General features: G+C 45.9%; 3 protein-coding genes across 4 annotated transcripts in view; 2 read left to right on the top strand and 1 right to left on the bottom strand.

The window, feature by feature from the left end:
- The first annotated feature begins 1,291 nt into the window (after positions 1 to 1,291).
- On the top strand, positions 1,292 to 12,916 carry LOC127670401 (leukotriene-B4 omega-hydroxylase 3). Its single transcript, XM_052164761.1, has 13 exons — positions 1,292 to 1,327; positions 1,767 to 1,968; positions 3,994 to 4,138; positions 7,181 to 7,234; positions 7,324 to 7,451; positions 7,616 to 7,737; positions 8,660 to 8,930; positions 9,778 to 9,844; positions 10,024 to 10,153; positions 11,420 to 11,553; positions 11,624 to 11,688; positions 11,846 to 11,928; positions 12,296 to 12,916. The coding sequence occupies exons 2-13, from the start codon at positions 1,771 to 1,773 to the stop codon at positions 12,471 to 12,473; spliced, it is 1,575 nt and encodes a 524-aa protein (XP_052020721.1). The 5' UTR covers positions 1,292 to 1,327; positions 1,767 to 1,770; the 3' UTR covers positions 12,474 to 12,916.
- An 11,427-nt stretch (positions 12,917 to 24,343) lies between these two features.
- LOC127670397 (zinc finger protein 709-like) lies at positions 24,344 to 38,294 on the top strand. Of its 2 annotated transcripts, none has more exons than XM_052164752.1 (4): positions 24,344 to 24,489; positions 32,911 to 33,037; positions 33,235 to 33,295; positions 35,934 to 38,294. In XM_052164752.1, the coding sequence occupies exons 1-4, from the start codon at positions 24,487 to 24,489 to the stop codon at positions 37,423 to 37,425; spliced, it is 1,683 nt and encodes a 560-aa protein (XP_052020712.1). In that variant the 5' UTR covers positions 24,344 to 24,486; the 3' UTR covers positions 37,426 to 38,294. The 2 variants fall into 2 exon arrangements, with proteins under 2 accessions (XP_052020712.1, XP_052020711.1); XM_052164751.1 differs by having other exon boundaries at positions 35,931 to 38,294.
- A 13,931-nt stretch (positions 38,295 to 52,225) lies between these two features.
- LOC127670735 (zinc finger protein 878-like) overlaps positions 52,226 to 60,981 on the bottom strand; it is a 12,652-nt gene continuing 3,896 nt past the window's right edge. The window contains exons 2-4 of the mRNA XM_052165223.1: positions 58,501 to 58,627; positions 58,246 to 58,306; positions 52,226 to 54,830 (exon numbers count right to left, since the gene is read on the bottom strand). Of these exons, the coding sequence (XP_052021183.1) occupies positions 53,063 to 54,830; positions 58,246 to 58,306; positions 58,501 to 58,627 (1,956 nt within the window). The 3' untranslated portion in view covers positions 52,226 to 53,062. The remainder of the gene's footprint in view (positions 54,831 to 58,245; positions 58,307 to 58,500; positions 58,628 to 60,981) is intronic.

The following is a 60,981-nucleotide window of genomic DNA, read 5'->3' as shown; positions in this document are numbered from 1 at the left end:
AGGAAGGGAGGGAGGGAGGGAGGGAGGGAGGGAGGGAGGGAGGGAGGAAGAAAGCTAGAGAGATGACTAAGCAGTGTTTGCTGCTCTCCCAGATCAGCTCCACTCACCGTCCACACCAGGAGGCTCACAAACACCTGTGACTCCAGCTGCAGGGGAGCAGGACTCTTGTTCTGGCTTCCACTGACACCGAGATACACACAGAGATACAAACAGAGATACACACACAGAGATACACATACAGAGACACACACACACACAGATACACACACAGAGAGATACGCATACAGAGACACACACATGGATACACACACAGAGATACACATACAGACACACACACAAATACACATACAGAGACATACACACAGATACACACACACAGATACACATACAGACACACACAGATACACACACACACACAGATACACATACAGACACATACACACAGATACACACACAGAGATACACATACAGAGACACACAGAGATACCCACACAGAGATACACATACAGAGACAGACACACACACAGATACACACACAGAGATACACATACAGAGACAGACACACAGAGATACACATACAGAGACAGACACACAGAGATACACACACAGACACACACACACAGAGAGACACACACACAGATACACACACAGAGGAAGAACAGCTTTATCTCCCCCGGATGCCGTCTCTTCAGGGTCTCTCTCATCCCTGCACGACGCCTCTACTTGGTGCACTTTCCAGCTCCAACCATCCCAATCTCAGCTGCATTCTTGACCTGTATGTAGTATTGGACCTGGAAACCCCAGTTGGGGTTCATTCTTTGTTTCCGCTTCTGAAAGTACCGCTGAGGAGACTGGACCTGAACCCCACCAGGCTGAGCAGCTGGTGGGCAGGCTCTCCAATCCCATAGCCATCTAATGTTCTACTGAAAAACTGGTGCCTGCCGTCCTCGCAGCCCATGACAAGAGCTCAGGAGATGACTGGGGACCAGGTAGGCCACATCCTTCTGATCACCTAGCTTGTAGATTCCAAAGTTCACCAAAGTTACTAAGTTTTACTTATGTACCATGTCCTTGAAGGAGCAGGGATGCTGGAAATACGTCACCCAGAGCCAACTTGTCCCACAGTAGTCCTAAGATTCAGATGGCCGTGGTTGGCAAGCCTATGATAATTCTTCTCTGCACCAGGCTGATTCTACCCCCATCTTGGCCACTTTCCCAGGCAAGGAGGAGACGTCCAGGCTTGGCAGGGATTGGCTGGAGTAGAATGACCCACCCTCCAAGCATCCAGAAGTAAGGGACAAAGGAGTCCCAGAGGAGGAGAGGGAAGGTATGGTAGATGCCTGTTCCTGAGAGAAGGTGCCAGGCTGGGGGTGCTGATATTTTAGGGACCTAGTCTGGAATAGAGAGGGTAAAACCCAAGGCCAGGCCAGGGCAGAAGGCCAGCTGGCCCAGCAAGAATGTCCCAGGGAGCCAGCTGGCCTTGGGGATCGTAGTTTCTGAATAACTGAACCCTGGTTAGTTTTGCATAATTTAGGGAGGTTTTAACTCCAATCAATCTCTCTCCTCCTTCCAGCTTTGCTAGCTCTGGTCATTTCCCTCATGACCACACTCCTTCCCTTTCTCATCTTCTTCTCCACTCTGATACCTCTTCCCCAACAATTTCCATGAATCTCACACCTCCCTTCTGCTCTGTCCTCTGTCCGGTGTCTTGAGATTCCTGTCCCTTTGCAGGACCTCAGTTACTCACTGGGCATTTCTTCCCCCAGCAGGATGTTGCAGTTGAGCCTGTCCTGGCTGGGACTGGGACCTGAGGCGGCCTTCCCGTGGCAGACCCTGCTACTGCTTGGGGCCTCCTGGATCCTGGCCCGAATTCTGATCCAGATCTATGCCGCCTATAGGAACTACCGTCGCCTCTCTGACTTCCCTCAGCCTCCCAGACGGAACTGGCTGATGGGTCATGTGGGCATGGTAAGAATGGATGGCATCAGGATGGGTGGGCGTGTCAGAGTGGACAGACTTTTGAGGGACTAGGAATGGGACTGGGAGTGATGGAGACGGTCAGGTGATATTGACCTTCGGTGTGCCTTCCAGAGCCTGTCACACACGCGCGCGCACACACACACACACACACCCCTGGACTCTCACCGCAGGCTGCTCTGGGCATTTCTATCTTTCACTGAAGGACACAGAGAAATTCTCCTGTGATTCTCAGAGAACCTCATACAGAGTGAGAACTCCTGACATTTCCTCAGTGTCTGCTGTTGGACTTGAGGTTCCAAGAAGGACTGTGACTGTTTCTTTGTATGAGCCCATCTCTGTCCTAGGATTTTCTAGGCTTGATCTTTGATCTCTCTCCTTAACAGCACATAGGTGGAGCACGGCTGGGCTACAGCAAAGCTGCAGGCTGACTTCCCACGCCCCTCCCTGGGCCACTTCCTCCTTATCATGCTCTTCTTCCCTGAGGTAGATGGCAAGCCCTGGCTTGCTATTTGGATAAAACGCTGTCCACTCCCCCTCTCATGAACTTTCCTTGACTCCGCCCTTTACCCCATACTTTGGACTTTGAGTTACATTGGCCTTCCATCGAGATGGCTTAACCATTGACAAATGGCTCTGTGTGGGCTGTGTACGGAGGTTCAGGATGCTGTCTGAGGCTGGTGGGGAGCTGGTGCTGGTCGATAGGAGCTGCCACCCTAACGGAGACATAGAGGTCGCTTATGTTCCCCTGAAGCCTGCCAAGGGTGGAAGGTCCCTGGTTTGCTGCCCTTTGTTCAAGGGAGGAACTGGAGACTTTGTGGCCCAGTCAGGACATGAAAAGTCATAGGTAGTCATTATAACTTCTCCCCTGGAGGTGGAGGGGCTGAAATGGATGCTTGGGGCTTGGACATGGCTCTGGAAAGAACAAAACTGACAGAGGCAAGGATTCCCTTCATTCCTGCACAACCAGGACACCAGTTCACTTATGACAGAGACTGTGTCACTTCCTGAGGCTGTAGGCTCTCTGATGATCCTGGAAAAGTGGCTTAGTTATTATTAGTTTTCTGGAGAAGTTGAACCAATAGTGCACACACACACACACACACACACACACACACACACACACATACATACACACACACACGGAGTGATATGTTGAGGAATGGTGAGAAAATTCTGAGAAATTTGCCCTGAAGTGGTATTGTCATTGTGCTGACATCAGGGTCTACAGACACAAGCCTAGTAGTCTACCTGCACCACATGGTACCAATTGTTCTCATATACTAGTCTGTACATCATGGTGCTGCCCTGAACGTTGTAGGTAATTTGTGATATCATGGTATTTATGCATCTGAATATATCTAAGCATAGAAATGTGTAGGGAAAATAACAGCAATAAAAATTCTTTAGCTTCATTGCAGACTGAAAAGATCAAAGTCATCCACACAGTCTCTGACAAAAACATCATTATACAGTATACAATCATGTATATACAGCCATGTATACATACAGATGCATAACTATACATATATGTAAAGTAAGGTAGAAGAAAGAGGGGGTACATTGCATTCTGGGAATTGGCTTGTATCTTTATACTGAAAGAGTACCTCAACATGTCATCTGCAAGCTGTAATTCCAGGAATGTAGGCTTTGAGCAACTCAGACTTGGAAGAACAGTATGAAAACCCAGGGATGTATAGGGGATCAGGTGTAAATACTGGAGTCCAGGGTCACAAGGAGCTGAATTTTGATACCTGGTAGCAGGAGAAGATGCATGTCCCAGCTCTGGAAACAAGACTAAATTTCCCCTTCTCTGCCTATTGTCTCTAGATCTTCAGTGGGTTGGATGGTACTGTCCACACTGTGTATCAATGCAAATAATATACATTTTTTGAAACACCAACACAGACACACCCAGAGGCCATGAGCATCTATACCTGGGCATCTCTTAACTCAGACAACTTGATCCTTGACATAAACTACCTCAAGAAGTGACTGTCTCTGCACTGTTTGCAGGTAACACCTACAGAGCAGGGCATGAAGCAATTGACTCAGTTGGTGGGTACCTACCCCCAAGGCTTCTTGCTGTGGATGGGGCCAATGGTCCCCGTTATCAGTCTGTGCCATTCTGACATCGTCCGATCTATCCTCAATGCCTCAGGTACCCATGGGAGCTGTTGGTGGTGGGAATCTGAGGGCTTCCAGTCCCTTCTGTGTGGCTTGACAGTGTGATTCAGTACCTCCTTTCTTCCCTGTCAACCTCTCTCTCTCTCTCTCTCTCTCTCTCTCTCTCTCTCTCTCTCTCTCTCCCTCCCTCTCCCTCTCCCTCTCCCTCTCCCTCTCCCTCTCCCTCTCCCTCTCCCTCTCCCCTTTCTCTCCTCTTCATAGTTTCACCAGCTTCCACATGACTCTCTTCCTCTACTATTACTTGCTATATTACGACTACTACATCTTAATAGTCTGGACATTCTGCATCCCAGATGTCTTCAAGCCAAGGTCCTCCCCTAGAGGAAGTCAGTTCTTGAGGTAGAAGTTGACAGGGGCAGGGACATCCCTAACCTGGTGTGGTCAGGACCCTGACAGTTGAGTGGAGGTGTGGTCTCTGCTAGGATGTGTGCAAAGGCTTCCCGGAGCAACTATTGCCTAAGCCATGACTTTAGGTTTGAGTAGAAATGTTGAAGCCATAGCCAGTGGGCATCAAAAACATCTAACGCTCAGCCCTAGACCCAGAAAAAAAAAGCATTCCTATACTCAGAGCAACGAGAGGACTTGTGGCTGTTAGAAAATCTGGTCTGCTATTTCTATACCACCCAACTCTCAGTTCATCTTTGCACCCTGTCCATAATAGATCACCTTATATTGATTTGTGTCTTGTTGGAACCTAGAAATCTTCCCAATCACGGCCTAGCCCCCTACTCTTGCATTCTTGTCTTCCCATCTTGGGACAGGCCAGGTTAAGAAGGGAAAGAGGTGGATCACCACAGCTTTGTCACTTGCCAGGCATGGGTCTGACACTCTCCAGCTTCCAAATTATTTCAAGTGTGCCTGGAACTTGAAGACCTGAATCAACCACCCCACTTTACCTTTTAAAATATTTGTGGGAGGACATATTTGTAGGAGGACAGGCATGCATGTGCCGTAGCATACATGTGAAGGTCAGAGGGCACCTTGATCCTTGCTTTCCTCCTTGTTTGAGGCTAGGTCCCTCAGGGCTTGCTTCAGTAGATGCACGCTAGCTGAATCTCAAGCGTCTGGGGCAGACAGAGAACCTTCTTGTACCTGGCTCCTGTCTTATCTGGAGTTACAGACATGTGCCGCCACATCTGGTTTACAGGACTCATGCTTCGGTCCTCGGGCTTATGCAGCAAGAGCTCATATCCACGGAGCGCCTCCCTCCCCAGTGCAGACCGTGCCATTTCACAAAACCCATGCTTTTCATTGACTCCAGGCGGACACTGTACTTTCCCACCACTGAGGTCTCCAGTGCCTCCGGCTAATAATGCAGCGTGAATCAGTCAGGCAGGCTGGGCTGTGGCAATGACAGCTCTACATCTTCCTCACATGGACATCCTCTGTCTCACGTCTGATCACGTTGTTGTATTGTGAGCATAACTGTGCCACGCTGCCCATATGGTCACAGCTCTTGCAGGTTCACGCTTCCACTTCCATCTTTTTTTTTTCTTTTTTGCATTTATCTATTCCCCCAGGGATTGCATGAAGATGGGCATGTGTGCACTTAGCTCCAGACCTGAATATCTGAGACATGCCAGGTTCTGTGTGAGAAGCCAGTGGGGATGGCCTTCTTCTTCTTGTTGTTTGTTTGTTTTGGTATTTTCGAGACAGGGTTTCTCTGTATAGCCCTGGTTGTCCTGGAACTCACTCTGTAGACCAGGCTGGCCTCGAACTCAGAAATCTGCCTGCCTCTGCCTCCCAGAGTGCTGGGATTAAAGGCGTGCGCCACCGCTGCCCGGCAGATATGGTCTTATCTTGCTTTTCACAGCTGGGATCTCTTTGGGGGCTGAGATCTAGGACCCAGGGTTTTTCTGAGAAATAATAGGTCCCTTATTGGAGGCGTATCTAAGGCAAGACTTTAAGAACATCTAGGCGGGACCCGTGGGCCACAGTCTAGGCCACATTCAGTATATTAGAGGAGCTTTTGCTTTTCTGGAGACATCGTTTTGCTACTCAGGTGAATCTAGCCCCAAACTCTGGATTTTTTTTCTTCTTTCTTTCTTTCTTTCTTTCTTTCTTTCTTTCTTTCTTTCTTTCTTTCTTTCTTTCTTTCTTTCTTCCTTCCTTCCTTCCTTCCTTCCTTCCTTCCTTCCTTCCTTCCTTTCTTTCTTTCTTTCTTTCTTTCTTTCTTTCTTTCTTTCTTTCTTTCTTTCTTTCTTTCTTTCTTTCTTTTTTCAAGGGCCACCAAGCCTTAGTTACCTTTCTGTTGCTGTGATAAAACACCACGACAAAGGGAACTCATAGAGGAAGAATTTATTTTTAGATTATGGTTTCAGAGGGACAGTCCATGATGGTGACAGAGTCCTGGTGACAAGAGTAGGAAGCGGAGAGATCATATACTCAACCACAAGCACAAAGCAGGGAGAGCAATCGAAAAGTAGAGAGAGTCCGTGAACTTTCAAAACTTGCTCCAGCCAGGCTGGTGGTGGTGCACACCTTTAATCCCAGCACTCTGGGAGGCAGAGGCAGGCGGATTTCTAAGTTCGAGGCCAGCCTGGTCTACAGAGTGAGTTCCAGGACAGCCAGGGCTACACAGAGAATGCCAGGGTAGTTATGTGTGCTAAGGCCATGCTATGGCATGTTAACCCTTACAGCTCATGTGATGTGTCCCGTATCAGTTCAGGAGATGTCAGATACCTAGGATGCTTAGATGATAGGGACATAGGTTTCAGCAAATGTCACAGAGGTGTGATGGTCTCATGCATGACATACATGTTAGACTGTGTACAAGCCATGTAATGTGGCACCACAGCATGACGTGGTGTTTCAGCTGTGACCTGTCTCACCTGCCGACACTACAGTTGCCTAGTTCCGTCTCTTCTCACTTTCAACTTCATTTTGCTTCTTCCATCCTTGGTTCTTGGCATGTGGACTTTGGAAGGGAAGTGCAGGCTTCTGGGAGGGTTCCCACCCACCTTCCACAGTCTGTCCTCACCCACACTGTGACCCCTGGTGTCCTTGTTCACGGCAGTTGCTGTTGCACTCAAGGATGTGATATTCTACAGCACACTAAAGCCTTGGTTGGGTGAGTACCTGCGGGGGACCAGAGAGGGACACCCTTGGGGATCGGGGAATGGTGCCACCCTTGCCCACTGCCAATGGTTACTCTCCTAGGGGATGGGCTCTTGGTGAGTGCTGGGGACAAGTGGAGCCGCCACCGTCGCATGCTGACCCCAGCTTTCCATTTCAACATCCTGAAACCCTATGTGAAGATTTTCAACAACAGCACCAACATCATGCATGTGAGTTGCTGGCACCCAGCAACAGACCCCTCTTTCCCAATGGCTGTGGCCATTCCTGGGTTTGGGTGGCTGGAGCTTAAAATGAGAAAACTGGGTCAGGGGTTGAAATTAGGTAGAGACTCAAGGAGCCCAGGTCCAACATCAACCCCATCTTCTTCTTCTAGGCCAAGTGGCAGCGGCTGATTTCAGAAGGCAGTGCCCGTCTGGACATGTTTGAACACGTCAGCCTCATGACTCTGGACAGTCTGCAGAAATGTGTCTTCAGCTTTGACAGCAACTGTCAGGAGTGAGTCCTTGTTCTGAGCCTCAGAACCTGTTCTAAGAGTCAAGAGTCTCACTATGTAGCCGTGGCCCTACAGCTCACTGTGTAGGCCAGGCTTGTCTGTCTGTCTATCTGTCTCTATCTGTCTATCTATCTGTCTGTCTATCTATCTATCTATCTATCTATCTATCTATCTATCTATCTATCTACCTATCTTGCTGGGCATGGTGGCACATGCCTTTAATTCTAATACCCTGGATGCGGAGGTAGACAAATCCCTTAGTTTGAAACCAGACTAGAGTGGTCTACAGAGCAAGTTCCAGGATAAGCAAAGCTACACAGAGAAACTCAGTCTTGAACCCATCCCCAAATATATACACACACAAACACACAGACACATAAACACACACACACATCACACACGCACACACATGACACACACACACACAGACATAGATACACACAGACACACACAGACACACATACACACACACATCACACACACACACACATCACACACACACACACACACCTACCTTTAGGAGATATTAGGGAGCTATTCTAAGTTACAGTGGAGCTGATGATGGACGTGATCAACACTGAGATCCTCTGGGACGCCAACTTCCCTACCCCTCCTTAATCTGTTCATGCAGCCTGGGATTCTTTCCCAGAAGGCACCAGGGTTAAGCTCACCTACCGGTGTCACCATTTCTGGTGTCCTCATGACCCCGTGGCAAGTCAGTCCTGAGAGCTGGCCACACTGCGGTCTGGGAGCATAGGGGTGCGGAGGCATCTCACGGAGATAGGAGGGTTTTGAGAGTTGACCCTCAGGGCTCATTTCCTTCTGCCTCCATGGCCAACTGTTTCCGGTACTCCGTTCCCAATGGCTCCTGACTGGTGGATTCACGTATGTTAAATCGCTGTCTCCTTTGCCTACATCCTGCAGGAAGTCCAGTGAATATATCGCTGCTATCCTGGAGCTCAGTGCCCTAGTGGCCAAAAGGCACCAGAAGCCTCTGCTGTACATGGACCTGCTGTATAATCTCACCCCTGATGGGATGCGCTTCCGGGCGGCCTGCAACCTGGTGCACGACTTCACGGACGCCGTCATCCGGGAGCGGCGCCGCACCCTCCCAGATCAGGGTTTGGATGGCTTCCTTAAGTCCAAGGCCAAGTCCAAGACTTTGGATTTCATCGATGTCCTGCTACTGAGCAAGGTGGGTTCTTGAGAAACAGAATGGATACCGATGCCAAGTATTGCGTCAACTCATGTGAGCTCGATACAGAGGACACTGTGGCAAATCCAGGAAAATCCCCCAACGTCGAGGATCACAGCAGCCCTTTGATTAGTCATGGCAACAGGCAAAGTCAGAATGGGAGGTAACAATGACTCCCCATTACCAGTGTCCCCTTTCCCAGGAGGATGAAGTGTTTACCTGTATGTGCAATGAGGTTTATACCACAGAGAAAGGGCAATGCTTTCTCATCCTGTGGTTCACATAGAACAACAAGGACACCTGAGTCTAATTCCCCTGAAGGGGATAAATAATGAACAAAGAGAGGGATGGAGGACTAAGTGAAAGAAAGAAGAAGAGAGGTAACGAAAGGGAGAGAGGGAATTTCATTCTGGAGTTAAACAGGCTCTTTCCAGGACAAAGTTAGATGTGCAAACTAAATGCTTCCACGGGACATAGATTTCCCTGGATCTATAGCACTTTAGAGTGTGGGTAGAAGTCTTTGGAGTAAAGATTTACTTCTAATTTCCAAGGCAAGTTGCCCTGCAGCCATCTTCCATATCAAGTCACCATCAGTTCCTCAGAAAGTCTCCATCGCGCAGAAACACGGTGACATTTCTGTGTGGGCTGTTGCCTCCTCCCACTGCGGGAGACAGGATACCCAGCAGAAGTCATGAAGTTCAGACTGTACCAGTAGCAACAGACAAGAGGTGGACAGTAGTACACAGCCTTTGGTTTCTGGTTGAACAAAGGATCTTCTGAGAACGCCATAGTTTAAACACAGGGATTTCCAGAACTGCTGTGATCTGGGGTCTTGTTTTGTCTTCAGGACGAAGATGGAAAGGAGTTGTCAGATGAGGACATCAGAGCAGAGGCCGACACCTTCATGTTTGAGGGTGAGGCTTCCAGTGTGGGATAGGGAGGAGGCAGGAGTTTATCCTTTTTGTCAGAAAGATCTAGAATCCTTCTATTCTATCCCTTGATCCTTTTCCTACCCTTTCTGGGATTTCTACCTGGGCACTGCCCTCAATGTGGTGCTGAAGCAGAGACCCATGCCTGCCTGTTTATCCCTCAGGCCATGACACCACAGCCAGTGGGCTCTCCTGGATCCTGTACAACCTGGCAAGGCACCCGGAGTACCAGGAGCGCTGCAGGCAGGAGGTTCAGGAGCTCCTGAGGGACCGAGAGTCTGAGGAGATTGAGTGGTAAGCATAGGTCTTCCTGGCACATCAGTGAGCCCCTCTCCTCCTCAAGTGGGGAAGAATCACTCTTTTTGCTGATTCCACTAGATTTGCTCATGGGCCCAGAGGAGAGACCTAGTGCCAAGCCTCACTAGCAGGGAAAGGGTTGTTGGCTTTGGAACAGACCAATTTTTGTCGCTGAGAGAACAGTGATCATTACAAGGGAAAGAATGATATTTTACACGTGTTCGGTGAAAGTGTGTCCCTCACCCTCTTTTCTCTCCATGGATGTCTTCTTTCTTCCTGTTTGTTTTTCTCCTGTACCCTGGATCTTACTGTAGTGATGTGCTCAGGGGCTCGGAGGTGATATTTGGGCATTGCAGTGTGCTGGAGCGAGAAAGATCGCTCTGCTGTGAAGAGTACTTCTTACTCCTGCACAGTTTGGTTTTCAGCATCCACATCTGGTAGCTCACAAACACGAGTAACTCAGTTCCGATGGAACTGAGACCCCTGACCTTCGAGCACACGTGTCCCCCCCCCCACACACACACACACGCTAAAAAATAAAATAGCGGGCTAGAGAGATGGCTTGGAGGTTAAGAGCACTGACTGCTCTTCCAGAGGTCCCGAGTTCAATTCCCAGCAACCACATGGTGGCTCACAACCATCTGTAATGAGATCTGACGCCCTCTTCTGAAGACAGCTACTGTATGCTTACATATAATAATAAATAAATCTCTTTAAAAAATAAAATATCTCTTTAAAAAAATAAAATAGCCAGGTGTAGTGATATACCCCTTTAATCCAAGCCCTTGAGAGGCAGAGGCAGGACCTCTGAGTTTGAGGCCATCCCAGTCTACCCGGGGCTATGTAGAGAATTTCTGTCTTGATAAAATAAAGTAAAATTACAAAAAAAAAAATCAGTCTAGGTGCTGTCCAGGATCCTAGGTCGTTTGTCCATCCAGCCATCTCCCAGAAACCTCTCCTACAATGGCTTTCCCACCCTGTCTCCTCGGTGGTTCCAGAGACCTAGGAGAGACCAGGCCAAGGACTTGAAGGTCCCAAGATGGTAGGAGAGCAGTCTTAATTTAGAATATGTCTAGTTTTCTACTGCTCTAGTTATCTCACATTTGAGCCACACTGGGCTTACTTTATCCCTGTGAGAAGAGGTTTCACTGATCCACATGACCACATGAACACATGACCACATGACCACATGACCACTGAGCCACATGACTGTCGGTGGTCTCCTTTCCGCTCCCTGGCTAACAGTCGAAGTGGTTTCCTTAGGGACGACCTGGCCCAGCTGCCTTTCCTGACCATGTGCGTAAAGGAGAGTCTGCGGCTGCATCCCCCAGTGCCGGTCATCTCCCGATGCTGCACCCAGGACGTTGTGCTCCCAGATGGCCGGACCATTCCCAAAGGTGTCATATGGGGAAAAGGGTCCCGGGCAAGCAGCAGAGTTTTGTCGTGAAACCCCCTCTTCTCCCACAGGTGTCATCTGCCTCATCAGCATCTTTGGAATTCATCACAACCCATCTGTGTGGCCGAACCCTGAGGTACTGCCTGCCTTATCCCCTACAGTGGGGTTGGAGTTTTAAGGGAGGAGGTGGGGCTTTGACCTAGGAAATCAGACCTCACCAGCCCAGAAATAGGATTCTGAACTTGGTTGTACCGAGAAGTCACTCATCCACCTTGGCTCTGTATCTCCTGCAGGTCTATGACCCCTTCCGCTTTGACCCAGAGAACATCAAAGACAGCTCACCTCTGGCTTTTATTCCCTTCTCCGCGGGGCCCAGGTGAGGCCAATGGGCTCGGGTCATAGAGTACGGTCTGGGACTGACAGTGGGAATAGTGGGAAGTTAGCATGGTCTGGTTCTGGTTTTCCTTTCTGCCCTCTATTCAGGTTATTTGCAAAGGTCTGGAGAGTAGGGGTTAGAAAGAGAAGGACTATGCTCTATGCTCAAAGTCCCGTCCTTCTGAACTGGGCACTGAGGCTGCAAGATGTTTGGGGATGCAGAGTCCAGTTGGGGTCCCAGACGCATCTCGGTCCTTCCTACGCATCATGCTGACCAGGCACTGCCGAGACCGTGTCAGGTTGGGTTCCACGGCGCCTGGCTGGGTCCCGGCTCGGTCATAGACAGTGCTTATCTTGTCCTCCCGCAGGAACTGCATAGGACAGACTTTCGCCATGAACGAGATGAAGGTGGCGCTGGCGCTGACGCTGCTGCGCTTCCGACTCCTACCCGATGACAAGGAGCCGCGCCGGAAGCCGGAGCTGATCCTGCGCGCGGAGGGCGGGCTGTGGCTGCGGGTGGAGCCGCTGAGCGCGGGCGCGCAGTGACCTCACACCTGATCTGGAGCCGCCCCACCAACCTACCTCTGCGGAACCCAGAACGAACAGAACGGAACGGTCGCCCATATCCGAATCTTACCGAGAGCCAGCAGGGGGCGCTGTGAATCCAGTGCGTGGGTGAGAGAAAGTCAGCTTGTGTCTGAGCCAAAGACCCTTGATTCCTCTAAGTGACCGCGGGCCTTTATAATAAGATACATTTCCCCTCCAACCAACCTAGACTACTCTCTGGACAAAAGGAAGCCGGAGGGAGGTCTGAGCAAGAGATCAGAATGAACAGCAAATTTGAGCTCTGATTCTCGCAGCAAATGCCTTAAATCAGCTCCATTTCCATTGCTTTGACTTCCATTGGAATCACCTAATAGACCTTTCTTCTCTCACCTCAGAATTACTTTTCTCTAGGCACTAAATTACTGTACTTATTAAACCTTAAGACCAGCAAATTCGTTTTGTCTCTTTATATCATCATGCATAGTCTGTCTCTTGGTTTTTTTGTTTTGGTTTGTTGTTTGTTTCTAAGCTCTTCCTGCTGCAAGACACCGTTTTGGGCTTGTCTAGGGTGTTTTGAAGTGATGTCTGATTTTTGTGGTATCTTACAGGTTTTTTTCCAGTAAAAAAGAGAGGAGAGGGTTGAGGGTGATGGGTACTGGGATTGTTGGAAAGCATGTATTTCCCACCGTGGGACATGGCTGGATCTGGATATGTCTTTCACTATGGGGCTAGAAATGTAGCGTAATGATAAAGCCCTTGCTGAGCGTGTGAGATCCCTGTTTTCCACGGCCTCACCCCAATGCCCCTGCATTGGAAACAATACAAACAAATAGAAGTGAGATGCAGGGGCTGGAAAGATGGCTCAGTGATCAAGAGCACTTGATGCTCTTTCAGAGGATGCAAGTTTGGTTGGATCCTCTGAAACAATCACTTGCGTCAGGTTCCAGGGGATCTGATGCCCTTCCAGGCTACAGTGAGCAGCAGTGCTTTCATATGCTTACGTGTGCGTGTGTGCGTGTGTGTGTGTGTGCCCAGAGTCACACAGTCACACAGAGTCACACACCACAGATACACACAGCATTTAACATTAAAATATGCCAAGGAGTCTGTTGGAAAGATTCAAATGGGTTCAGTGTTGGTACACAGGTGGTAAACAATCAAGAGTCCCCGGAAGCCAAGGCTAAACTGGTTTCTCTTGAGTCCCAGGAGTGAAATCTGTAAACAAAGAATCCCCAAGAGTAAGTCCCAGCTGTCTGGATCCTGCTTTGGAAAGTCAAAAGGATGTGGGGAGTGTGGATGACTTTAGGGGACAGACATGAGCTGCCAATCAGCACGCCTCCCATCCTCACTTAGTAAAGGGGAGGAGGGGGCGGGCCCAAGAAGGGACAGCTGTGAACTGCCTCCGGGTGTTCCAAGAACCAACTGCGGTGGGCAAAGTGTTGTCCCTGAGGGGAAGCCATCAGGGTTGGAAGTCCCATCCTGGCAGCCTGGTGGGGTCTAACTTCAGGCCTCAAAAGAAGTGCCAGGCAATGCTGGGCCTGGCCTTTAATCCCAGCATTCCAGAGGCAGAGGCAGGCAAACTTTGAGTAGGAGGCCAGCCTAGACTACAGAAAAAGTTCCAGGACAGTCGGGGTTACACAGAGAAACTCTGGAAAAGCCAAATAAAGAAACAAATAGAAACAAAACAGATAGATGATAGATAGATAGATAGATAGATAGATAGATAGATAGATGATAGGTAGGTAGATAGATAGATAGATAGATAGATAGATAGATAGATAGATAGATAGCTCGATCGAAGATAGACAGACAGACAGGTAAGAAACGGTTGTTTTTATCTTCTAGAAGTCACATTTGTAGGTTTTGCCTCTGGTCTTCTCATGCCAAATACATTTGTGTTCAAATGAACTCCCATAAAACCACAAAACAGAAATGTATCACACATGAATCTGATACACTAATTAATCACTGTTAATATTCTCTCAGAGACATCTCTAGTGTTTTTTATTTATAACAGTATTTTTAAATGTTATGGTTTTGTATGGGAGTTTTGCCTGCATGTATGTCTGAATACTACATGCGTGCAGTGTCCACAGAAACCGGCAGAGGGTGTCAAGTGTATTGAAACTTTGTGTGGGTGCTGGGAATTGAACCTGGATCCTTGGAAGAGCCACTAGTGTTTTTACCTGCTCAGCCATCTCTCCGGCCCCTATAATCATATTTTTGTGTGTATTTTTATTTGCCTCCAATAATATGGCATATATACAATATTCTACTTAAAGATGTTATTTCGTTGGCTACAGAGTACCTGGAAAGATGTTCAGTATCATTCAGAGCTGGGGAAATGTATAGAAAATCATGATAGAATTTATACCCACCAGGAAGTTTAGCATCCAGAAAAGGGGAAGAACCAAGTGTCACTCGGGGTGAATGTGGAGCGGTCAGGATCCTCTTACCTTCTAGAGAGAGTTCAGGTTGTCGCAGCCGAGGTGGAAAACGGCTCTCAGTTCTTGGGGAGAGAAAGCGAATTCTCGCTCCATCCTGATGTGTGTGCACCGAGTGTGTGCAACACAATGAAAACAAATGATTGAGCACAAATATGCCAAGGGGTGCTCAAGGCAGCCCTGTAGAGATGATCTCTTGTGCACTGCATCAAAGCATTCAGCTGTCAACAACATGCTGACTGACCAAATTCATCAGGGCAGCGTTATAAGGTGGGTCATCTGGCAGAGAGAGAAGAATTCTGGCTTTGAGTCAAGAAAGGGAGATTTGCCCAGAACGGTAAAGGAGACAGTCAGATGGAGCCGAGGAGAGCTAACCAAGCACACAGTGGGACTTAGAAATAGAATAAATGGGTAATTAAGTTATGCACTAGTTGGGAAATAAGTCAAAGTATGGCCTAAGCATGTACTCATGAAATATTAAGTCAGAGTCCTTCCTTCTGGGGACAAAGATGCCATGTGCAAAAGCACTCCGCACTTACACAGCCTCATGATTACATGTATGAACCAAAGGCAGGAAGACTTCCATCTTTGTCAGGGTTTCATTGTTGTGAAGAGACGCCATGACCAAGGCAACTCTTCTAAAGGCAAACATTTCACTGGAGCTGGCTCACAGGTTCAGAGGTTCAGACCCTCTTCATCACAGCAGGAAGCGTGGCGGCCTCCAGGCAGACATGGTGCTGGAGATAGAGTTCTCTCTACATCTTGATCCTAGGGAAGCCAGAAGGAGACTGGCTTCTGCAAATAGCTAGGAGAAGGCTCTCTTCTGCACCGAGCAGAGCCCGGACACTAAGAGTCCTCAAAGCCCGCCTACACAGAGACACACTTCTTCCAACAAAGCCACACCTCTTCCAATAAGGCCACGCCTCCTAATTCCTAATAGTGCCACTCCCTAATGGCCAAGCGTTCAAACCACCACAGTTTCATTTTACTTTGTGATCTCAGAATTCAATTCATCACTGCTACTGGGTTCCCACCTCAGAGGTCTTAGTGACGTTAACGAGAGAACATAAAGAATAGATGCAAATTGAAATTGGAGGTTAATTTGACTAAAGTTTAACAGAAGATCCCCCGGGGCAGGCAAGCTCTGAACCTCTGAAAGTGCTTGAAGGAGAATAAAGGAGAGGAGAAGCAGGGTGCAGTAGTTTGAAGAAGAATTAAGAATTACCCTGGAGCCCCGCTGGGATGGCTTCTGAACTTGCAGAAGCCTCTGTGAATTCCAGGCCAGCCTGATCTATGATATCCAACTTCAACCACTACCTCTGCCCTAAAAACAAACAACAAACAAACAAAACAAAACAAAAAGGGAAAAAACCCTAAACGTCTCAGATGGGCTGCGGAAGACTAGAAAGGAAAGTTGATTCGAACGATGACTCCAGTGGAAGCTTCTGCCACGCTGCTGGTATCCCCATCTCCCACTTTGAGACGGGAGGGGAACTGACCTGCAGATGGAATCTGCCACCCCGTAAAGCTCCCAGTTCCCGCCCCGTGTGCACACATTCTCCACATCTGAGGGGAGACTGTGAACTGCCTTTCAGTTGTCTGATTAAAGAACAATTCTGCTTCTGGAGATGCCTGCCTGCTTCTCTGGATCTCCTGTAGCTCCATCAATCCTGATCTAACACCACACACACACACACACACACACACACACACCCCACATCACATACAAACATCATAAATAGAGAGTTCAAGGAGGAGAAATTAGACTGATTCCTTATTATATAGTTTCTGACCTCTGGGAAAAGATGGTAGAATCAATCCAATTATAATTAAAAGATTGATTGATTGGATGCTAGCAGGACAATGACCTTAAAGCCAAATCTCAGGCTTGTTGTGAAGAATGGGTGTGAGGAAGAATTTTGTTGTTGTTGTTGTTTTGTTTTCATTTTCTTTTTTTTATTTTTTGTTTTTTTCGAGACAGGGTTTCTCTGTGTAGCCCTGGCTGTCCTGGAACTCACTCTGTAGACCAGGCTGGCCTAGAACTCAGAAATCCGCCTGTCTCTGCCTCCCAGAGTGCTGGGATTACAGGTGTGCGCCACCACCGCTGCCGCACAGCAGGAAGAATTTTTTTTTGTTTGTTTTTTGTTTTGTTTATCAAGGCAGGGTTTCTCTGTGTAGCCCAGCTATCCTGGAACTCAGGATATCTGCCCGGAACTCAGAAATTCACCTGTCTCTGCCTCGCCTCCCAAGTGCTGGGATTAAAGGAGCATGCACCACCACCTCCACCCTGCTGTGAGGAAGAAATTTTAAAGGGGAAAACCACAAAAAGGCTTTCAATATCAACAGAAGCTAAGAAGTAATGCCTGTGACACCAGCGGATACTGTGGACCTCAAACAGAATTTCCTCTGGCTCACCAACTTTTAGGTCCTAATGCATATGCTCATATGCTCATGCAAAAAGAAAAAAGAAGCTGGGCGGTGGTGGCACACGCCTGTAATCCCAGCATTCTGGGAGGCAGAGGCAGGCGGATTTCTGAGTTCGAGGCCAGCCTGGTCTACAGAGTAAGTTCCAGGACAGCCAGGGCTGCACAGAGAAACCCTGTCTCGAAAAAACCAAATCCAAAAAGAAAGAAAGAAAGGAAGAAAGACAGGAAGGAAGGAAGGAAGAAAGAAAGAAAGAAAGAAAGAAAGAAAGAAAGAAAGAAAGAAAGAAAGAAAGAAAGAAAGAAAGAAAGAAAGAAAGAAAGAAAGAAAGAAAGAAAGAAAGAAAGAAAGAAAGAAAAGGGGAACCTTCCCGGAACACGATCCAGAGGCACTCTCCTGGTGCCCCCTCCCCCAACTCCCCTAAGGCAGACCATACATGCCAAAGGGTTATTTCTATCCAAAATTGCCCTCTAGGGTATAAGATACCCTCTGTGTTTGTACTAGATATTCTTTTTATGCCCCTGCTTCTGCGGGCAGTCAAAGATTAACCGAATTCCATTCTCAAAAAAAAAAAAAAAAAAAAAGGGACACTCCACAATAAAACTCGGGGAACTCCAGGCGGATCTGAAGGTTAATGGTTTATGGATGTTAGGTTTTAGTAACAATTTGACTGATAAATCTTGTACCTCTAAAAAGTATAAAAGCTGCCTAACTTCGGGGTTGTCTGCCAGGACTTGCAGGGTGAGTGACGACAATGCATTGGAATAAAACCTCATGCTGATTGCAGCGGTCTCGGTGTCTTTGTGAAATAAGGGCTCCCGACACTAGCGCCTTTCAGGTCCAACAAAGCAAGCAAACATTGGTCTGTTCTGCCAAGTTTAAGTTGCTAAGGCAACCCAAAACAATCTTTGGGTGTCTGCATAACCAAGTTACAGAAGAAGAAAAAAAAAACTTAGTCCTGTCCAAGCAAGTACACAATCACAGCGGTGGTGGCACAGGAATCAGGGTTCCTGGGAACTTAACTTCCTGGGACTAGAGTCAGAGAAGGACAGCTAATGAGTACTAAGATGGATGCCTAGCTTAAAAGGGATTTTTCTTTAGCCATCACGTAGGGAGAAGGGGCATAACTAAAATAACAAACAGTGACATTTCAAGATTGCCACACTTTCTTCGCCCTCCTGACCAGAGACCAAAAACTGGCCAAAAACTGGCGGGTTAAAGGATTAAAAGACTGTGATGGCGCATGCCTTTTAATCCTAGCATTTGGGAGGCAGAGGCAGATGGGTCTCAGTCTTTGAGGTCTACAGAACTAGGACCCCCTACAACCAAGGTTATAGAGAACCTCTGCCTCAAAAACAAAACAAAACAAACAAGCAAACAGAAGGTCTGCAGACTTTGGCTCGGCCTGCTGCGACCTTGCCAAGTGAAAGGGCCTGATAGTTCAAGGCCAGGCCAGCAGGTGTTTACCTCATACTCACAGACCTATCAGCCTCGCTGTCTTTATTCAAAGTAACCAACCCTAAATTGGTGATAGGGATACATCCCCAGCCTCCCAACCCCCAGGCTTCTAGAATAGCCTGGGCTTCTGCTTCTCTGGATGTGAACAAAAACAGTTCAGTCAAATTCTGAGAGAAAAGGGAAACAGAAATTCTGCCCATGAGCGATAGATCCTTTACAGGAAGTGGGAGATGTTCTCCAGCTTTCTCTCACGGATCCTGAAAGTAGAGTTTTACTTGACTAGAGCAAAAGAAAGGCTTACTCTCTGGAGGAAGTAAATCTCATGATAGCACTTGTCTCTCCTGAGTATTCAAACCAAATGGAGAGCCTTAGGAGTTAGGCACTAGTTACTTAAGATATTATAAACCACTGGATCGGTCTCCAGGGCCTAGGGCTTGTCTGCTCTTAAGAGGGAAATTTTGCTTCTTGTTTGGGGGACTTTTAGTTTTCAACTTTCTGTCTATAAAAACGCCTGCATGTGAGCCGGGCGGTGGTGGCACACGCCTATAATCCCAGCACTCTGGGAGGCAGAGGCAGGCAGATTTCTGAGTTCGAGGCCAGCCTGGTCTACAGAGTGAGTTCCAGGACAGCCAGGGCTATACAGAGAAACTCTTTCTTGAAAAAACCAAATCCAAAAAAAAAGCCTGCGTGAAGCTGTAGCACACGAGTGGGTAGCTAGGAACACAGGAAGCACAGGTGCGGACTGAGCTATTGGGGTAGTGGTGTTTTGTGGCAATGTTTTCGTTTGGAAATGCAAAGTGTCTATGACAGTCAGGCTTAAAGAAAGCCTTTTAAAGTATGGGTCTTCAGCTGGAGAGATGGCTCAGCAATTGGGAGCAGTTGAGAGCTCTTCTGAAGGTCCTGAGTTCAAATCCCAGCAACCGCATGGTGACTCACAACCATCTGTAGTAAGATCTGACGCCCCCTTCTGGGGTGTCTGAAGACAGCTACAGTGTACTTACAAATACTAAATAAGTACATCTTTAAAGTACGGGTCTTGTGGAGTTAGGGTTTCTGTATTCCCAAGTGAGAATGTTTAAAGTGTTGGGGTCTGTAAGTCCGAAACAACCCAAGCCATCACAAGAGTCCAGCAAGGCAAGATCTGTATTTGAATTAGGCAGCAAAAACTGACTGGTCAGGGACAACAGCATAGATTTGGGAGCTAACTGCATCTTCAGATGTTCATCTTAGTAAGTATTTAAGCAGAGGACAAAAATGCATTGTACTCAGACCTCTACTGATTGACCAGGACCACAGAACAGACTCTGGGGCTGAGCTGCAACCCGGAGCCAGAACAATACAGAGCTTTAAAACTTGAAGACCACAAATATCCATGCCAAGTTACAGTCAAAATTTTCCACCAATCAGAATCATCTGCTCTTTCATGGTTAGGAGATCAAAACAGAGTGTCAAAACAAAATGGCAGTACTTAGGATGTTTCATTTATTTGATACCAACAGAGGGAAACCCCACACCCCAAAACAGAACCATTAGACAGGCCCAAGACTTCAAGAAATGTGTTCCCTACGGATTCCCCAGAAAGCAGCCAGCCCCATTGTGTGGCCTGGAGCCCGAAGGTCCCCTTTCTTCCTGAACCCTGGCTTATCTCTCACACTGCAGTTTAAAGAAAGGAGTATGTGAGGGTGGGGTTTCCTTTTTTCTTAGCAGCCTGGGTGAGATAGTGTATTTCCTTCTTTTCCCTCTTGGTTCATTTTTAAAGGTTGGCCTCTCATGTTTGGCCAGTGGCAGACAGTGCGGACAGGCCAGTCAGACGCTGACGGTCATGAATTCAACAAAAGGATTGTAAGCCAGAGAGCAGTGAAACCACCAAACTAGACCTCTCTGTGGGTAGGAGGAAAGCTTTGATGGTGGTCACACTGCTGAGGCTGTCTCTCAGGGTTGAGGGCAGCAAAAGGGAGTGAAAGCAAGCAGACATTACGTGACAGTCAACCGGACGGGATTGAACTAAACTGTTAGGATTGACTGGGAACTAGATGCTCCCGCCTGGCCTGAGGCAGTTGATCGTTAGCATGGATTAGGAAAACTTTTTTCTGTTTAGGACGTTGTCAACAAGCACTGCCATTTGGGGGGTGGGGGGACTGCTCTGGATCTAAGGAAAATAAACAGAATAGTAGATGATTTATTAATTGCATGGTTGTGCAGCCCTAGCTAACTTCCAGAGAACGGAGCTCATTGCATTACTGTGAAAACATGGATGGCTTTTATAGCAGGTGAGTGAGAGGCTATTTAATCTTACTGCTGGACCATTTTGCGTGGCGTTTCTATCTGAGGGGGAGAGCTAGATTTTCTAGCATCTACCACTCTGTTTACACTGGCCATTTAGGGTCAGGTGCCATTTGTCATTCATTGGAATGTCAGTTGTAAATGTTTGTAGGAGACGCACGCCACTGTGGGGAATCCACCAGCGAAGACTGCTCAGACATGGATGTTAGCTAATAGAAAGTTTATTAGCTGGCCAGCAACTACGCCGGGTATTTGTGATCCCAGGATAGTTCTCATCCTTTCTCAAGGTGAGATTTTATGCACAAACAAACAAACAAACCATGTCCTGGGTTGATATACTTCCGTTAACAAGAACAGTTAGCTAGAAACAGAACTTGAAAAGTTAAAAAGCAAAGTTAGTACATGTAGAGACTTTTCTCCGAATTATAGACTTTGATGGAGTAGTTCTTTGTTCTTGGTAGATTGTACTCTCAACTTGCTGAATTTTACAATTCCATCATGGAGTTAGTTGTGCGAAGGTCTGAGGGCCAACTAAGGTCTGGGGTCCTGTTGCAACATCGTAAGTCAAGGGGCTAAGCTGAGCAGTTAGGATCTATTTTTTTTTATTGTTACTTTTTTTAAGAAAAATTCTCAGTATGTAGCTCTGGCTATCTCGGAACTCGCTAGGTAGATCAGGTTGGCCTTGAACTCACAGAACTCAGTCTGAATCTTTCTCACAAGCATATGGGACAATGCACTGCACTCTCACATCTAAGGGTTTAATAGTTTAATGTGTGTTTTCCTTTTCTATTTTTATTTTTTTTTTTTTGCCATTATTTTGAGTCAGTTTTTCTGTCACTTCCACTTTATCCATGACTTGGTGACGTGAACAGCAGTCACTGCTTGTTTGTGTGTTTTTATGTTATTGGTTGAGTATAGGATCAAAAAAAAAATCCTGCCTCATTCCAAATTCTGAGGTGAGGGGGAAAAAAACCCAGTGAAATAAGAAAGAAATTCATCGAAGGAAAATGAAAGTGTAGACTCAGTTTACCTGGAAACCGCGCTCGGTGGGTCTGCTTGAGAGCCAGCGTGACACATCTAATTCAGAGCTCTCAGGAAGAAAACCACACCTACAATCTAGATTGTTTGATTGGAGAAAAGGAATGCTTTTAAATCCTGTTCTTGACATAGGAAGGCATACCTTTAGCCACATCTTTCCTATTTATTTATTTATTTATTTATTTATTTATTTATTTATTTATTTAATATGAATGCACTGTAGCTATTTTCAGACACATCAGAAGAGGGCATTGGATCCCATTACAGATTTGAACTCAGGACCTCTGGAAGAGCAGCCAGGGCTCTTAACCACTGAGCTGTCTCCAGCCCTAGTCCAGATCTTTTTTTTTTTTTTTTTTTTTTTTGGTTTTTTGGTTTTTTCGAGACAGGGTTTCTCTGTGTAGCCCTGGCTGTCCTGGAACTCACTCTGTAGACCAGGCTGGCCTTGAACTCAGAAATCTGACTGCCTCTGCCTCCCAAGTGCTGGGATTACCGGCGCGCGCCGCCACCGCCCAACCCTAGTCCAGATCTTAAATCTAGATCTAATGTGGACCACCCTTCTGCTGGAAGCCTACGTAAGGAATGGAAGAAAGAAACTTTTACTCCTTGCCTGCTCTTGCCTTGCCTGCAAATCCATCCCTACACTACAGCATTCTTTTTTAAAGATTTATTTATTTATTATATGTAAAGGCACTGTAGCTGTCTTCATTCACTCCAGAAGAGGGAGTCAGATCTTGTTACTGATGGTTGTGAGCCACAGTGTGGTTGCTGGGATTTGAACTCAGGACCTTTGGAAGAGCAGTTGGTGCTCTTAACCGCGGAGCCATCTCTCCAGCCCCCAGAACCTATTTCTTTAGTTCTCGGTTGAACACCAGCTGAGACATCCAGCCTTGTGCCCTGAGCAACTACTAGATTCTCAGACTTTCTGTTCATAGCCAGTCATTGTTGGACTAGCTAGACCAGACTGTAAGTCATTCTCTGTGTGTGTGTGTGTGTGTGTGTGTGTGTGTGTGTGTGTATTCTGTTATGCTTAAAGAACCCTGTGGTGGTTTGAATATGCTTGGCGTGGCCCAGGGAGTGGTACTATTAGGAGATATGACCTCGTTGGAGAAAGTGTGTCACTGTGGGCTTGGGCTTTGAGGCTCCTTGTGCTCCAGCTCTGCCCAGTACAGAAAGGGTCCCTTCCTGGCTGCCTGTAGGACAGTATCCTGGATGCCTTCTGGATGTAGGACTCTCAACTCCTACAGTACCTTGTGTGCCTGGATTCTACAATGCTTACCATTATAGTAATGGACTGAACCTCCGAAACTGTAATCCAGACCCATCAAATGTTGTCCTTTATAAGAGCTGCCTTGGTTCTGGTGTTTCTTCACAGCAATAAAACCCTAACACACAGTATGAGCAGATGTTTGAAAGATTAAGGCCTCCAAATCTGAACACATCGCAAAGGGTATGAAAATCAGTTCTTACAGTAGAGAGCAGGGCAGGGAGGCCCTGACTTCAACAGGCCCAGAAACTGGGAAACATTATTATTATTATTATTATTATTATTATTATTTTGAAGCTGCAGGATGAGAGATAAATCGGGTTGCCTATTTTTGTGAATTTTATTGGTAGACTGTTTCCTAGAGTCTTGGGTAGACTGGCAGTGTGGTGGTGGGATGTGGGAAGATGGGGGCTGGCAGAGGGTTTCCTTTAATAAGGCCCTTCCTCCTAATCCTGCTCAAAGTAGGTCTTTGAGTCATCTCCATGACCACTGAGTCTGGAGACTCTCTTGTTCTGACCCCATTCTTAGGAGGAAGAATTAGAAATTGCCAATTGTGTATTATTATTATTATTATTATTGTTGTTGTTATTGCTGTTTGGATTTGGTTTTTTTGAGACAGGGTTTCTCTGTGTAGCCCTGGCTGTCCTGGAACTCACTCTGTAGACCAGGCTGGCCTCGAACTCAGAAATCCGCCTGCCTCTGCCTCCCAGAGTGCTGGGATTAAAGGCGTGCGCCACCCACTGTGCATTATTACAAGCAAGCTGACAAATTCCCCCTACGTGCACGCTTTCACCCAGGCAGGGATAGAAAGCTTGGGCCTAGTGTGTAATTTGTTTGCTAATTTGTCTAATAAAAACGTGTATCTTGGAGCGCTCGCTGGCCTATCAGGGTAAAGGTTATTACTTTAGCGCCTCAAGTGTCCAATGAGGAGTACGCTTCTTACATGAAGGACTTGACCTAGGTCTGTTTCCTTAACCCCCCAAATTAGGCGCGTTTGTGTTATTTGGAAGTACATCCTAGATGCCGGGCTTAAACTTCAAAGTCGCCTTCCCTGACAGCAGGCGCGGCAGGGGGACACCAGGACCCTCCCTGACTGGAAATGGTACGTTCGGCCGCTGTGTTAGACAAATGGGGAGGATGCTGCAGCCGCAGACGGAGACCGCAGAGGGATCGGGTCTCCCTAGGCGGCCGGGCGGGTCTGCAGCTCAGCTCGCCTGGCTCCGCTGGGTCTCGCCTGGCTCCGATCCCGCCGGATGGAGCTGGCCCACCGGGCCGAGCCGTGCTCTCCCCATCTCTGAGCGCTCAGGGCTGCGGGTGTGGGGTCAGCTGGGCTTCTCAACCAAGGTCTCTGCAGCCCGAGCGGTGTGGGGAGAGGGTCCTGGGGGCCAAGCCTGCGAGTTGGATTGGGGCTTTTGTGCCGGCGATGGAGAGGAAGCTACGTAGATGGCGAAGGTTAGAACACGAGTCCTATAACAGCCTCGTCTCCCCCGCCCAAATCTCGACACACCCCATGCAGAGTCTCAGGGCGCAGCTACTCAGGGCACATTGCGATTCCCAGGGATGAGAGAGAGATGGGGTCGGGGGAGTGTGTTTTGCGGGGGGGTTGGACATATCGGAGCAGCGAGTGGCCCCATCCTCTCTGGACTTCATAGTCAAGCGCCCATACAGCACTTGGTTAGGAAGGTTCTCAACCTTCCTAATGCTGCAAGCATTTACGTTGTGAACCCGCCCATAAAAGTATTTTCGCTGCTACTTTATAACTGTAATTCGGCTACTGTTATGAACCGTAATGTACATATCGGATAAGCAAGATATCTAATAGAGAACCCCTGTGCTAATCCGCTCAAAGGGGTCGCGACCCACTGGTTGAGAAACATTGCTTTTGAAGGTCTGGGAGAGTTTTAAATACACAAACATGGCCACCAGGAAGTTACAGCTATTTTGTTGTTGTTGTTGTTGTTGTTGTTGTTTGACTGGGGATTGGGTGGACGGTTTTCTGCATCCGGATATATTCTATCTGCAGGAAGAAGGAATGGTCAGGCTGGGGTAAAGCAATTCCTTGTGACTAGGGGCTATCGCCCTGCACAGCCTGACTCAGTTCCTAGTGACCCGAGGCTTTTAAGTCCCACAAAGAGCAGCTGCAGCTGAGGTGGGAGAACCAAGTCTCTGTGGACTCTGATTTTCAACTTCCAGATGCAGGATGGCTTAAGAGTCACAGCGCCGGTGTAATTTTTTTTTCTGGAGTGGGGGGCTTTTCAAGACAGGAGTTTTCTCTGTAGCCCTGGCTGTCTAGGAGCCCAAGTGCTGGACCAGGCTGGCCTCAAGACTCAGAAATCTGCCTGCCTCTTCATGGAGTGCTGGGATTAAAGGCGAGCACTAGGGCACCCAGCTTCAGAGCTCCAGTCTATCAGTTCCGTTTCCAGTGTCTTTTGCACTGCCAGTGGTTAGGCTAATTCTCATTCCTGTCCCCACCCTAAACCTTTTTGAGCTAGTAACTCCCCTCATTCCTCCGGAATGGAAGGATGTTTCTCCCTTCAGAGCCTGTTCCTGGGACTCTCCCAATGAAGCGCTTCTCAGATCCGTTTCTGCCAAACCTGTAACAGGCCTCTGTCATAAGGGTCACTGTCCTTGGAGTTTTTCTAAGAGTTGGTTTAAAATGCAAATTTTTCATGGCGGTAGGTGGAGACCGAGTGTGAAAGGGTATTGCAGTAAGGCGAAGGCCCCTAGGGGCAGGTTCACAAACTTCCCTAGAGTTTAGCTGAGGAGGACTGTTCTCTCTTAGGGAGGAGGAAACAGTGCCGAATATGCGTAAACGGAAGCAAAGAAAAAGCGGGAGCTTGCTATGACGGATGGTGCCATAGTTAGCGGCCTGATCAGAAAGCCATTTCCTCTCCTCTGAGCTCGTTCTGTCTTTAGGGGGTTACATGAAGCCTTGGATCAGGCTGGGTATCCCTAGAGCATGAAGACTCTAAAGGAAATCCGTTAAATATTGTCTGCCTCCTGATCCGTGCAGGTGCTTATGGCTGAGGCTTAGAGTTTGGATTTGGAAAGCTCTGTCGTGAATGAATACAGAATTGTTAGGAAGGGTGTTTGCGCATGCGTGGTCCTACATTCCAAGCACAAGGACCTCACAAATAATAAGAAGGGACTTACCATCCTGTCGCGGTTACTGGTCCACCGACGGAGCAGCAGGCTCTCTTCACCACCGCGGAGACAACTCTTCAGCCCAAGGACCTACTCTTCAGAACAGCACTGAGGCGAGAATGCGCACAGCCGGTGACCATCGCCCCCTAGCGGCTTCTCTGAGCGAGCCGATACTTTCAGGGATATAATTATTCCCCAGGTTTATAGATTTTGTCCTTGTGTCTAAAATCACTTGTCTTGATCCTTCTGGAATAGCCGTATTTTTTTTTTTTTTGGTAAAAATTTTTAAATTTAAGACTGAGTGTTCCAGAGACTCTATCTCACTGTCTTTTTTTTTTTTTAATGTATATGAGTGCTTGGCCTTCGTGTGTCTCAGTGCATCACACCTGCTGGTGCTTGAGGAGTTGGTGAACATCTCCGTGTGGGTTCTAGGAATCGAACCCAGGGCCTTTGCAACAATAACAGCTCCTCTTAACCACTAAGCCAATTCCTGAGCCCCAAATGGTTCTTTTTGTTTATTTGGTTTTTTTCTCTGTAACAGCTCTGGCTGTACAGGAACTCACTCTGTAGACCAGACTTTCCTTGAACTCACAGAGATCCCCATGCCTCTCTTCCTCCCGAGTACTAGGACTACAGGCCTGTGCCAACTGTCTGGCATGAGTGTAGTTTGTTTGTTGTTATTTTTTTATTTTAATTTTTTTATTTTTGGGAGGGCTTTTTTTTCCTGAGACAGGGTTTTTCTTTTTTTCTTTTTTTTTGGTTTTTTGGCTCTTTGGTTTTTTTGGATTTGGTTTTTTCGAGACAGGGTTTCTCTGTATAGCCCTGGCTGTCCCGGAACTCACTCTGTAGACCAGGCTGGCCTCGAACTCAGAAATCCGCCTGCCTCTGCCTCCCAGAGTGCTGGGATTACAGGCGTGCGCCGCCGCCACCACCACCTGGCTGAGACAGGGTTTTTCTGTGTAGCCCTGGCTTTCCTGGAACTCACCATGTAGACCAGGCTGGCCTTGAAACTCAGAAATCCCCCTGTCTCTGCCTCCCAAGTGCTGGGATTAAAGACGTGTGCTACCACTGCCTGGCTATGAGTGTAGTTCTTACACCCAGTGTTATGCCATTGGAGTTAAGGGACTTCCCCTCTCCCGGTGGGTATCAATTGCAAATAGCTCACTGTAGCATGTGCCTGCCTGCCTGAGTGTTTCCCTGTTCGTGTGTGTGGTACCCAAGAAGGCCAGAAGAGGGCGTGGGATGCCTCGTGCTAGAGTTTCGGGCAGTTCAGCCTCTCTGTATGGGTGCTGGGAAACAAATCTGCTCTGTTAGAAAAGCAACAAGAGGGCTGGAGAAATGGCTCAACGGTTAAGAACACTGACTGCTCTTCCACAGATCCTGAATTCAAATCCCAGCAACCACATGGTGGCTTACAAGCATCTGTAATGAGATCTGACACCCTCTTCTGCAGTGTCTGAAGACAGCTACAGTGTAGTCACATATAATAAATAAATTAATAAATCTTGAAAGAAAGAAAGAAAGAAAGAGCAGTAAGCACTTTGTCTTAGTTAGGGTTTTATTGCTGTGAACAGACACCATGACCAATGCAAGTTTTATTAAATTTTTTTTTTACTTGGGGCTGGCTTACGGGTTCAGAGGTTCAGTCCGTTGTCATCAAGGCAGGAGCATGGCAGCATCCAGGCAGGCATGGTGCAGGAGGAGCTGAGGGGTCGGGTCTACATCTTTATCCAAAGGAAGCCAGGAACAGACTGGGCATGCTCAGGCATCTAGGAGGAAGCTCTCTAAGCCCATCCCCACAGTGACACACTTCCTCCAACAAGGCCACACCTTCTAATAGTGCCACTCCCTGGGCCGAGCATATATAAACAATCACATTCCACTCCCTGGCCCCATAGGCTTGTTCAAACACATGAGTCTATGGGGCCATACCTAAACATAGCTTAATGCAAAATACATTTAGTCCAACTTCAAAATCCCCACAGTCTACAGTAGTCTCAACAGTGTTAAAAGTCCAGAGTTCAAGGTCTCTTCTGAGATCCATCCAATCACATAACTGTAATCCCCCAGGCAATCCAGCTGGGCAAACTCCAAACTCTGCATCTCCATGTCTGATGGCAAAACAGTCTTCAGACCTCCAACTCCTTTTTCATCTTTGTGGACCTCAACAAAGTTCTGTCTCCTGGGCTGGTTCCACTCCCTGTTAGCAGCTTTCCTTGGCAGGCATCCTGTGGCTCTGGCATCTTCAACATCTTGGGGTCCCCAAGTCAACTTCAGCTTCACAGCTTCTTGTCCCAGTGTCTGAGATCCACACATGATCTTCTGTGCATCTCCAAAGAGCTGGTGTCACTTCTCCTGCTCTGCCCTCTGTAGCACTCTACGTTCAGGTTGATCCACTCCGCTGCCACTGCTGTTCTTGGTGGGCATCCCATGGTACTGGCATCTCCACTATGCTGGGTTCTTCCACTGCAACTAGGCTTCACCAAAGCCTCTCATAGGCTGTCTTCGTGGTGCCAAGCCTCAACTCCTTTGCATGACCCCTTCAGTCCTAGGCCATCAACTCCAACTGAGGTTGCATCTTCACCAATGGCTTTCCATGAGCTCTCACAGAGCCAAGCCTGAGCTGTTCTTCATGATGCCTTCATGCCTTCCAAACAAGTACCACCTGGGTGATTCTTACACATTACCAAGTACAGCTGCAGCATGAGGTACAACCTTGGCTATCTCTGGAACACAGTTTCTTTGTGCTCTCAGAAAACACTTCCCAGAAGATTTCACCTCAGTGATACTGGTCTCTTCTTAATCACTGCTAATCTCTTAGCTCCAGCTAACCAGCATCAATAGTCCCAGTAACACAAAGGTTTGCTTTAGTGGTTCTGGTATCTTATTAATCACAGCTGATTCTTCAGCTAACTAAAACCACAGAATCTTGATAATCGAAACATGGCCCTGATAAGAGTCTTTAATCTTCCCTCTGACATTTCACAAGCCAGGCCTCCATCTTCTGTACTGTTCTTAACATTATCTTCCAAGCTTCTACAGAACTTTCCACAGAGCTCTTAACATCCTAATGGCTCTTCTAGCTCAAAGTTCCAAAGTCCTTCCACAATCCTCCCCAAAACATGGTCAGGTTGTCACAGGAATACCCCACTCCTGGTAACAATTTGTCTTAGTCAGGGTTTCTATTCCTGAACAAACATCATGACCAAGAAGCAAGTTGGGAAGGAAAGGGTTTATTCAGCTTACACTTCCACACAGCTGTTCATCACTAAAGGAAGTCAGGACTGGAACTCAAGCAGGTCAGGAAGCAGGAGCTGATGCAGAGGCCATGGAGGGATGTTCCTTACTGGCTTGCTTCCCCTGGTTTGCTCAGCCTGCCCTCTTTTTTTTTTTTAAGCTTTATTTATTTATTATATTTAAGTACACTGTAGCTGTTTTCAGACACTGGAAGAGGGCGTCAGATCTCTTTTCGGGTGGTTGTGAGCCACCATGTGGTTGCTGGGATTTGAACTCATGACCTTTGGAAGAGCAGTCAGTGCTCTTACCCACTGAGCCATCTCTCCAGCCCTCAGCCTGCCCTCTTATAGAACCCAAGACTACCAGCCCAGGGATGGCACCACCTACAAGGGCCCTTGTCACTTGATCACTAATTGAGAAAATGCCCCACAGCTGGATCTCATGGAGGCACTTCCCCAACCGAAGCTCCTTTCTCTGTGATAACTCCAGCCTGTGTCAAGTTGACACACAAAACCAGCCAGTACATACTTTTAGCCAAACCACCTCTCCAGTCCCTGGATTTTTTTAAAGATTTATTTAGTTTTTAATGACCCATATGTTTGTGTCTTTATGTGAACATGAGCACATGAGTATGGGTCCCCAGAGAGGCAAGAGGCATCTGATCTCGCTGGAGTTACAGACGGTTGTAAACTGCCCGGTGTGGGTGCATGAATTGATCTCAGGTCCTCCGGGTTCTCATCCACTGGGATCTCTCTCCAGCTCCTATTTGTCTTCTTTTACAGTTGTAAACAAGTTTTGAAAACAATCTTTAAAAGTATTTGTTTCATTTATGGGTGTTTTACCTGCATGAATGTTTTTGCACCGTGAGAGTTCAGTGCCCTAGGACCAGAAGAGACCATCAATATGCCGGAACTGGAGTTAGGTGCAATACAAGTACTAGGGAAGGATCCAGATCCTCTGGAAGAACAGCCCGTGCTCTGAGCCCCTGAGCCCATCACCAGCCCCTGAGCCTATCACCAGCCCCTGAGCCCATCACCAGCCCCTTGCAGCTTTTTTTAATTTAAAAGAACTTTGTAATCTTTTTAAAGATATAAGATTGTTTATATTCACCTCCTCCTGGGTGTAGCTTTTTCTTAGCCAACACATTGACTGATACAGTAGGAATCTATTAATATTAACTCTGGGGAAATTGGGAAATAACATATAATTAGTATAAACAGTCCTATGTATCCCAGTATTCTGAAAACTTTTTCTTTTTCTGAAGACAGGGTTTCTCTGTGTAATAGCCCTGGTTGTCCTGGAAGTCACCTTGTAGACAAGATTGGCCTGAACTCACAGAGATCCCTCTGCCTCTGCCTCTGCCTCTGCCTCTGCCTCTGCCTCCGCCTCCCCAACACTGGGTGAAAGGTGGGTACCACCCCGTTTGGCAATTCTGTCATTTTAAATAGTTTTATCTACTATAAGCCTTTAAACAAACTTCCTTAGACCATGTATGGCATATTTAAGTTTTCTGATTTTTGCTTTGAATTTTTATTTTCATTTTGAAATTTCTTTCACTGAACATGAGACTGCCATCAAAAACTGCTTTCCAATTTCTCTCTTTTTAAAAAAGATTTATTTTATTATCTGTAAGTACACTGTAGCTGTCTTCAGACACTCCAGAAGAGGGCGTCAGATCTCATTATGGCTGGGAATTGAACTCAGGACCTCTGGAAGAGCAGTTGGTGCTCTTAACAGTTGAGTCGTCTCTTCAGCCCCAGGGTATTTTCTTGGTTGTTCACTGATGAAGGAGGGCCTAGTCCAGTGTGGGTGTTGACATCCCAGGAAATCGGGGCTGGAACATGGAAGAGAAGGATAACCCAACACACCAGTGAGCTGTGTGCATGCATGCTCTCTGCTCCAGTTCTGGACTGCACACTCCCTTTAGTCTCCTCCCTTAATCTCCATCACTGATAGACTGACCTATAATCCATATAAACATTTTCCTGCCCAAGTAGCATTTGGTAATGGTGCTATATCATAGAAACAGAAAGAAAATTAGGACAGTATTAAGAAGAACTGCTTGTCATGAGTCCTGTTTGCTGTTTGATTAAGGAACCCAGCTATACACTTTTTTTAAAAAGATTTATTTATGTGTATATGAATACATTGTTGCTGTCCTCAGACACACCAGAAAAGGGCATCAGATCCTATTACAGACGGTTGTGAGCCACCATGTAGCTGCTGGGGATTGAATTCAGGACCTTTGGAAGAGCAGTCAGTGCTCTTAACTGTTGAGCCATCTCTCCAGCCTGAACTACACACTTTCTAATATTTGCCTTTTGTGCAATCACTGACCATGTATTCAGGTTTATAACAAGCTGTAAGAAGAAGTATTCAGTAGAGACCCGATGAGTTGGCTCAGTGGGTAAAGGCACAAGCTATTCGACCCTGATGGTCTGAATTCAGTCTCTAGAACCAACTCCTACAAGATGCTTCTGACTCCCACTAGAGTTCTGTGGCATGCTCACACTCTCTACCCACATTGCACACTAAACCAGGGTTTTAAACACATAGGAGTAGTGTCTACCTACCCAGGTAGACAATACACAACAGACAATATGTTGGGTTTGAAGCAGATAGCATCCCTGTGATCACCATGAGATCACTGCTAGTACTCATAGGGAGAAGAGGATGTTGTTTTAAACTTAGGGTATAGTTGTCATCAACTGTCTTGAGAAATCCACCCCACTCTGTACAGCTCTGATGGGAAGGAATCCCTCCAGATCTCAGTTCTCAGATACCAGGAGAACTGTTGTGCCCAAGTACACACGTTCTGCAGACAGCCGATACTGAGCCCTGGTGGGCATTAGACAACAGAACTTGGGATGACAGTTGTTAGAAAGTTGCAGTGCGGAAAGAGGAACTGCACAGTCATCTGCACGAGAGCTCATCTTACTTTGATGTTTCTTTCCCGGGAAGCTCCAGTTGACTTTTAGCATTTGTGACTGTGGGATCGTGGTCTGTATGAGCTGCAGGGTGTGATGACCAGGACAGCCTGAACCCTTGTGGGGCAGAGTGTCATGCCACCGTTTATGAATTCTGTGTACATCTGCGGTACCACGAGGCTCACTTTCCTGGAAATGTATCTGTGTGCTTTTAGGAGTCAGTGAGCTTTGAGGATGTGGCCGTGACGTTCACGAAGGAGGAGTGGGCTGTGCTGGATTCATCCCAGAAGCAGCTGTACAAAGATGTGATGCAGGAAACCCTGAGGAACCTGACCTTTCTAGGTACACACGGGCGTTGGCTTTTGTGATCGTCAAGGACAGGCATTTCTAGTTAACCAGCGTTGATGTACGAATTGGAATATGGAGAAGGGAATTGGGGGAGAATTTGTCAAATGGGATACACCATGCATTTAGCTGGCATTTAGAACTTTTTCCTCTAATTAATAATTAGTAATTGGTTTTCTATGTCTGCATTTTAGGAAACAAGTCGTGCAAACAGAGAGTTGTAAATGAGTCTGAAAACCTATGGAGAAAACTAAGGTAACTTCTTTACCACGAGACAGCCATATGCCAGAGTGCTGTTAGGTTAGGACTTTCCACAAAGAAGCCAAAGATGTACTTGACGTCAAGCATCAAACCAATTTCATCTCCAGAAAATTTCTCCCAAAATTTGTGTTTTACACATCAGCACCAGGAGGTGCCAAATATTACAAAATGGAGAACAACTAGAGTGTGTTTGTTGATGTCATGTGGGATGTATTACTACTGTAGCTCATATAATACATACTTTATGCCATGCAGTATATCTCAGATTGGTTTTGTATTGCTGGACTCAAGACCACGAGCCAAGGCCACGTGGGCTGGAAAGGGTTAATTTCTCCTTTGTTAGCAGTCCGTGATCAGGGGAAGCCAGGGCATGAACTGAAGCAGAGGTTGTAGAGGACTGCGGTTTACTCTCCTGCCCGGTGGGTGGTTTGCTCAGGTAATGTGGGTATCTCATGACAACTTCCTCAGGAACTGTACCTGTCACAGCAGGCTGGGTCATCAACAAAGAAAATGCTCTATGGGCTTCACTGAGGACTTTTTTAATTTTTGTGGGTTTTTTTGAGTCAGGGCTTCTCTGTATAGCCCTGGCTATCCTGGAACTCACTCTGTAGACCAGGCTGTCCTCGAACTCAGAAATCCGCCTGCCTCTGCCTCCCAGAGTGCTGGGATTACAGGTGTGCGCCACCACCGCCCGGCCACTGAGGACATTTTTTTTTTCAACTGCAGTCCTCTAGGTTTTGTCCAGCTGACAAAGTACTAACTAGCAAAACCGATTCTCTGTCGTTATGGCCTGTAAACACCTCAGTATTTCACCACGATCAGTCCTGTCCTTTTTGTTTGTCTACAAGTTGTCATGTTAATATTAATATCACAGTTTAAAACATGAGAAACAGTTTTAAGAAATTTCAGCAGTTTATAAATCCAAGTGCTCCTTAAAAACCAAGTGTTGCTTTCAAAAAGTCTCTGAACTGTGGATCCTTGCAATATTAAAAAAAAAAATAAGAAAAAGAATGTTACATGCTTTCTTACCCCAGTAGGTAAGAACCAGGACATAGTCACAATCAAAGCAAATGGATACCAATTTCCACAGTATAAACATTAGGCTCCTGGCCCTGGAAATGACACACCGTCTCCTGGGCTCCCGAGGGCTTGGACAATTCCCCTTTCTCAGAGGTGCTACCAGCAGTACACGGGTGGTGTCCCAGGGTTAGGCCAGTGCTGTATCATTTGTTGTTCTGGGATGTCACCCTACCCTATAGTGTCTCCTTTATTTGTCCACTGTACCTGAGGCTCAACCTTCTACGTAGATGGAGGGGAGAGTCTATTTGGCTTACATGTCCTGTCACAGTCCATCATTAAGAGAAACCAAAGCAGGAACTAAGGCAGTCAGGGGCTCAGAGAACTGAGGCTGAGACCTATGGAGGAAACTGCTTACTGATTTGCTCAGCCTGCTTTCTTAAATAATCAGGACCACCTGGTGCTTCAGGGATGACACCGCCTACAGTTGGCTGGTCCCTCCCACACTGATGATTGACAGTGAAAATGCCCCCACATTTCCTATTTTCAGATGAGTCTACATTGTATCAAGTTGGACAAACAAAACTAGCCAGGACACACCTCATCATTTCAAAATGATATAAAAAAAAATTTGCCTAGGCAGTAACAGTGCTGGCAGTAACAGTAGGCCACATATTCCATTATGTGGGAATCAGTTCTCAGAACCCACATAAAACAGCACATATCTGTAGTCCCAGCACTTGTCAGAGAGCACTTGCTTCAACCACGTAGAAGCCTAGAATACTCCGGAAAGTTGTCCTGAGCATCTCCCGTGTGCTCTAGCACACACCCACAAACACAGTAACACACCCACAAACATAGGAGATGAACACATTTCTTTAATCTTTTTTTTTAAGATGTATTTATTTATTTTATGTATGTGACTACACTGTCTTTGGACACACCAGAAGAGGGTGTCAGATCTCATTACAGATGGTTGTGAGCCACCATGTGGTTGCTGGGAACCGAACTCAGGACCTCTGGAAGAGCAGTCAGTGCTCTTAACCACTGAGCCAGCTCTCCAGCCTTAGATGAACACATTTTTAAAACTTGTGTTGAGTTTTTTTCACCAGCCATGGAGAGAAGTTGGAAATGACTTACTGTCAATTTTTTTCATGGTCTTGAAAGTATTTAAAAATAGAAGGTGCTGGGCAGTGGTGGCGCACGCCTTTAATCCCAGCACTTGGGAGGCAGAAGCAGGTGGATTTCTGAGTTCGAGGCCAGCCTGGTCTACAGAGTGAGTTCCAGGATAGCCAGGGCTACACAGAGAAACCCTGTCTCGAAAAACAACAACAACAAAACAAAACAAAACAGAAGGTGACTTGACTGATACCATGGCACATCCAAATGTTCCAAAGATAGATGTTGAAATGCTGTGCGAATGCTTAGTGTTCTCAAGGAGACACACCTCATCATACTTAATCCCACTGTTTCTATCATAGCTGTTCTTAGTGGATTGGAGAGCACATAGTCTGAACACGTTACAAACTGTTTCCCAGGGTGAAACCAGCATTTTTTCATTCAATTATTAGTAAACACTGTCTTAGTCATGGTCTCTTCATTTGTTTTTCAGCAGCCCCCTGGTGGAGAAATTCACTGACGATAATGAAATTCATCAGTGTGCAGAAATCTTCCGCTGCGATCCAGGGCACTCTGTGAGCCCAAAATCTTGTCCAGGACTTGCTACATTTGAAAAGTGTGTCTATGAAGAAGGTAGAATTGGCCATTCATCCCCGGGTGTGCCAGTGAAGCATCAGGTAGGACCTTATGAAGACCAAGACTATGGACAGACACTGTATAAACATACGGAGTTTGGGAGCAGCTCCGATTCTCCTTCACCCCTTCAGATGCATAGAAGCACTCACACTGGAGAGAAGCCTTCTAAAAACAAAACCTGTGGTGAAGACCTCCCTTGTTTCAAATCTGGCCAAACGTATGAACAAAATGACTGTTCAAAGAAGTCTTACGTGCACAAGCCGTGTGGGAAAGGCTTCACTCATCCCAGTCCTTTACAAAGGCGTGAGAAGAGTCACAGCGTGAAGAAGCCCTACGTGTGTGAACTGTGTGGGAAAGAATTTGCTCGGTTTGGTAACCTCTTAAGGCATCAGAGAACTGACACAAGCGAGGATCCTTTTCTGTCTGATCATTACGCAAGAACTCTTCCTGGTTCTTCTTGCCATAGACGGATGAGGAGTCACAATACCAAGAAACCCTATGTGTGTGAACAGTGTGGGAAAACTTTCCTTGATGCTACTTACTTTCGAATACACAGAAGGATTCACACTGGTGTGAAGCCCTACGTATGTAAGCAGTGTGGGAAGGCCTTCACTGCTTCTCGTTACCTCAGATCACACGAACTCACCCACACTCGGGAAAAGTCTTACGTGTGTGAGCAGTGTGGGAGTGCCTTCACGTTTTGGTATCAGTTTCAAAAGCACAAAGTAACTCACAGTGGTGTGAATCCTTACGTTTGCAAGCAGTGTGGGAAAGGCTTTACTTACTCCAGTTCCCTAAAAACACACGAAAGGATTCACACTGGTCAGAAGCCCTACGTGTGTAAGCACTGCGGGAAAACCTTCGGTAGCTCTGGTAACCTGAAAAGACACGGAAGCACTCACACTGGCGAGAGACTCTACGTATGCAAGCAGTGTGGGAAGTCTTTCAACAATCACAGTTCCTTTCAGTTCCACAATCGGATGCACACTGGAGAGAATCCCTACAGGTGTAAGCAGTGCGGGAAGGATTTAGCTTCTTCTTCCTCCCTTCAGAGCCATGAAAGGAACCACTCTGGAGAGAAGCCCTATGCGTGTGTGCAGTGTGGGAAAGCTTTCAGTTCTGACAGCTCTCTTCGGAAGCATAAAATAATGCACAGTGAAGAAAAACCCTACGTGTGTAAGCACTGCGGGAAATCTTTCCGTCGCCTTTTTGAGGTTCGTGTCCACGAACGCATCCACGGTAGCGAGAGGCCCTATGAGTGCGAGACGTGCGGGAGAGGCTTCTTGAGTTCAACTCATTTGCGGAGGCATGCGCCAGTTCATAGTAGAACAGACAAGGATGTTAGTCGATGACATGAGAAACTCTCTGGTAGCTCTCACTGAGTCAAACTCCATGAGGTCGGTTATGCTGGCTGTGTGGGGAAATGTCAATCTGAGAGACGGTATCCTTTTGAATCCATGTACGTGTTACTACTAGAAATTCTCTCTTTTTTTTAAAAAAAAAGATATATTTATTTATTATATGTAAGTACACTGTAGCTGTCTTCAGACACACCAGAAGAGGGCATCAGATCTCTTTAGGGATGGTTGTGAGCCACCATGTGGGCGCTGGGATTTGAACTCAGGACCTTCGGAAGAACAGTCGGTGCTCTTACCTGATGAGCCATCTCTCCAGTCCCAGAAATTCTCTTCTAATACATGGAAGCAGACACTGGAGAAATGCCTCAAGCCACATGATAAAGTCTTCACAGTTCTTCTCGTTGTGGAGAAGATGTGCAATAATAGCTCACACTAGAGAGAAACCGTATGCACACCATGTGGAAAGCCTTTAATTCTTAGGGGGCGCTCAAGAAACATTGTAGTTGTCATTTGGAGAGAAATCCTTCGAATACAGTGTGGTGATTTGAATAAGAATGATCCAAATATACTTATAGATTTGAATGTTTAATAACCAGGGAGTGGAATTGTTTTGAAAGGCGTACAAGAATTAGAAGGTGTGGCCCTTTTTGCAGTAGATGTGAACTTTTTGGAGGTGTGACTCTAGGGGGTAGGCTTTGAAGTTTCAAAAGCCTGTGCCGGATCCAGTTACTCATTCCTTCTGTCTGTTTTTGCGGATCAGCATATAGTTCTCAGCTACTGTTTATGTTCCCAGACATGATGCTGATGGTCTGCGTCTCTGAAACTGTAAGCAAGCTCCCAATTAAATGCTTTGTCTTATAAGAGCTCCTTTGTCATGGTATCTCTTCACAGCAATAGAACAGTGTCTTAAGACGTAAAGAGAATCTTACAAAACTTTCAATCATCCCAGGTTTCTCTTTAAATAGACATGAAATAACTCACTGTGTAACAAATGTGTACATACAGGATTTGTAGTCTCCATTACCACTTTGGTAGCACTTAAAAAGAATGCATTGAGAGAACTCCTAGCATTGGAAAGCATGTGGGAAGATTTCTGGGTTCAACTCAAAATTTAAGAAATAGCAAGGTTTGGGAAACATGTTTGATTAAAAGAGATACTTGATTTTAGTCAGACAATCCCACCCACTAAGTCTGTGTGCTCCCTCTGGTGATCAGTCTTCCCAGGGCTGAGACTGGCTGACTGTCACTTATGACCAGGCATGGTGGCACAGGAATCCTACTCGGGAAGCTTGTGAGAAGGATTCCAAGTTTCAGAATTCTCTGAACGTAATGAATTCCTGTTATTCCAAGGGAACTGGGTTCCCCTTTGAGGGATTATATCTTGATTATAATAAGTGAGCCCAGAAGAAATCTCAAGGACTGTTTAAGAACGCTTGAGTCAAAAGCCACATACCAGGCAAGCTATAGGCAAACTATAGGTATTGAAGAACGTGTGTCTTAGTGTCCCCCCTACTCTTTCCCTCCCTCCCTAACCCCATCTCCCTTTCTAACTTTTTCGTGTACATGTGTGGGCAAATGCATTAATTTCTGATAGTTGAAACACCTAAGAGCAGCTTCAAGTTTATTTAGCCACAGACAATCATTCTAACCATCAACAGTCAGAAATGTCAAGATGCTGTTGCAGTCTGGCTTGGTGACCTCCTTGTCTATTGAATGGTTTGGGGCGATCTTCTTTGTAAAACGGTGGATGCTTTTTGAGGCCATCCATACCTACAGTTCAGTCCATTGCAGTTAGATGCATTAGCTGTGTGAAATAGTTGCTGAGTATGGCTGTGATAAACAAGTTGGGGAGAAAAAGTTTATCTGGCTTACAATTCCCAATCACTGTTCATCATCAAAGGAAGTCAGGACAGGAACTCAAACAGCAGGAACCTGGAGGCTGATGCAGAGGCCAAGGTGGATGGAGTGCTGCTCACTGACCACAGCCCAGGGATAGCACCGTCCACAATGTGCTGGGCCCTCCCGCATCTTTTACAAGGTGAGAAAATGCTCTACAGACTTGCCCACATCCAGACTTATGAAGGCATTTTGCTGTTTTGGTTCCGTCCTCTCAAATGATTCCAGCCTGTGTCAAGTTGATATAAAATTAGCAGGAACTGTGCAAGAACATATAAAAGGACACAGTACCTGTATGTAACTCCCAGGTGGGTGAGCTTCATACATGTCAGAGGCCGGTAAGACTAGCCTTGTTTCTCTAATGCCCTCAGTTTGACGATCTCATCCCCCCACCCCACCCAGCCTCCGTCTTTTTGCAGACAGGAATTCTGGAACTGGCTTTTTGACTAGGCTGGCCTCAAACTCAGAGATTCACATGTCTCTACCTTCCCAATAGTTGTTCAGTCTTTTATTCAGAAGCAACCTTTCCAATTCATTTTTTTCTAACGTCTCTAACGTCTCCATTTTCAACCTAACATGCAGATTTTTTTTTTACTTAGTATATGAGAAAGTATGGACATGTGTGTGAAGTATCCCCAGAGGCCAGAAGGACATTAGATGCTGTAAAGTCCAAAACCATCCTGCAAGTCCAACCTGCCTAGGAACTATGCAACTTCCGGGAATACTGGGAATTGTAGTTCTCGGGAAATAGCAAAGCCTCATGGGAAAGTACGGTGGCCTATAGGTTTGCCTAATGAGCCCCACAACACTTGGCTAGAGGCGGTTCTTAGCCGGGAAATTCTAGGGAATGGTCTTGTCCAAAGTCCATCTCTTGGCCAGTATTTAATATTTAATAAAGCTTGCTTCATGTTTGGTCCAAAATGGTGAAGCTGTTTTTTTCTGGCGAATCTCGGGATCAACGATGATGCTTAAAGCTAGAATTGCAGCTGTGAACCTCCAGGGGTGGGTGCTGGGAACAGAAGTCCTGTCTTGCCCAAAAGCAGCAGAGGCTTCGTCACGAAGCCGTGTTCCCAGCTCCTTGGCCCAGCATCTTAACATTCGCATTAACCCCAGGACTTGTTTTCACCACAACAAAGAGAAGCATGTGGTACAGCAGCAGGGATGGCAAACGCGGTTCCACCCGAAAGCCTCCGGGGGCCCTGCTCTCACTTCTCAGACCCACACCCAGTCGTGCGCATGTAAACAAAATCAAAAAAAAAGAAATGCTTCAGAAAAGCGTTCTGTTTCCAGTTTTGTGATTGTTTTGTTTCTGATGTAGGCCTGGAGGTGGTGAGGGCTGGGCGCAGGACTTCACATAAGCTCAGCAAAGGCTCTACCACTGAGAAGGCTACGCTGTTTCCATGACAAGCTTCAAACTGGCAGTTCAGGAGACAGGCCTAAGTATCTGTTTCCAAGAACTGGACAAGTCCAGGCAAGTCAGTTACCAGAAAAAACCCAGGCTTCAGGCAGCCAGTCAGAAGCTGCCCGGACACCTGACCTGAAGTAAGGACAATGGGTCAGCAGCAGTGTCCAGCCGCCACACCCCATAATGGCTCTAGAATGCCCCTGTATTTGAACTCAATGAATTAAGATAGAGGCCACCTACCCTGGAATTCCCCTAATGTGCTTTAAACCAGGTCTGCAAGTTCACTTCGGGGGTCCATCTATCTTGGTAATGGGAGATCCCAGCCTGCTGGCTTCTGCACAGTACAACACTCTTTGTGTTTACATACTACTTCAGTCCCGGGTCTCATTCTTAGACCCTTACACCATTAAGATGCCTATCTAGCCCTGCAGTCTTCCTGGAAAATACTTGGCCTTTGGAATTGGCTTTGAGGGAGACCACAGCAGCCAACGAGTAGGAAGTCAGATACAGCCACTGATTATAGTTCTGCAAGGAGTTTCCCACCGAGCCCCAAGGTCTGTCATTGCTTTCACGCCCCGCTCGTGTGATTACTTCATCAACCCCTGCTGGTGTTCAATGGGGCTCCAGCGTGGATGTCACCAGGATTCTGGGATCTGGAGAGCTCAAGAGTCTGTAATTTCAGCTCCACCTTGCCTAGTAAAAGTTGCTTCTTCTGATCCTCTAGAGGGCTTGGGGAGGCGGGTCCAAGGGCTCGCTGACCTATGGTGGTCTTATTTGATTGAGTAAGTGTACGGGGCCAAGGAGAAGTATGCTCCATGAGTGAGGCAATCTGCCACTATCAGGTCTATTTCTTTTACTGTACATTTCCTGTACCCTCTGTTCTTTAAAAGAATCCTAGAGCACAGTCCTTGGATACCCAGGTCGTCTTCACTGACTGCAGGAGCAGCGGGCAGACACCAGGACGCACAGAGTCTGGAAATGGTGAGTGCTGTTGGCGTCCCAGGTGTGGGAGGAGGCGGCTGCAGTCTGCACACTGTAAAGGATACACGATGTCCTGCGCGCGGATCTCCTGCGCGCGGATCTCCTGCGCGCGGATCTCCTGCGCGCCGATCTCCTGCGCGCGGATCTCCTGCGCGCCGATCTCCTGCGCGCCGATCTCCTGCGCGCGGATCTCCTGCGCGCCGATCTCCTGCGCGCCGATCTCCTGCGCGCCGATCTCCTGCGCGCTGCTGAGTCTGATCTGACCCCGCAGACCCCTGCTGCTGCTTCTGGGATCATGCTGGGTGGAGCTGGGCTATCAGACAGAGCTTAGGTCCTGATTTTATACAAGGTCTCTTAGTTTAGCTCCCGCTGCCCGGGTCCCTACCATCTGGGTGATGTCCGCAGAGGGTCGTGCGTGGGCCGCCTTAGGAGTGGAACTGGGACTCTTGCAGAGAAGAGGGAGTGGAATCTACGTGAATGGTAGCTGTTAATTTACTGCCCCACTCTCCCCCTAAAACTTCGCCACACCCCATGTAATGTCTCAGGGCGCAGCTACTCAGAATATCTGTGGCCCTCAATGTGACAAACAAAACAGAGCAGAGAAGCATCGGGACTCAATGACAGTCGGCGGAGACCACTTTTATTGGAATAGCGAAGGACCGCTTTATTCCCTGGATGTGTTTAGTGCAGCTAATAGGGCTTAGTGACTTACACAGACGGCCACCATCAGTTCAAGCTTTTTGTTGGTTTGGTTTTTTTTCCGGTTCGGTTGGGAATGGAGAGTTTGGGGAACTCCAGACCCGGGGCATCTTGTTTCTGCAGGTAGAGCGGAATGAATGGACTCAGGTTATGAACTAAACCTCACCTGCAGTTAAGGTGGGGAAAATGATTGGATGCAGGATAGCTCAGTCATGCTCTCTCGTCTTTTGTGGGGGATGGGGAGTTGAACTTTTCTAGGCAGTGTTTCTCTGTGGAGTTCTTCCGGCTGTCCTGAAGCCCACATTGTGAACCAGGCTCACCTCAGACTCAGAAATCTTTCTGTCTCGCCAGAGCTGGAAGTAAAGGCTTGCACCACCACACCCAGCTCCAGGGATCAAGTCGATTCCTTCTCTACTGCTCTTTCACTCAGACGGTGCTTAGATTAGGTCTGCCTGTGGTTCTAGGTTGTGCCTTAGGTTATAGCTGCCTGAGGCTTGATATTATAACTCACCCAATGACTCTCTTCTCATGTCCCTTTCTGCCAAACCTGAAAGATAATTTATCTCAGAGTGACCACAGAGCCTTCCTTGAACCTGTTGTTGTTTTTGTTTTCTGAGACAGGGTTTCTCTGTGTAGCCCTGGCTGTCCTGGAACTCACTCTGTACACCAGGCTGGCCTCGAACTCAGAAATCCGCCTGCCTCTGCCTCCCAAGTGCTGGGATTACAGGTGTGTCCACCACGCCCGGCTGTCATTTACTTTCAGCACCTACATCCATGAGTCTCTGTATTAACTGCAGGTCATTGCAAACTTCTTGGGCTCAAGGGAAGCTTCTTGGGTTAAGACTCAATGTAGCATTTGTTGTGGATAGAAATAAATATTTATGGCCTACAGTTATTTAGCTATCATTCTGTAAGTTAACCCCTAGGACCTAAGACCTCTTCAGTCATAGGCCATGTTGCTTTTGTTCGTTTTCATTTTGTTTTACTGGATTTATAGTCCCTGGCACGAGCTGCCTTCTGTGAAAAGGCCTTCATTCCATGAGAACGTATTTGGTTACCAAAACATATGTTGCCACTGTTTTACCAGTGGGCATATCTTCACGGCAGGCTAGTACTGTAGTTCACTGAGTTCATACCTAGGTAAGACCACTCCTGTCCCTTCGATGCCAGCGGCCTGCATAGCACCTTTAGCATATGGAAGATAGCTATCAGAAAGTGTACAACTGGTGTTCTCTATAGCGCATCTGTGGTGTGTGGTGACATCAGTAATAAGAGCTTGCCAACTCGTTCTGCTGGGCAACCTGGGGGTGGGGGAGAGAGAGACAGACAGACAAACACACACACACACACACACACACAGAGTGAGAGAGAGAGAGAGAAAGAGAGACAGAGAGAGAGGAGTCAATTGCCATTTGCCAAGAAATATATCTAAGCAAAAAACACAACTAGACAGTAACTCATTTAGATAATCTGAAAGAAGAATGAGATTAAAATGAAGTTGTGTGTAACTGAGGTTGAGAGGAGATACTGGATCAGCAGCATCAGGTTAACAGAAGTCTGTACTCTTCGAGGGGCCCAGGAAATGCCTGACAACCAACTCCCATAGAGTTTCTGGTAATAGCCCTTTTGCTTAATAATCAAGTCTTTAGAGCAACATTACTTATTCATGCATATCTTTCATATCTTCTCTAATATTTCATCTGTCTATCTATCTATCTATCCATCTATCTATCTATCTATCATTTATTTGTTTTTTTAAAGATAGAATTTCTCTGTGTAGCCCTAGCTATCCTGGAACTAACTCTCCCTCTCTCTCTCTGTCTCTCCTCCTCTCTGTCTCTCTGTAGCACAGGCTGGCCTTGAACTCAGAGAGCTTCCTGCCTCTACCTCTTGAGTGCATGGAATAAAGCTGTGTGCCACCATGTTCTGCTTTCGTCTAATTTTTTTAAACGTCTATTTTTTAATTTAATACAACAAAGTTAGTTTTTACATGGGCTTTCCAGGTTTACTTTGTTTTGGTTAATGCTTAACTCCCTCCAACCTTCCTACCCTGACCCTGACCCTTGCCAGGTCACTATGTTCTATGCCTCCCTTCCTTATGAAATTCCCAATTGAGGCAGACATGGTTATGAACGACTTGATTCCCAGTACTCAGGAGTCAGAGACAGGCAGATCCCTGAGTTCAGAGCCAGCGTGAGCTACAGAAAGAGTTCTAGGATAGCCAGGGCTACAAGGAGAAACTCTGTCTTGAAAAGCAAAACAAAACAAAAGGCAGTTCCTATACTAATGATCTCTCTCTCTCTCTCTCTCTCTCTCTCTCTCTCTCTCTCTCTCTCGTTGTGGTTGCTTGGTTACATTGGGCCCAAGAATTGAATTGCCCCACCCACAAACCAGCACACAAACGCTGATCTCAGACATGGATCAGTTATCAAGCATCTACCCCAGGATTGATTGATTGATCAGGGCCGCAGACCAAGCTCAGGACCCGACTGCAACGTTGAGCCAGGATTTTACAGAGCTTTGAAGCCTAAACACCAGAAACATCTGTGCCAAATTATCCCACCAATCAGGATTTAGGGATAGGGGACTTCCTTAGGAACATGTTTTCGTTGCATATTTGTCGTGTCCTCATTGGCTGGGGTATTCAGCTGTGGCAGGGGTCTTGCCTTCCCTAACATTCATATCTTAGCTTGCTAACCAGGATGCCAGTAACCCACATACGTGACTGACTCTGCCAGTTAGGATGTCATTTCCCAGGGAGGTCTTGGGAACTTAAAACTTTACACAACCCCCTATTCAAAACGGAAGTCTTATATTAATTATGTCGGGGTCCATCCCTAGGGAAACTTATAAAAGCAAAAACTATAAAAGCTCATATGCGGGTGCAGGAAATGCTGAGGCAGTTGGTTCTGGTCCAAGCTTCTTCTTCTTCTTCTTCTTCTTTTTTAAGGAATTGTTTATTTTATTTATATGATTACACTGTAGCTATCTTCAGACACACCAGAAGAGGGCATCAGATTTCATTACAGATGGTTGTGAGCCACCATGTGGATGCTGGGAATTGAACTCATGACCTCTGGAAGAGCAGTCAGTGCTCTTAACCGCTGAGCCATCTCTCCAGCTCCCTGGTCCAAGCTTCTTATGGCTATCTATACAAGGCACTTCTAACTCTCTTCCACTATGACTGGCTTCTAAGAGCACCAAAGCACAGAACATAACAGAATATGCAATCAATTCAGGCATGAGAAAGTTTCCTAGCAACAGCACACGAGCAAGCTTCCTTGTAACAGGGGTCACAGCGTCTGAGACAGTTCCCTTGTAATATTAGGAACAGCATAAAATGGCCGGCTAGAAACGCAGCAATAGCCTAGGCCTTAACAGGTTGGTTTGAGTTTGGGTTTTGAGACAGTGTATCTCTATATATATGCTTTTCATACTTATATTGTTACATATTTGACTTCGTAATTTTTCTCCAGTCATTATTCCAACCAAGAAACCAGTATCAGTCTCCCACTCATGTCCAAGAACACAGTATGTGTAACATATTGTAGCACTAAATCATTCACTAAGTGAATGCTTCCTATCAGTAAGAACATTCTTCATAGTTTCTGACAGGATTAGTGTTTAATTGAGAGAGATGCGTGTAGTTTGATCAGTATACTTATATGTTTCCCCATACTGGGTGACTTTTTGTGTGTCTGTATGTGATTTTTTTTTGAAACAGGGTTTTTCTGTGTCCTGTTGAATTGAATTCTTTATATGGAAATCATAATAGTTGCTGTCTGAAAGACTGAACTAATGGAGTAAAAAATTTATTCATGAGAAATACGATGTAGCTACACTAGTGAAGAGGGTTATTCATTTATGCCTATGATTGGCAGGGTTTGGGGCTTCATCGGTTTATAGACGGTCTCAGCAAGCCCTTCTAGTCGGTCACGAAGGAGCAGTCCTTGTGGTAGGATAGGAGGGGTATCATCAAGGCAGAGTTGGCCTTGTTGAATGAGTTTGTGTGCTACGGATTGGTGTTTGCCTTTCTTTGCTAAATGGTAAACCATTTTCTACAGTAGAATTGCTACTGTTTTCCACTTTCCACAAATACTGACAGTTCTTGACTTTTTCTTTTTCTTTTTCTTTTTCTTTTTTCTTTTTTTTTTTTTTTTTTGTTTCGAGACAGGATTTCTCTGTGTAGCCCTGGCTGTCCTGGAACTCACTCTGTAGGCCAGGCTAGCCTCGAACTCAGAAACCCGCCTGCCTCTGCCTCCCAAGTGCTGGGATTAAAGGTGTGTACCACCACCACCCGGCTAGTTCTTGCCTTCTTTGGGCTATATTAGAATGAACACTGTGATGACTGTTCTTGGTTGCTAACTACTTCACTACATCTGGAATTAACTAAACCCCCAAGCAGCTGGACACATCTGTGAGCCTTTTGTTTGTTTGTTTGTTTGTTTTCTGTTTTAGTTTTTTTAATTAAATCATTTAAAGTGATAAGATTCTCTCTCTTTTTTAAAATTTTTTGTTTGTTTATTTATGTTTGTTTGTTTGGGTTTTTTTTTTTTTTTGATACAGGTTTGAATTGTAGCTCCGGCTGTCCTGGAACTCTCTCTGTAGACCAGACTGACCTCAAAATCACGAGATCCGCCTGCCCTTTCCTCTGAAGTGCTGGGATTAAAGGTGTGCACCACCACTGCCTGATTGGGAGGACCCATTTTTAATCCAGATCTTTTGAGGTGGGATGATACACCATTGGTCTGGGACACACCTTCTGGTACCCTATATAAAGGACATAGAAGAAGGAAGTTTGCTCTCTGCCTGTTGGCTCCTGTACTTACTGCCAAGTCCATTCCTTGACTGGCATTAGAGCCCATTTCCTTGAGATTCTGGTATATATTGCAGACCAGCTGAGATGTTCCAAGTAGATATTCAGTCAGGCAGTTGCAGAGTGAAAGCGGTTCAGCGTTCACCATCAAGGGCACCAGATCCTTAGATGAAAACAAGAATCCCTGAGATGATAGCTGCTCCTGCCCTGCCAAGTACAGGGTGTGAGGTAGAATTCATTCATGAGAGTTAAGGTTCCAGGAGCGGCGCCTGCTACAGAACATCACCCAAATCCACCTGCATGGTTGACAGAGCAGACATCATTTCTTGGTGCAGAAATAGGAGACTCCAAAATGCCTCAGTCCATTAGCTGCACAGCCTAGCAGAGCTCAAGTGCTCCCCCCCAACCCCCCAGCAGCTCTGGAACTGGAGTATAGACATTACTTTTTGAGAGGAGTCACAAAGAATTTGGTAACAACTGTGTGATGGCTATTCTTGGCTGTCAACTTGACTATATCTGGAATGAACCGCAATCCAGAAATGGAGGGCCCACCTCTGAGGCTGAAAGACACAGGTTTTTGATCTGGATCTTGAGGTGGGATGGCACACGCCTTTAATTCAGATCTTGAGCCGGAGAGGCACACCTTTTATCGGGACCAACGTTCTGCTGGAGGCCGACAGAAGGACATGGAAGAAAGGAGGCTTTGTTGGTTCTTTGCCTGCTTCTCCTCCACCTGGCCAGTGCATCCACTATTTCAGTGGCATTGGTGCGTAGACAGGAGACCAGCTGAGATACCCACCCTTGGGGGGTGGAGCAACCAGTAGATTCTTGGACTTTCCATTCACAGCTGGCCATCGGTGGATAAGTTGGACTGCAGACTGTAAGTCATTCTGATAAAATGCATACATACGTCCTGGGTAATTCAGGTTGATTTCCCAAATTCACTTCCATGGACCACCAGTCCAGCTGGAAGAGCTGAGGCTGGGCTGGCTTGGCTATGGGCGGTAGGTAGAGAAGGAGAGATAAATGGAGATGCAGCTGAGAGGGCTCAGAGCACATGGGGTTTGTCTTAGTCAGGGTTTCTCTTCCTGCACAAACATCATGACCAAGAAGCAAGTTGGGGAGGAAAGGGTTTATTGAGCTTAAACTTCCACATTGCTGTTCATCACCAAAGGAAGTCAGGACTGGAACTCAAGCAGGTCAGGAAGCAGGAGCTGATGCAGAGGCCATGGAGGGATGTTTCTTACTGGCTTGCTCAGCCTGCTCTCTTATAGAACCCAGGACTACCAGCCCAGGGGTGGTACCACCCACAAGGGGCCCTCCCCTCTTGATCACTAATTGAGAAAATGCCCCACAGCTGGATCTCATGGAGGCACTTCCCCAACGGAAGCTCCTTTCTCTGTGATGACTCCAGCTTGTGTCAAGTTGACACACAAAACCAGCCAGTACAGGGTCCAAGGAGAGAAAGGTAGTGCAGCTCCCTTCCCCCTTTTTTCTGTAAAGAAGCATAAATAGCACTTTAAGTTATGTCTCCAACTTTGTGCGATTACTGCCTGTATTTACAGGAAGCTGTCACTGTCGGGATGTGGTGAGACTCCACACATGTGACTCTGTAAGAGCCGACCACAGCAGCTGGGCCTCACCACTTCTCCTCATCCCACAGCACTGCAGGTTTCCCCAGGGCAGAGTTGTCGTCTGGACCTTGTTGCCTGTCCTGCGAAGGGCTGACCTGAGAACGGGGACTTCAGCAGCATTTCCATCCCTGAGCACAGCCCTAGGTGGACAGGTTAGTCACTCAGTGATTCTAGTGCACGAGTGTGTGTGCATACATGTACACACACATACAAACACACACTCACAAAAGTAATGAAAAAAATGTATACCAAGGCCTGTCAAGTTAAATGACTCACAATGAGCAAAAATAAAATCTTTTAAAGAATCGCTTATTAAAATAATATGAACTTGTAGGTACAAATATAAAATAGAATCTGCGGGGGGGGGGGGGGCGGGTTCTGTGGTGAAAACTATCATGGCACCCGGACAAAAGAAAAATCAGGATCTTAATAAGTGAATGACATACTATGTTCATGAATATCACGTCTTGGCTCTGCTTCAGGAGAGCACACCGTCCACTCGTCCATATACAGAAGAGTCTTGACACATGCGTCATGGTGAATCTCGAATGCAGCCGAGGAACAACCCTAGACTCTAAGCTTGTGTGCTTTACAAACCCACCTAGAAAATGTTGGGGTTCAAGAGTTACCCCACAAACCACATGAACACTGATCTCCCAAGACTGATCAACCAGGCCAACAGCTCAGAGCTGTGCATGGACACTTGTCAGGGCCATCCTGTAAAGGCTAAAACCACAAAAACCACACTGAGCTCATATGTGGGTGTTGGAAACGCTGTCCCGTGGTGGGCCCTGACACAAGCCGTTTTTGACATAACAGTTCATATTGACCTGCAATTTATGTGAAGCTAATAGTTGTGGGATTTTTTTTAAAGATTAACACACCTCATACCATACAGAGCAAAACAGGATATATGGTCAGCATGACCTTGATCTGAGTCAAGTTTTTTTGGCTTTTTGTTTGTTTGTTTGTTTGTTTTGTTTGTTTTTGCATCAGTCACTGACGGGCACATTACCACGGCGAAGTGAAATAGCTGGCAGGCATGGAACAAAATGGCTACAGCTATGTTAGCAGGGCAAGCATCTACATAAAATCAGGCAAACGTGTAATTTAAGGGCTGGAGAGATTGCTTAACAGTTTACTAGTTTACTGTTCTTGCAGAGACCTGGACTTCATTCCCAGCACCTGGGCTGAGAAACTCACAACTACCTGTAACTCCAGCTTCAGAGCATCCAGCACTCCATGTTCCACAAGCACCACCAGACGCACACACACACATAGCCACATGTGCTAACACTTATATAATAAACAATCTTTCTAAAAGGTGCCCCACTCACTATGTACAGGGTTGGCCTTGGATGTGAGGTCCTCCTGCCCCTTCATTCAGAGTCCCAAGATTGTAGCCATGGACTGCCACACCCAGCTACACGTGAAAATTTAAATGTATCACGTGTTGCAGAATATTTCCCAGAGAAGACTACTTGGACATGGGTTTAAGCTACTAGAAAGTCTTTATTAGCCACACTGGGTGCTCAGGGTCCCAGAGGAGTACCAAACCTTTCCCAGGATGAGCTTTTAAGCACACACACACACACACACACACACACACACACACACACACAAACCATGTTCTGGTTTGACATACTACATTTAACAAGAACAGTTAGCCCAAAGCAGAAAACTACAGAAGGCAAAATTAAGGTTAATGCATTTAAAGACTTTCCAATTATATGGACACTGATGGTCTTTGTTTTTATTTTAGGAAGTGGTACTATCTAAGTGCTGAATTTTGCAGCCTGGATGGTACTTTCATCATGGAGTCAGTAATGCTAAGGTCTGGGGCACTGTTATACCAAGAAGCTATGAGCCACCACTCCCAGCTACATTTGAAAATTTAAATGTACCAAGAAGCTATGTCCAATTGACGGCTTCTTGCTGTGGAAAGAGAAGGGCAGGGTGGGGGAAGGGGTCAGAGCAAACCCTGGGACACAGCTTTCTTCAGGCAGCCTTTAAGTTTGCCTACAGCGTGCCTGGTATGTTGCTTTGCACCCAAACTTTATTATATAGTCCTTGAGATCTCTTCTTTGACCACTTGTTAAATTCTACTATTAACAAGATACACTCTCCAAAAGGGGAACCCAGTTTCCCTGGGAACACCAGGAACTCTATACGTCCAAACAGCTCTGAAACTTGGGATCCTTCTCACAAGCTTCCCAAGTAGGATTACATGCCTGTGCTACACTTGATAAGTGATATTCATAGCCAGTCTCAGCCCTGGGAACGTGAGGTAGCACACAGATTCAGCGGGCTAGATTGTTACATTAAAATAAAGTATCTCTTTTAATCAAATATGTTTCCCAAACCCTGCTATTTCCTTTTTTCCTTTGCTTTCTTTTTATTATTTATTTATTTATTTATTTATTTATTATTGGTTTTTTGGATTTGGTTTTTTCGGGACAGGGTTTCTCTGTATAGCCCTGGCTGTCCTAGAACTCACTCTGTAGACCAGGCTGGCCTCAAACTCAGAAATCCGCCTGCCTCTGCCTCCCAGAATGCTGGCATTACAGGAGTGCACCACCACCGCCCAGCCTGCTATTTCTTAATTTTTAAATTGAGCCAAGAAATATTCTCACATGTTTTCCAATGTCAGGAGTATTTATTTATTTATTTATTTATTTATTTATTTATTTATTTATTTATTTATTAACTGACTGACTGACTGACTGACTTAGGGTTTCTTTGTGTAACCTTGGCTGTTCTTGAACAAGTTCTGTAGATAGGACAGGCTGGCTTTGAACTCACAGATGACTGCCTACATCTGCCTCCCAAGGACTGGGACTGAAGATGTGTGCCGCCACCACCCATGAATGATACGTTTTTTTAAAGTGTTACCAAAATGATAATGGAGACTTCACAAATTCTGTACTTTAGGCTATTTTTCAATGAGTTCTCTAAAGTGTCTATAAACAGGCCTAGGATGACTGAAAGCTTTGTAGTAAGATTCCCTATATCTCTTAGTCACTGTTCTATTTTGGTGAACAAACCACTGTCTCATTCAGTGTTCTATTGCTGTGAAGAGACACCATGACCATGGCAACTCTTATAAATGTAGTCTACTGTCTTCATGAATGGCAGCATGCAGGTAGACACAGCCCTGGAGAAGTAGCTTCAGATTTCTACATCTGGATCCATAGGCAATAGGAAAAGAGAAACACACTTGAGCATTTGAAACCCCACAGCCCACCCCAGTGACACTTCCTTCAACAAGGGCACACACATCTACTAACCCTTGTCAAATAGCCCCACTCCCTAATGACCGAGCATACAAATATGGTACCATTCCTATTCAAACCACCACAGACACCATGAAAAATGACAAAGCATTTAATGGGGGCTGGCTTACACTTTCATCATGGCTGGGAGCATGGATCCTGAGCAGTAGCTGAAAGCTATATCCTAATCCACAGACACAGAAAAAGAGAGGGTGGCAGAGTGAATCTGGAGTAGGCTTTTGAATTCTCAAAGCCTACCCCTAGTGACACAATTCCTCCAAGAAGGTTACTTCTAGTCCAACAAGGTGATACCTCCCAGTCCTTCTAATCATTTCAAACAGTTCTACTCTCTGCTAACTAAACATTCAAATATATGTGGGGGGGGGGCATTCTTATTCAAACCACCACACATATACGAAGGGTTTCCCTCCACAATGACTACTTCAGTGTCGAATGGGGGCCTCTTAAGAACTAAAGGCTTTCCACAGAGCATGTATAAGGATTTCTCTCTGGTGTGAGATATTTCACATCTTCTCCACAAGGAGATCTCAGAAGACTTTATCACGTAGCTTGTAGCTTTTCTCCAGAGGTTTGAAGGGAACGTTTAATACTAAAAGCCACATTGATCAAAGAGTAGATTTGGGCTGGAGAGATGGCTCAGCGGTTAAGATCACTGACTGCTCTTCCAAAGGTCCTGAGTTCAAATCCCAGCAACCATATGATGGCTCACAACCATCCGTAATCAGATCTGATGCCCTGTTCTGGAGTGTCTGAAGACAGCTACAGTGTACTTAAATATAACAATAAATAAAATCTAAAAAAAAATTTAAAGAAAAAGAGTAGATTTTCTCCTTTATGACTTGCTTGCCATATTCCCACATTGTAACATAACCTGTTTAATTCTCATGTGGTTTGATTTCCGTGAGAGCTAACCAAGGGATGAGTTTTTCACATTACTTAAAACACCCTTCTTCTTTGTTCTACTATGAATTACCACATGTCTTCGCAGCCGATATGGAAACAGAAATTCTTTCCCACATTGCTTACATATATAAGGTCTGTCACAAGCATGAAGCTGGCCAGGAAATATAAAGCCTTTTCCACACATCTTACATTTATTAGGTCTGACTTTAGTGTGGACACGTTCATGCTTTTCAACCTGATCAGAAGACCGGAAGGCTTTTCCACACTGCTTACACTGATGGGGTCTGTCACTGCTGTGGACTCTCTTCTCATGCCTTTTAAGATAATTAGAATAACAAAAAGCTTTTCCACATTGCTTACACTGATATGGCCTCTCACTGCTGTGGATTCGTTCGTGTTTTTTAAGGTAATAAGAATAATGAAAAGCTTTGCCACACTGCTTACACTGATACGGCCTCTCGTCGCTGTGGACTCGTTCATGTACTCGAAGCAAATAAAAATGCCGAAAGGCTTTGCCACATTGCTTACACACATAGGGTTTTTCTTCACTATGCATTATTTTATGTTTCCGAAGAGAGCTCTTAAAACTGAAAGCTTTCCCGCACTGCACACACGCATAGGGCTTCTCTCCACAGTGGTTCCTTTCGTGGCTTTGAAGGGAGGAAGAAGAAGCTAAATCCTTCCCGCACTGCTTACACTGGTAGGGTTTCTCTCCAGTGTGCATTCTATTATGTAATTGAAAGGAACCATAGTCATTGAAAGGTTTCCCACATTGCTTGCACACATAGGGTCTCTCACTAGTGTGAATTCTTTCATGTCTTCTATGGTTACCAAAATGAGCAAAGCTTTTCCCACAGTGCTTACACACGTAGGGCTTCTCACCGGTGTGAATTCTCTCGTGTGACTGTAGGGACGTGAAGTAAGGGAAGCCTTTCCCACACTGCTTACAAACATAGGGATTCACACCACTGTGAGTTATTTTGTGCTTCTGACACTGACTCCACAACGGAAAGGCTTTCCCACACTGCTTACACACGTACGATTTTTCCCGAGTGTGAGTGAGTTCGTGCGATTTAAGGTAACGGGCAACAAGGAAGGCCTTCCCACACTGCTTACATACATAGGGTTTCACACCACTGTGAATTTTTGTATGTCTCTGAAGGGTAGCAGAAGTACTATAAGTTTTCCCACAATGATTACACAGAAAAGCCTTCTTGCAAGTTGGATTCATCTTATGTCTTGAAAGGTAGACCAACCGTGTGAAGCTTTTCCCACACAGTTCACACACGTAGGGCTTTTTTGCACTGTGAATCTTTTCATGTCTGTGTAAAGAACTAGGATTGGTGAAGTCTTTCCCACATTCCTTGCACACGTAAGATTTTTGTACACAGTCACGTTCTTCATACCTCTGATCAGATCTGAGGCAAGGACGGTCTTCTTTATAGTCCTTATTTTTGGAAGGTTTCTCTCCAGTGTGAGTGCTTTTATGCATCTGAAGGGACTGAGGCGAAGTGGAGCTGCTCCCAAACGTCTTAGGTTTATACAAGGTCTGTTCATGTTCCCAGCCTTCATTAGGTTTATGTCCTACTGGATGGTTCAGTGGCACACCCAGAGATGAATGGCCAATTCTACCTTCTTCACAGATATTCTTTTCAAATGTAGCAAGTCCTGGACAAGATTTCAAGCTCACAGAGTGCCCTGGATCGCAGCAGAAGATTTCTGTGCACTTGTGACTTTCATTATAGTCACAGAATTTCTCCACCAGGTGGCTGCTGCAAAACAAACGAAGAGAACATGACTAAAACAGTGTTTACTGATTGAACCAAGGAAATGTGTGATGTTGGACGTAAAGTGCTTGGACTGCATGCTTTCCAAGGCCATTGAGAACAGCTAAAATAGAAACAATGATATTCAAATATGGTGGGGGAATATCTCCTCCAGATCATTAAAAATTCACATAGTATGTGAACACAAATTTCAACCCATTCTTTTTATTTATTTATTTATTTATTTATTTATTTATTTATTTATTTATTTAGGTTTTTTGAGGCAGTGTTTTTCTGTAGCTCTGGCTGTCCTGGAACTCACTCTGTAGACCTGGCTGGCCTCCAACTCAGAAACCCACCTGCCTCTGCCTCCCAAGTGCTGGGATTAAAGACCACCACTACCCGGCATTTCAATCCATTCTTATGACCATTTTGGATATATCAATTGATATAGTTTAGTATCAATCAAAATCATTTTTGTTTTTAGATACTTGCATGTCTATGAAATAACAACAGTTAGTCCTAGTCTATCAGAAAATTCTATTTTCATTTCATTTGCAAAATAGCCTCACGGCTTGTGGATAAATGAACATAACACTGAGTTTGTCCCCATGACTGGTGGACAAATCAGTGTAACACTGAGTTTTTGAATGTGTTCATTTGCAGTGCTTGTGGGTGTGCATGTGTACTGTGGTACATGGAGGTGCTCACGACAACTTTCCGAAGTACTCTTTCCTTCCATGCCAATGAAGCAGGCTTTCTCTGAGAAGTGCTGGGACAACAGGTGTGTGCTGTTTTATGTGGGTTCTGGGAACTGAACTCAGACTATTGTGATTACAGGGCCAGCACTACTGCTAGCTGGGCTTTTTTTTTTTTTCTTCCTTTGCTACCATTTTGAAATCATGAGGATGTCTTGGATAGTTTTCTGTCAACCTGACACAAATGTAGAATCATCTGGAAAAAACCAATCTCAGTGGAGAAAATGTATTCATTAGATCATCTTTAAGCAAATCTGTAGGGACATTTTTGTTAATAATCATCAGTGTGAGAGGGACCAGTCATCTAGTAGGTGGTGGCACCCCTGGGCATCAGGTGGTCCTGATTATATAAGAAAGCAGGCTAAGCAAGCCTTGAAGAGCAAGCCAGTAAGCCATTTCCTCCATGGGCCTCTGACTGCCTTCATTTCTTGCTTTGTCTTCTCTTAATGATGGTCTGTGACCAGAATGTGTAAACCAAATAAACCCTCCCCTCTGTCCACATAGGAGAAGGCTGAGCCTCAGGTACAGGGACCAGCAGCATATTGGAGATACCAGCAGGGTGGGTCGAGCACCCAGGATAGCAGCAGATGAGGGGACTAGCCTGAGCCTAGGAGACCATCTGTGTGCTTCCAGTAGCAGAGCTGGGGACTGGAATCTGCCTAAGACCTTGGGAGCCCAGGAGACGGTGCATCCATCCCAGATGCGGGACACTGAGTTAGGGATACTGCAGGAGGTTGGTCCTGCTGTGCTTTGACTGTGACTATGCCATGCTGTTTTTATTTTAGAGTAAAAAAGGGTATATATATATATATATATATATATATATATATATATATATATATATATATATAATTGTGGGGACCCACAAGTCAGAGATTTTCAACTTTTGAAAGAGAGCCATTGGGTTATTAAGGAGTTCTTAGACTTTTTTTTTTGATTTGGTTTTTATCAAGACAGGGTTTCTTTGTATGGCCCTGGCTGTACTGAAACTCACTCTGTAGACCAGAACTCAGAAATCCGCCTGCCTCTGCCTCCCAGAGTGCTGGGATTACAGGCATGCGCCACCACTGCCCGGCAAGTTCTTAGACTTTTAAAGCATTGAAATAACTTTTTTTTCTTGTTTGTCTGTTTGGTGTTTTCAAGATGGGTTCTTTACATAGCTCTGGCTGTCATGGAATTCTCTCTGTACAATAGGCAGAACTCACAGACATCCACCTGCCTCTGCTTACCACATGTTAGGACTAGAGATGGACACCACCACCACCACTGGCTGCCTATAATGTGTTGGAATAGCTTAAGACCAGTGTAGTGACAATTTTGCCATTTTGGTTCCTTTAGAAACAGAGACATAGTATAAGAATGTATTTGTTTTCACCTCAGGTATGGAGACATGGGGCTTCTTGGGACTGTCCATGGCAGCTGACTATGATTTGTACAATGTTCTAGGAGAGACATGGTTTTGCCTGCTGCATATAGTTTCTGTGACTGTGGGATGTTTAGAATTCTGCGGCCTCTTCAGAGGGTATATAAAATGCTAGAACCCCAATAGGGTGTGGTGGTTGTTGGTTACTTAGGGAGGTTGGTTGCAGTTTATTAGTAGTTGTGGTCAAAGAAGAAACAAAAGGAAAGAAAGTAGATTCAGGGATCTCTCTCTTTTTCCCCTATCCTTTTTTTCTCCTATCTAGTGTTAGTGGGTAAAACCGGGAGGATAAAGGGTGGGAAAAAGAAGCACCCACAACAGAGTAAAGACCAGCTGCACGTGGTTGTAGAGGTTTTGTTTGTTTGTTTGCTTGCTTGAGGGGGGCAATGCTTCGGGGTTTTGTTTGTTTTTCAAGAAAGGGTCCCCCGTGTGGCCAAGGCTGTTCTGCACACTGGCCCAGTATTGAACTCGAGATATTCTTGCATACCTCTGCTTTCCAATGCTAGCATCATAGCTATGCACCACCACAGCCCGACTTTCTTGCATTCTAATTGTGATATTACTATTAACATGACATCCCGGGACAAACAAACAGAAAAGTTCATGTGTTGACAGTGATGTGTCTGTGTGTCAAGTTGACAAGGGGTCAGTTCTGCTGGTTAGGATTGTGTCAGCTTGACAAAAACCTAAAGTCGCATGAGGGAACTTCAACTGAGTAAACACCACACCATTTTGGCTTGTAGGGAAGCCTGTGGAGATTTCTGCTATTGATGATTTATGTGGAAGGGCCCAGCCCACTGTGACCAGTGCCATCCATGGGCAGAGGCGGAGAAGAAAGGAATCGGAGAAAGCCAGCAAGAGCAAGGCGGTAAGCAGCATTTCCCCATGACCTCTGCTTTAGTTCACGTCTACAGGTTCCTGCTTGAGTTCATGCCCTGACTTCCCTTTCCACCCTGGGCTGCCTTAGCTAACAATCAGCACAGCAATACAAATCCAAAGGTGTGACATAAAGTTTATATATGTGTAAACTATGATAACACATCACATGTGATATCATCATATTCAACTTGTTCTCCATACTGCAATATGGAGACACAGATGTATAAAAGACAACTTTTGGAGGGAATTGTTCTTGGGATGAGGTTGGTTTGATGCTTAATATCAAATATATCTTTTACTTGTTTGAAAAATGGTCATTGTAACAGCACTCTAGAATATGGCCATCTCTTGGGAAAGAAATTACCTTAGTTTGCTCCAGAGATTTTCATACTCATTGACAACCATCAGTTTGTCTGACTTGTTTCCTAAAATATAGAACCAGAGAAATAGTTAAGAATTATTACCAAAAAATTAGGTAGCAGGTAAATTCATGGTGTAAATTATTCCATCTGACACAGTCACCCCAATTCCCTCTTCCATATTCCAATTCGTACATCAACACTGGTTAGCTAGATACACCTGTCCTTGACGGACCACAAAAGCCAACGCCCGTGTGTACCTAGAGAGGCCAGGTTCCTCAGGGTTTCCTGCATCACATCTTTGTACAGCTCCTTCTGGGATGGATCCAGCACAGCCCACTCCTCCTGCGTGAACGTCACGGCCACATCTTCAAAGCTCACTGACTCCTAAAAGCACACACATACATTTCCAGAAAAGTGAGCCTCGTGGTACTGAAGATATACACAGAATTCATAAGAAGGTGACATGACATGATGTTCCATGTACTGGCTGGTTCTGTGTGTCAACTTGACACAGGCTGGAGTTATCACAGAGAAAGGAGCTTCAGTTGGGGAAATGCCTCCATGAGATCCAGCTGTGGGCATTTTCTCAATTAGTGATCCAAGGGGGAGGGCCTCTTGTGGGTGGTGCCATCCCTGGGCTGGTGCTCTTGGGTTCTATAAGAGAGCAGGCTGAGCAAACCATGGGAAGCAAGCCAGTAAGAAGCATCCCTCCATGGCCTCCGCATCAGCTCCTGCTTCCTGACCTGCTTGAGTTCCAGTCCTGACTTCCTTTGGTGATCAACAGCAGTGTGGAAGTGTAAGCTGAATAAACCCTTTCCTCCTCAACTTGTTTCTTGGTCATGTTTTGTGCAGGAATAGAAACCCTGACTAAGACAAATTGGTACCAGCATAGTGGGGTATTCCTGTGACAACCTGACCATGTTTTGGGGAGGACTGTGGAAAGACTTTGCAACTTTAGGCTAGATGATTCATTCAGTGTTGAGAACTCTGTGGGGTGTTGTACAGGAGCTTGGAATATAATATTAAGAACAGTGCAGAAGATGGAAGCCTGGCTTGTAAAATTTTAGAGGGAAGATTAAAGACTCTTATCAAGGCCATGTTTTGATTATGAAGATTCTGTAGTTTTGGTTAGCTGGGGCTGAAGAATCAGCTGTGATTAACAAGATACCAGAACCACTAAAGAGAACCTTTGTGTTACTGTGATGCTGGTTAGCTGGAGCTAAGAAATTAGCCATGATTAAGAAGAGACCAGTATCACTGTGGTGAAATCTTCTGGAAAGTGTTTTCTGAGAGCACAGAGGTTGTGTTCCAGAGAGAACCAAGGTTGTACCTTGTGCTATAGCAGGACTTGGTACTGTGTAAGAGTCACCCAAATGGTACTGGTTTTGAAGGCATGAAGGGGTCATGAAGAACAGCTGAGGCTTGGCACTGTAAGAGGCCACAGAAGGCCATTGGTGAAGGTGCAACCTCAGTTGCAATTGATGGCCCAGAACTAAAGGTGTCATGCACAGGAGTTGAGGCTTGGCACCATGAAGAGAGCCTATGAGAGGCTATTGGTGAAGCCTAGTTACAGCGGAAGATAGCAGTCTTTTGGAGATGCCAGTACCATGAGATGACCACCAAGAACAGCAGCAGTAGTGGAGTACAGGCATCTGGAGCCTAGAAGACCAGGTGTTTGCTACAAAGGGCAGAGCTGGAGAAGTGACCCAAGCCCTTGGAGGAGCCCGGAAGATCGTGAGTTGGATCCCAGACATTGAACCATTGGAGTTTGAGTTTTGCTTTTGATTGTGAGTGTGCCCTGATATGTTTCCCTCTTGAAGGAAGAAAGTATTTTAGTGGAGCCCACAGTTAAGAGACTTTGAATTTTAAAAGATATTGGATATTTTAAAGGGATTGAACTTTTAATATGTAAAGACTGTGGAACTTTTAAAGTTATTTAGATCTTGGAGATGAATAAGCAAGTAAGGGTTGAGGCTTAACAGTGATGTGTTTGTGTGTCAAGTTGACAAGGGATCAATTGTTCTAGCTGGTTTTGTGTGGCTGGAGTTATTACAGAAAAAGGAGCTTCAGGTGGGAAAGTGCCTCTATGAGTTCCGTTGAATAAACCCTTTCCTCCCCAACTTGCTTCTTGGTCATGTTTGTGCAGGAATAGAAACCCTGACCAAGACATCCCATAAGTCAACTATGTGGGCCTCTAATTAATACTTCTTACAATTTGTTAGGAACATGAGTACAACTTCTGTGATTGTACTAAATGACAGTAGTAGAAAGTATATATCTTGGCTGTCTGGACCATCCTTAATCAAACAGCAAACAAGACCCGTGACAAGTAATTCATTTGATTTATGAAAGAGAGTTCCTATTCTGCTTTCTAGTGCTATGATAACACACCAGGATCAAGAAAGTTAATACAACTTGTTAGGAACCTGAATACATGTGCTGTGGTTGCACTAAAGGCAAATATTAGAAAGCAGGTAGCTGGGTTCTTTAGTGCGCCCTTAGTTAAACAGCAAACAGGACTCATGGCAAGCAGTTCTTCTCAAAAGTGTCCTATTTTGCTTACTGTTGCTATGACATATCACCATGGCCAAAGGCAACTTGGGCAGCAAAGTGTTTCTATGGATTACAGGTCTAAATCACTCCAGGAAGCTAAGGCAGGAAACTCAAGGAAGGAGTGTGCAGGCAAGAGCTGAACCCTAGAGCATGGATAAACCACAGGCACTGACTCACTGGGATAT

The sequence above is a fragment of the Apodemus sylvaticus genome, chromosome 20, assembly GCF_947179515.1.
Source record: "Apodemus sylvaticus chromosome 20, mApoSyl1.1, whole genome shotgun sequence".
NCBI lineage: Eukaryota > Metazoa > Chordata > Mammalia > Rodentia > Muridae > Apodemus > Apodemus sylvaticus.
Note: the sequence above shows the minus strand (reverse complement) of the source record. Positions and strands in the feature narration are given on the sequence as shown.

What these genes read in the sequence shown, in the direction of transcription:
- LOC127670397 (XM_052164751.1), top strand. An exon ending in GAGGAACCTGACCTTTCTAG is followed by an intron (nt 33,038 to 33,234) that starts GTACACACGGGC and finishes TCTGCATTTTAG; the next exon opens with GAAACAAGTCGTGCAAACAG. An exon ending in AACCTATGGAGAAAACTAAG is followed by an intron (nt 33,296 to 35,930) that starts GTAACTTCTTTA and finishes TTTGTTTTTCAG; the next exon opens with CAGCCCCCTGGTGGAGAAAT.
- LOC127670401 (XM_052164761.1), top strand. Translation starts at nt 1,771, where the DNA reads ATGTTGCAGTTGAGCCTGTCCTGGCTGGGACTGGGACCTGAGGCGGCC. An exon ending in TTTGACAGCAACTGTCAGGA is followed by an intron (nt 7,738 to 8,659) that starts GTGAGTCCTTGT and finishes TACATCCTGCAG; the next exon opens with GAAGTCCAGTGAATATATCG. An exon ending in CTGTGTGGCCGAACCCTGAG is followed by an intron (nt 11,689 to 11,845) that starts GTACTGCCTGCC and finishes TATCTCCTGCAG; the next exon opens with GTCTATGACCCCTTCCGCTT.